Consider the following 72,089-nt stretch of genomic DNA (forward strand, 5'->3'; position numbering starts at 1 on the left):
AATTATGGAATCACCGGGCTCGGAGGATGTTCATTCAGTTGTTTAATGTTGTTGAAAAAAAGCAGATCACAGAAATGGCATAAAACTAAAGTCATTTCAAATGGCAACTTTAGGGCTTTAAGAAACACTAAAAGAAATCAAGATTAAAAATGTGGTACTCAGAAAGGGTAATTTTTTTCAGACCAAGCAGAGGGAAAAAATGATGGAATCACTAAATTCTGAGGAAAAAATGATGGAATCACCCTGTAAATTTTCATTTCCAAAACTAACACCTGCATCAAATTAGATCTGCTCGTTAGTCTGCATCTAAAAAGGAGTGATCACACCTTGGAGACCTTGCACCAAGTGGACTGACATGAATCATGGCTCCAACACGAGAGATGTCAATTGAAACAAAGGAGAGGATTATCAAACTCTTAAAAGAAGGTAAATCATCACGCAATGTTGCAAAAGATGTTGGTTGTTCACAGTCAGCTGTGTCTAAAATCTGGACCAAATACAAACAACATGGGAAGGTTGTTAAAGGCAAACATACTGGCAGACTAAGGAAGACATCAAAGCGTCAAGACCGGAAACTTAAAGCAATATGTCTCCAAAACAGGAAATGCACAACAAAACAAATGAGGAACGAATGGGAGAAAACTGGAATCAATGTCTGTGACTGAACTGTAAGAAACCGCCTAAAGGAAATGGGATCTACATACTGAAAAGCTAATCATAAGCCATCATTAACACCTAAACAGAAAAAAACAAGGTTACAATGGGCTAAGGAAAAGCAATCATGGACTGTGGATGACTGGATGAAAGTCATATTCAGTGATGAATCGCGAATCTGCATTGGGCAAGGTGATGATGCTGGAACTTTTGTTTGGTGCCGTTCCAATGACATTTATTAAGATGACTGCATAAAGAGATCATGCAATTTTCCAGTCATTGATGATATGGGGCTGTGACTCACCCCCTGGGCCGTGGGGCACTCGGGACCGGGCTTCAGGGCAATGCTGGGAGTAGTAGTGGCGACCCGGTCCCATGGCTCAGGGTGGTCAGACCAGTGGCAGCCTTTTATATGTTTTAGGTAATGTCCGACTATGCCACCCGTGGATTGCGGCTATTATGAACCGCCGCTGCAAGGCAGTCCACTGAGGCTGATGGTGTGTGCAGCTGAGGTAGTATAACTCCCCACGGGAAGAGTGTAGCCTCAGGGCAGTGAGCGCAAATGGTGGGTATTGAAGTGCAGGGCGTCCCAGCACCGGTAGTGCTGGCGCGGCAAGAAATGCAAAGACAACGTGTTGCAGTCCAAGGTCTTTCACTCACAGTTCGTATACTCCAAGTCACTTCCGCCGGTAATGACTGCCCGAGCCGTGCTGCGTCCACCAGGTGAGGGTCTCGGTCAACCCCCAGGCAATTCAGGAGTATGGCACAGGACTCCCTTCTATCCTTCCTCTGGCTCGTGCCCCACCAGTGACCAAGCTTTTGTCCAGCTGCCGCCGATCTATGCGGGTAAACGTGGGCCCCGTTTCCCGCTATCCTATATGGTGCCTTCCTAGCAAGGTTTAGCAGGGGGTCGCACCAAGTGATGATCACGACCTCCGGTTCTTGGCTGAGGGATAGTTTACCTCCACCAATTTGGGATCCGGTACCCTTTTCTTGCCTGACCCGTCACCCGATTTCACGTTGGTCCTTAGGGTCCCTTCTGCCTCCTTGTTTCTGAGCCCTTCTGTTTCTCTGTCACTTCTCCTCCTTTCCTGTTCCTTCTTCTCCTCCTTCCCTCGGCCTCTTCTCCAGGCCTACTTCTCCTGCCAGGCTCCGGCCTTCACCCTAGTCCTGCCTTTGAGCAGAGCTCCTACAGAGCCTCCGCTCCCTGTCTTCTCCTCTCACTAACTGTCTGACCTCACTCCTGTCCTAAGATGGTGCCCACCTTTTATACCTCCCCTGAGTATGAGCTCAGGTGACCAGCACCCAATGAGCTCCTTCCTATGCTACAGAAACTGTCCCCTTCTGCTCCTACATCACTGGGTTTTCCTCCCCCCTCCCCACTCCAGCCAGGGACATGGTCTGTCGTGCCTGCATTACTGTATAAATGGGAGCACCGTTGAGCTGTCCCCCGGAAATGGTGTGTGTGTGATGCATGCAGCTAACTGAGCCCTGGTCCATACTCCATCCTTACCCGGGAGTGGAATATCACACCTCTGGCAGAGGTGCAATACTCCTGTAGCGGCCAAACCCTCGGGGCTCTACAGCTGCATGTCAAGTAAAGGCACTGGGGAGATGGCTGTCATTACATCTTCAATAAATGCCCAAGTTTACATTGATATTTTGAACAGTTTTCCTATCCCGTCAATTGAAATGATGTTTGGGGATGATGACATAATTTTTCAAGATGATAATGCATCCTGCCATAGAGCAAAAACTGTGAAAGCATTCCTTGAAAGAAGACACATGAGGTCAATGTCATGGCCTGCAAATAGTCCGGATCTCAATCCAATTGAAAATCTTTGGTGGAAGTTGGTGGAAGTTGAAGACAATGGTCCAAGACAAGGCTCCAACCTGCAAAGCTGATCTGGCAACAGCAATCAGAGAAAGTTGGAGCCAGATTGATGAAGAGTACTGTTTGTCACTCATTAAGTCCATGCCTCAGAGACTGCAAGCTGTTATTAAAGCCAGAAGTGGTGCAACAAAATACTAGTGATGTATTGGAGTTTTCTTTTGTGTTTGTTTTTCATGACTCCATAATTTTTTCCTCAGAATTGAGTGATTCCATAATTTTTGCCTGGGGTTGTAATAAAAATGATAATTGTATATATTTAGTGCTACTTATCTAAACAATATTGCATATTACAGACTAACACATGATTGATTAATTCAAAGAAGAAGATGAACCTGATGGCAACAACTTACAATCTATAAGGAAAAGGGTTGACACAAAAGATAAAATGTGCTTGCATTGTATAATCCAGCCATGTTTTATAATAAATTAGGGTATTCATTGGTGATGAGTAAATCCATTCAATGAAAATCAAATTTGTGTTGTAGTTTTAGGAAATCACTTACCCTGGCATATTTATATTATTATTAGTGATGAGTGAGCATACTCACAAGTACTCGGTACTCGCCTGAGCATCTCAGTACTCGAGATGCTCGGAGCTCGCCGAGTACTTGCGAGATGCTTGGGCAGATGTTCGGGTCCCCTCCCTCCTCTTTAGAGCGCCAATCAACATGCAAGGATTGTCTGCCACTCATTGCAATGCCGCAGCCATGGTGGTTGTGGTATTACAGTGATTGGCTGGCCGCACAGCGTCATCAGGTCTATATCAGACCTGGCGCCGCTGTGCTCGTCACAGTCACTCCGGAATCAGACAGAGTAGGGAGAGGTGCTGCTGAGCTAAAGAGAGATTTGCTTGTGTATTAGGTGGTGTAAGGAGAAAACACGTACATTACACATATTCATCTCAACAAACAGTCCTTCTGAGGACTAATCCATCTGCAGAGATATCAGGCAGGCAGTGTATATAGGCAGGCAGGCAGTGTATATAGCAGACTGCAGTGCATATAGCACAAGAGGCTCCATTCCAGTTCTGCCTTCTGTTGCTGTTAGATATTTCTAGACAAAGGTCCAGGTCTCAGGGGCCAGTAATAATTTTTTTTGGATCTTAATCCTCATTATTTGCTTAAAAAGCAATCCAGAGAACACCGTTTTTCTGCGCCATTTGCTTGTTGGCACTGCAGAATACAGCCAGGTCCTTTCCATATTACAGCGCTAAAAATCCAGCTATTTAAAACTGTGTTTTCTCTGTCACACGGATCACATATACGTTTTCAGAAAATACTGCCATTTTTGGCCTCCATTCAAATTTTTTTTCACTGTGTCAGCAAAGTTTTGGACACCGGTTTGCTGTTCAAAATACTTACCTACAGGCCAGGTATTTAAAACTGTGTTTTCTCCATCACACGGATCACATATACGTTTTCAGAAAATACTGTCTTTTCTGACCTCCATTAAAAAATTGTTTCACTGTGTCAGTGAAGCAATTGACACCAGATTGCTGTTCAAAATAGTTATCTACAGGCCAGGTATTTAAAACTGTGTTTTCTCTGTCACATGGATCACATATACGTTTTCAGAAAATAATGTCATTTCTGACCTCCATTAAAAATTTGTTTCAGTGTGTCAGTGAAGCAGTTGACACCAGATTGCTGTTCAAAATAGTTACCTACAGGCCAGGTATTTAAAACTGTGTTTTCTCCGTCACACGGATCACATATACGTTTTCAGAAAATATTGCCATTTTTGGCCTCCATTCAAATTTTTTTTCACTGTGTCAGCGAAGTTTTTGACACCGGTTTGCTCTTCAAATTCAGTCATTTGTAGTGAGTGTGGAAGATATTGTCCTCCATTTAAAATGGGCAAGGCACGTGGCAAGGGACGGGGAACTGGACGTGATGGTGATGGTGCATGCAGAGGCCGAGGCCAAGGCAGTGGGCAAGCTGAAATTGTGCCACAACAAACATCCACATCTTCTCTCCCGACCTTCCTGTCCTAATACCTAGGGGACCGCAGCACACCAATATTGAACCCAGAGCAGTGTCAAAAGGTTGTTGGTTGGATAGCAGATAATACTTCCAGTCACTTAGCCACCACCACCACCCTGTCTTCCACACGGTCAAGTCTCAGTAGCCTTGAGTCTGGACCGCATATTACTCACCCTTATCCTTCTTCCTTCCAACATGCCGAGTGCCCGGAGACAAATGATCCCACACTTAGACACTGTGAAGATCTGTTCACTTTTCCATTTATAGATTCTGGCCTCTCGCCCGGTCCACTTGAATCGAGGCAAGAGGAGATCGCATGTAGTGATGCCCAAATATTTGAGCAGCCCCCGTCACACGAAGCCGACGGTGGGAAAGCGTCACAAGAGGTGGACGATGATGAGACACAATTGCCAGAAAGTCAGGAGGAGGACCAGGGTGCGGAAGTGGAAGACGAGGTGGTGGATGATATAGTAACTGACCCAACCTGGCAGGAGGACAAGCAGAGCAAGTAGAGCAGCACACAGGGGAAGGGAGGCAGAGCACTCCAACAGGCAGGAAGAAGCGGTGTGGTGGCTGCAGACAGAAGGCAGGCAACCGTTCCCCATAACACCAACACAAAGGAAGTTGCAAGTACAACTGTTAGGTCTTCCCGAGTCTGGTTGTTTTTTAAAGACTCTGTTGATAGCTCCAAAAAGGCCATTTGCACCACCTGCCAGGCCAGCATCAGCAGGGGTGGCAAAACTAGCAGCCTGACCACCACCAGCATGATCAGGCACATGGCAGCAAAGCACCCGACTTTGTGGGCCTAACCCCATGGTCCAGGAACAGTGTCTGCCGGTGGCACCATTGCTTTTTCCGCTGTTGTGCATGCAAGCAAATCCCCTGTCCATGGTACATACGAAGATGCCTCCTGCCCTGCACCTGTCGTTGCACACTCTCAAGTAGCAGCATCAGGAAGCACGTCCATGTCCTTGTCCCAGCGCAGCATTCAGTTGTCCATACCCTAGTCCTTGGAACGCAAGCACAAATACGCAGCCAACGCCCCACAGGCCACACTAATAAATTCTCACATTTCACGACTACTTGCGCTCGAAATGTTGACTTTTAGGCTCGTGGAGGCAGAAGCATTCCGTAACCTGATGGCGGCGGCCATCCCTCGGTAATCGGTCCGCAGCCGCCACTATTTCTCCTGGTGTGCCGTCCCTGCATTACACAAGCACGTGTCCCAGAACATTAGTCGTGCCCTCAACAACGTAGTTACCGGGAAAGTCCACCTAACCACGGACATGTGGACAAGTGCTTGTGCGCAGGGACGGTACATCTCGCTGATGACACACTGGGTTAACACAGTGGAAGCCGGGACCCAGTTGGACCTTGGGACGGAACACGTCTTCCCGACGCCAAGGATTGCGGGCCCTAGGTCAATCAGGGTTGCCCCCACGGTCTACAGCTCCTGCACCTCATCCTCCTCAGCCTCCTCCTCCTCTTCAGCCTCCATCTCTGAAATTACCACATCAGTCACAAGCTGGAAGCACTGCAGCACTGCCTCGGCCAAGCGGTAACAGGCTGTGCTGAAGCTAATATGCTTAGGTGACAAGCCACACAATGCTGAAGAGTTGTGGACAGCTCTGAAAGAGCAGGTAGATCTGTGGCTCACACCGCTGAACCTACAGCCAGGCATGGTCGTGTGTGACAATGGCCGGAACCTGGTGGCGGCTGAGGCGAGGCGAGCTCACACACGTACCATGCCTGGCCCATGTGCTTAACCTCATGGTTCAGCGGTTTCTCAAATCCTTCCGGAGCTGCCGGATCTGCTTGTTAAAGTACGCCATCTGTGTGCCCATTTTAGAAAGTCACCTACAGCTTCTGCCGCCCTTGCAGTGTTTCAGCAGCGTTTGCAGCTTCCAGCTCACAGACTGGTGTGTGATGTCCCCACGCATTGGAACTCTACACTGCAGATGTTGGGAAGGATTTGTGAGCAGAAGAGGGCAGTTGTTGAGTACCAGCATCAACAAGGCCGTCGGTATTCAGACTCCACACATAAGACCTCAGGAGTGGACATGGATATCAGACATATGTACCATCCTCCAAAACTTTGAGGACTCCATCAAGATGGTGAGCGGCGATGACGCCATGATTAGAGTCACCATCCCACTTCTGAAATGCTCTCTGCTCACAATCAAAGAGCATGCATTGTAGGCGGAACACGATGAGATGGAGCAAGGAACCATACAGGGTGATTACACACAGCCCAGCCTCTTCTCCTCCCAACGTGGATTGGGAGATAATGAGGAAGAGGAGGAAGAACAGGAGCTAGTTTCATGCTCTATAGACGGTACTACCTGCACAGCTGTCATACCATCTGTTCAGCTTGGATGGCCAGAGGACAGAGAGGAGGAGGAGGAGGCGAGCATGGTCAGTCATCCTCTTGGTGAGGACCCACAAGTCTTGCCTGTTAGTAGTCTGGCACGTATGGCTGAGTTTATGTTACGCTGCCTTTCCCATGACCGTCGCGTTCTCAAAATTTTGGGTGACAGTCATTACTGGTTGGTGACACTTCTAGACCCACGCTACAAGGAGAACTTTATATCACTTATTCCTGAGGCGGACAGGTCTACAAAAATGGGGCTGTACCAGAAGGCCCTTGTTGCGGAACTATTAAAAAAATTCCCATCTGAAAACGCTGGCGGCATAGGTCACAGTTCATTGGACAACCAAGGAGTACAGGCAAGAGAGACCCAACTTCAATCCAGCAAAGGAAGGGGAACACTGTGAAAGTTCTGGGAGAATTTTCTCAGCTCCTCCCATCGCAGAAGCCTTGAGGCGCGGGGTACTCTCACAAGGAGTGCAAAGTTTGGGAAGATGCTGAGGGAGTACCTTGCCGACCGTACGAACATCCTCCGTGATTCCGCTGTGCCTTATAATTATTGGGTATCCAAGCTGGATACGTGGAATGAACTGGCTCTCTATGCCTTGGGGGTCCTGGCCTGCCCTGCTGCCAGCGTTTTATCAGAGCGGGTTTTTAGTGCCGCTGGTGGAATTATAACCGATAAGCTCATCCGCCTGTCAATTGAAAATGCTGACAGGCTGACTCTTATAAAAATGAACAAGGGCTGGATTGGGCCAGACTTCTAAACACCACCGAATGATAGCAGCGTAACATAACCTCAAATCCAGTGTCTTTTCTTGGGAGGTGTATTCCCATGCACCTTTTCACACCCAGACATGGGTATACGCTTTCTGATTTCGGCTATTTGCTCTTGTCCTCCTCCTTCTCCTCATCCTCCACCACTATATCACCAGGGTGACCGTGGTCCGTGATGTAACACCCACATAATTTTTTTAAAGGGTGTTTATGATGCCCGTGAAAATTTTTTTTTTATACAGTATGTTCATGTATACCCCCCAGGGGTAAATGTTTGTCAGCCCATACACTTAGTGCATGGGCATTACAAGTATAGGAGGCCCTCTCCTTTCTAGTGGGAATATTTTTTTATGAGGCCCTCCTCCACGTCTCTTCCAAGGGGCATTGGAGTGCCTCCAAATTTTTGGCAACCCTTGCATTCACTGCATAGGCAAACACACTGGAAGACCCACTTCCTAATAATGGGAACATTGTTTTCAGGAGGCCCTCTGACCTCCACGTCTCTTCCAAGGGGCATTGGAGTGCCTCCAAATTTTTGGCAACCCTTTCTTTTACTGCATAGGCAAATACAATGGGAGACCTACTTCCTAATAATGGAAACATTGTTTTCCAGAGGCCCTCCTCTATGTCTCTTTAAAGGGGTATTGGGGAGCATCCAAATTTTCAAAGTGGTATTGGGGTGCGTCCAAATTTTGGGCAGCCCTTCCACTCACTGCATACGCAATAACAGTATAGAAGACCCACTCTTTTTTAATGGGAACAATAAAACATAGCCAGCTGATGGCTCTCTAAGAATAGTGAGGGCCGACTGCTGGCCCCTTAAGAATAGTAAAGGCCACGTGATGGCCCTATAAAAATAGGCTTTGTGACTTTCAGAGTCCCTCCTTCATAAATGTGTCTGATGATATCTCACACACCACATGGCCAGATAAGGTTGTAAAATGTTAAAATGATATTTCCTGGTAAATGCATTTATCACGGTTGAAAGCAATGCAAAAGTGAAAAAACGCATCAAAAACGCTACGTGTGAACATAGCCCAAGGTGTGGAGGAGCATTTTTGTTTTTGGTTATTTATTTTGCTTTATATACAAGTCATTACCCTGGAAAGGATATACCTTAACATATTTCCCAGGAAAATCCATTTTGGTTTTCGTTTTGGCATGTTTTATTGTGAGTCCGTAAAAGTGGTGTAATACCTCTGACAACATTGTTGACAGAAGTGACCTGGGAGTCAGAAACGCTTCTAGGGGTGTTCCCCATGCTGTCCCCATGTCATTTGAGCACTGTTCTCATTGACTTGGGCAATTTTTAGGCCCTCTGCAGACCGCCGGTGGGAGCCGCCTGAAAAATGCTCAAATTTCCCATAGAGTTACATTGGGCTCATTGCTCGGGTCGAGCACCCGAGTATTCCAATGTGCTTGACCCGAGCATCGAGCACCCGAGAATTTTAGTGCTCGCTCATCACTACTTATTACTTATTATTTATATATTTATATTGTAATTTGCTTTGTGTGAATTGCCTAAAATGAACACTACTATTTTACACATTTCAGAAGACTGCTTTAGCCAGAGAAAGACCTCATGAATTCAAGCATGGCCAGGTTGGCTTCACGATAATGCCTCACAGCTATCGCAGCACATGGTATAACACAGCCAACCAAGATGAACTATCATTACATGTATAAAAGTACAGACAGGAAATGCTGCAGCCATTTTGCAGTAAATGTTGACAGTGAGAGCATGTAACAGCTAACAGTTTAGCCATATTAATAGAGAGAAAGCCATAAATCACTGAAAAAATTATACAGTTAGTATGTAATACAGATTTAATTGATAGGGGGAGATGGTGTGAGAGAGAGAAGAGTTGGCAGTAGGGATGGGCGACCCTGAACAGTAAAGTTTGGGGTCCGTACCGAACACCAAGTGTCCGTGCATGGACCCCGAATATGGACTTCTTCAGGAAGTCCGTGTTACTGTTCGAGTTCGGCTGCCCGAACAAAGCTTGTTGAAAGGCTATTGTCCAATCAACAAGCTTTGCTGTGTGGGCACTTCTGGCTCAATCTGTCACGGGTGTGTCAGATATGAGACAGTCGCCCTGCAGTTGGTTGGTTATTTAAATAAAAAATTAAAAAATATGGTGTGGGTTCCCCCCTTAATTGATGACCAGCTAAGCTAAAGCTGACAGCTGGGGACTGGTATTCTCAGCTTGATGTCAGCGGACATAAAACAGCTGACATCCACCCCAATACTATTACCCCACTTGCCACTGCACCAGGGCAAGTGGGAAGAGCCGAGGCTAAGTGCCAGATTCAGCGCATCTATTGGATGCGCCATTTCTGGGGTGGCTGAGGGCATGGCCCCTTCCCAGCCTATTAATATCAGCCCGCAGCTGTCTGTTTATCCTTTGCTGGTCAGTAATATTAGGGGGGACCCCGAGCCATTTTTTTACGTAACCGCTTAGCACTGGAGCTGTGTTCTCACGTGCAACAGGGAGATGGATGCAGGGCTGAGTGGTGACATCATGCCACCGCCCAGCAATGCATCCAGATGTAGTTGAGTTGGGCTCTTCGTGCAAAATATAGTTTATCAGCAGACCGGTGAGGAATAATGTGTTTTTTTACTTTTATTTCTAAAATAATAAATGGGTAAAAGAGGGTTAGGAAGTTTTTATTTCAACTAAAGGACTTTACTCTGTGTGTTTGTTTTTTAACTTAAATTTATGGGGTTAGTAATGGGGGCGTCTGACATATATCCCGATACTATTACCCCACTTGCCAGAGCACCAGGGCAATTGGGACGAGCCGATCAAAGCGCCCGAATTGGCGCATCTTATAGATGCGCCTTTTCTGGGGCGGCTGCGGGCTGCTATTTTTAGGTTGGGGAGGGCCAATATACATGGTCCTTTCCTAGTCTGAGAACACCAGCCCCCAGCTGTCTGCTTTAGCTTGGTTATCAAAAATTGGGGGACCCCATGCCGTTTTTTAAAATCATTGATTTAAATAATTTGAAAAAATGGTGTGTGGACCCTCTATTTTTTTCTTTTATTTATTTATTGCACAGGCGCCGGCTTGTGAATAATCTCATCAGCGTATGCCTGCTCTCGCTGCTATCAGCAAGACCAGGCGTACAATGATAAAAGTAGTACTCTCATCAGCCGACACCTGTGACCAACGGAAACCTTTTTACCACCGGTTTCAGCTGCTGGCTCACATGCTGTCATTTGTGTGACAGCGTGGGAACGGCAGCACTCTAACCGGCGGTAACGCATATACCGCCGATCATAGCCGATGTTTCCCATGCTGTCACATGGGTGACAGCGTGGGAAATGCCGGATGTTTGGGCTCTCAATTCTTTTGAATGGGTTCCGGGTTTGAGTTCTTTTTACCTTTCTAGTACTCAAACCAAACTTTATTTTAACGTTCGGCAGAACCCGACAGACCCGAACATCCACAATCACTAGTTAGCAGCTGCTCCTTGTTTGATCAGTGTTGTTATAGTACTTTTACATCAGTGTATGCTACACTATACTACAGCCTGTTGCTGCGGTTATTTTTTGGGGCTTACTTAACATTTCTTGGTCAGTCTTTTTTGGGGAAGTTGAGAAGTGAGTTAAATGCAAAACAGAGTTAGAAAATACAGACACTTATCTACCTCCAAAGTGTGAGTGTCAAAAACAGTACTAATGTTTTTTTTTTTTTGAACACACGTTTTATTAATCTAATTTGTTGTATTCACATGCTACAGCCATATTTAATCTTTTTGCAAGTGTTGCTTTTTTTGCATCTACCTAGCATTTCTTGTTTCGTTTGGTAAAGGAGGAATTGTGTTAAAAATACAAAAGAGAAGTAAGGAAAAATAATAATTTCACTCTGTGATTTCCTCACAGTCTGTCGCTGCTTTTATTTCTTGGAGCTTGCTTAACATTTTTTGGTCGGTCCTTCCTGGGAAGTGAGGAATTGTGTTAAACAAAAGAAAAAGAGAAGTAAAAAACACCTGCCTCACAAAGTGAGCATGTCACAAACAATACAATTTTTTTTTACACTGGTTTTAATATAGTCTTTCTCTGGTCAAAATCTGGTCAAAATACTAATGCACTACAGGATGCAGCAAGCTCCCATAGTAAAACCCAGAGGCCACACAGATGTAAAATACTGATAAAACTACTATTCACATGCCTACCAATCATGGGGTGGCTGCCTAGTATTATAAATACACAGTGATAAGGCTTATATAGGGCAAAAGTTGCACAGATATATGTAGTGCTCCATGCCGTCTCACAGCCTATTGGTTAGTCTCATACTGTGAGATTGGGTGGCCTGTCCAGCACTCTATAAGTCCACCCCACAAGAACAAACACCACAATTCCCACCGCCAGCACTGCAGGGCTTGCTGCATCCCGCAAAAAGATAAAAATAATATATCAGGTATTGGTTGATATTTTGGCCAAAATATGCAAGTAAGATAGGTCAAGGGTCCTCATTGTCTTGAAAGTCCCTATACTAAAAGTAAAAGCAATTCACTGAAAAGGACATCAAATCCAAAAATCATCATAGCCATACTTATCAAAATTTGGTCGCAATACTAATACACTGCGGGATGCAGCACCCCAGGTAGTGTTAGTGTGGGAAATTAGGGTGTCTGTCCTTGTGGGGTAAACTTATATAGTATTGGACAGCCCACCTGATCTAATAGTATCGGCGTGACCAATAGGCTGCAAGCTGACATGATGCACCACACATATTTGAGTAACTGGTGCCACATACAAGCCTTATCAGTGTGAATTTATAACACTAGTGTTACACACCTGTCCCAGGTATCCCGGGCTTTGCTTCTTTCACCTCGGTCTGCTGCTCTCTGTTGTGCTCCATTTCAGGTTTTGCAGATTGCCCAGTGTGGTTCAGTGACATCATCTCTCTAATCCTATTTAAGGCCCATTAGGACACACCTGTGTTTTAGGATTGAGACTCTAGTGTCCCATGTTTGGTTTACTCCATTACCCGAACTTGCTGTATTTTTAACATGCATTCACCACTGCTGGGTTCCGCTCCATTTGTCTTATTGCTCCAGATTCCAGATAGTCCAAGTCCTCCATTTCACACATACTGTGGGTAGCTGCATCAACGCCTGGAGTCTGTGTGCCTCCTGAAGAAAAAGCTTATGGGATCCACCTCACAAGGTGAGCCTAACAACTAGGCAACCAATATGATTGTTAGGTGTGTGAGTGGTTGTTTTATCAGTATTTTGCATCAGTCTCCTCCTTTTATCGTCCAAACTCACCTGTGGGAAGTAACAGATGCGGGCAATATGAAAATCACACCTGAAACCAGATAAAATTGGGAGAATTTAACTCAATCTTAGCATTGTGTGTCTGTGTGTACCACACTAAGCATGGAGAACAGAAAGAGGAGAAGAGAACTGTCTGAGGACTTGAGAATCAAAACTGTTGAAAAATATCAACAATCTCAAGGTTACTCCAGAGATCTCCTGAGATCTTGATGTTCCTTTGTCCACGGTACGCAACATACCGTATTTTTCGGATTATAAGATGCACGGGACCATAAGATGCACCTAGGTTTCAGAGGAGGAAAATATACAAAAAATGTAAGCAAAAAGTGTGGTCATGATGCACTGTTAAGGGGAAAGGGGTCTGCTGCTGACACTATTATATGGGTAATGTCTCCCAATTATGTTAATATCCTCCATCCTAGTATATATGGCCCCCTCCTTCCTATAATACTTGACCCTCATCCCAATCTTGATATGCATGGCACCCCAATACCCCGTCCTGGTATGCATGGCAGCTCTCATCCCCCATCCTGGTATGTATGCCCCCCTCATCCCTCTTCCTGGTATGTAGTGCACCCTTCATCCTGGTATGTATGGCCCCCCTCATCCCCATCCTGGTATGTATGCCCCCCCTCACCCACAACCTGGTATGTATGGCACCTTCATCCCTCTTCCTGGTATGTATGGCACCCTTCATCCCTGTATGTATGGCCCCCTTCATCCTGGTATGTATGGCACCCTTCATCCCTGCATATATGGCCCCCCTCATCCTGGTATGCTTGACACCCTTCATCCTTGTATGTATGGCCCCCCTCATCCCTCTTCCTGGTATGTATTGCACCCTTCATCCTGCTATGTATGGCCCCCCTCATCCCCAACCTGGTATGTTTGGCACCTTCATCCCTCTGCATCGCTGCAGGCACAGTGTGGCGACTATTATGGAAAATTAATATTCACTGCTCCCCACGTCCATGGGCGTGGGGAGCAGTGAATATTCATTTTCTTTAGTAGCGGGCACAGTGTAGGCTGCAGTAGGCGGCTGCTGCCTCCTGTGCCCCGCTACTCCGCTGCTGTCGGTCTCCCCACATTCCCCACCACCCACAGCCACAGTATTTATATATATCGGACTATAAGACGCACCCCCCACTTTCCTCCAAACTTTTGGAGGAAAAAAGTACATCTTATAGTCCGAAAAATACGGTAATCAAAAGGTTTACAACTCATGGCACTGTGGCTAATCTCCCTAACCTGAGCAACAGAGAAAAATTGATGAAAGGTTGCAACGCAGGATAGTCCAGAAGGTGGATAAGCAGCTCCAATCCAGTTACAAAGAAAATCAAGCTGTGCTGCAGGCTCAGGGTGTATCAGTGTCAGAGCAAACTATCCGTCGAAATTTGAATGAATTTAAATTTTATGGCAGGAGACTCAGGAGGAACACACTGCTGACACAGAGACATAAAAAAGCTAGACTGCAGTGTAATACCCCAGAGTTGGGTATTCCTAAAGAACTCTGTAAAGGTTAGATGTGTATTAATGTTATAGTGATTCAGCACTTTTCATGCTAGTTTGTACAGTAGCAGTTAGCATCCACACCAAGGCAGGTTGCCTAGTGAACAGTGGTGGGAGGAGCTAGTTACAACAGAAAGTTGCACTAAGTACAGTTTTAGTCAGATTAGATTGAGGAAGAGATGACGTAACATCGCAAAGAGAAGCACCATAGCACCCAGCCAGCATGTGAGGGAAGCTATTCCCCTGTTCCTACCGGACTGCTTTGGCAACGGCTAACTTGAGAACCCATCATGAGGGAACAAGACGTCTGCCGATGGAGTGAGTGATTGCCTGATCCTCACGTGTACACAATCGTCCACTGCCAAGTGCAGGTGTGCCCAGGATGCAGGAGCTACATTCGGCCATTGGTGGTTACTCATCGCCAGACCATGGGGATTTCCTCTAGCTATATTTGCCCCTTCAAGATACATGATGGTTAGGGAGGCTGGGACAGTGAGGCCTAATCTGGATGGAGACTCTGCAAGGAATCTCTTTAATGTTAGTAGCGGACACCAGACTTTAGACACCTGGAGGGACCTATTTGTAAGCTCATTTGTTCCAGCACTCTGTCTCCGTTTACCCAAATGCTGCTTGTGATAATGGAACTGTTTACAATCTGCACATACCATCTATGGTTGTGACCATCAAGGCTGTGTGTGAAAGTAAAGAGTTAAATGGTTCAACTTCAACCTGCCTCTGTGACTCTCTCTACCTCCTAATCTCCCTGTCTCTCTCCTGCACCTGAACACCATGGGGAACGTTGAGCACATCGTACACCACCACGAGGAGACAGAAGAACAGCGTTTAACTCCCACACATCCACAGCCGTGTGTCCCTTTAAATGTGACCTCCACAGCGCCAGGCTTCGGGCACAGCCACCACTGACCTTGTGACTAGGGGAGCGCGGAGAGGATCCGACCGATGCGCACTGGAGGGTGTCGGCCCTGCACTCCGGTGCCCGCTACAAAAGTGGTGTCACAAACAGGATCCCACCTCCGCACCCCTTGCCTGTAAAAGAAGAAAAAGTGCTTTAAAATGTTGTTTTCTACAGAAGAAAACTTAATCTGAAACGTGCTCTACAAAGTTAAAATGGCAGACTATCTGTACTCAAAATGGTGGACTGTCGTTTTACTGAAAAGAAGGACGTCCTATTGTGGGAGTGGACTACAAAGAGAGCCAAAGGAAAGCTCAGCCCACTACAAAAGAGCGCCAAGGTTAGCTCAACTCACTGCAAGGGTAGACGCCTGGCCAGAAGTACAGCCCCCTGGAAAACAAGTCCTGCCTACTTGCTACTAAACCGACTAGAATGTGAGTTACGCCCTCTGAAGGGAGGAGCCAAAGAAGAACAGCGCTGTTCTCTGAGAAGAAGCGCCATTGCTGATCCAGACTGAGAGGAAGCAGGAACTGTTATCATGGCTGCTCCCCTCATCACTACAGACGCTGCATAAGGCCCCGCTGAAGTGCATATGGACAGCGCTGAACCGGACTACTTCTACCTCCAGCTGCCGCCACTGCCGGTGGAAGACTTCTTCACCTCAACTCCGAAAGATCCACAAGTCATAGGCCCGGAACCGAATACCAACAAGGAGGGAGAGCATCCACCGCAACAGGCCGCAGAGCCTGATAGCAAGATGTCGCCGGACGATGTCGTAACAGTAGCATCGGAAGTCCAGGTCAGTGTGGACGTGACACCAGAGCCTCTGGTGATCACCTACGTCCCCGCCACTTCAAGGCCTATCCCCAATCCACCGGGAGGGTGCACCGTGGGCTCAGCCACCAGACCAAAATACACCCAATCCCATGCTAGCCTGAGAGGGATTAAACAAATAATCTACCACAAGGAACTGTTAAAGGCCATGGCCTTCTGGCAGGAGTTCCAGACCCTCTGCCTAAACTGGGATCCGGAGGATGTAGAGAGGGCATCCACCATGTCCACCCATTCCAGTACTACCGAGTGGGGCGATACCGAGTGGGAGGGCTCAGAACCGGAAGACGCTGCTGCTTTCCATGCCGCCGGGCCTACCTAGGCTTCAGCACCATCTTCCCGCCTCCCTCCACCGCCTTACCAGGAGGTTGTGACTGAAGCTCCGCCCACCGGGTCAGTCTCAGGTCTGTCGCCAGCTGCCCATACCTCTACTCCTCCTTGCCAGGCCGCAACCATCGCTTCATATGACGTCGAGCCGGTCGCAGGCCCAAACCAGAAGCCACGCTCCTTGTGTCGCATGGGGATGATGTAGCCACGCCTTCAGCCATTGGGCCAGTTACATATGACTTGCCAGTTTACAAGCTTTATCATCACTACCTGAGAGGCCTTACCAGGTCTAGCCAGGAGGCTACTCAAAGACGCCCTTGCGCCTCCTTGACGAAAGGTTCTATGAGGAAGCCAATGAGGAGAAGCAGAACACGGAACGCTTTGTCAGGGATTGGTTAGCTGGACCGTATGCCGACTCCCTTGAAAGAGACAAGACCACTGGGTGAGTACACTTGTTTTACAAGACCAAAGGATACGGGTTCATCATAGAGAAAGGTACCGGTCATTATGTCTATGTGAATCGCCTGTCTGTTAAGCAGGACTATCTTCCCCAGAGGCTGCACAACTATCATCCTGGAGAGGTTGTCCAGTTTCTAAAGTTGCCCAGCTGGAGTGGATGGTACGCCGTTGCAGTCACCAGGCCCTGCACTGCCTCTGATGTAGAAGCCTGGCGGAAGGAAAGTGATCAAGTAAAGGAAGCACGTCGTCTCTATCTGGAGTCAAGAGACAACAGGTACTCTGCACCTCAGCTGCAAAAAGCTGAGAGGCAAACACCATCTGCAATGCTGTCTCCAACTTCAGCCACCTTCAGAGAGACCGCCACCTCTACAACCACTGTCCATTTTCCTGCTACTCCTACCTTCCCGACTGTGCTAGGTACAGTGAATCATGTATCCATGGTTTACCTTTCTGCCTCTTCCCAGCCAAGTCCTGATTTGCTTGATGTGCCGCCCGTGTATCCGAAAGCTGCTGCTCACCTTCTAATGAGTGAGCCGTTGTACAGAATTTAAAGAGGAACTGCCCCTGAAAAGTTGGCAAAGCTGGTGAATTCGAATTTCAAAAGATTTGCTCATTTCTAGTAATCATGAAAATCTGCAGGAACAAGTCATCAACCTTTATACCTGTATCTCTATATGTACAGATACAAAGTCCTGATGATTGGATAGAGTGTGGAGATCACTGATGAAAAGGGCCAGGTTCTGAGAAGAAATGTAAAAAGAGTGGAACTTTGAAAAGTTTGATTAGTGAGTTGATGCTTGGGCCTGTCTAAAAGGATGTGATTTAGCATTGTTCCCACCCATCCTGGATCCAGCCCCAACATGGAGGAGATAGTCTCAACAGGTCAGAGATATGTCCCTAACTTCACTCTGTGTTTGCGATTTCTCCTCTGCGGAGTAGTTCCTCTTCTTCTGTCTCCCGACTTCTATAGACCAACTGGAGAAATGAAACAAAAAGCGGCGCCAGTTGACTGGAACAGAAATGAATCGTGGGTCATAGTAAAATGGTGACATCATTACTTACTTAGTACAGGGGAATGATGCCTCTGTCCCCCCCTTCCAAATTCACCTTTTTGATGGAAAAGCTTTGATTCTGCACTTAACGATATGGTCTAAGGGGTAATGTCTCTCCTTGTGGAGAGTGACATGCCTGACAAACCAGTTTAAGGAGACTTATATGTAATAGTGGGGAAGGATGTAGCCTTCCCTAGGCACTGAAGTAGTTAAGGAAAATGTTCCCTTAGTTAATCCTCTCTGAACTGTGGTAGGCCAAGCTAAGGGGTAGCTTCAGTGGTCCAGTCAGTAGAGAAGAGGGGGAACTTAGTGCTCGGATCAAGCCTTGAGTGATATAGAGCTTCTTCCTGGCATAATTCATTGTGGGCTGCAGTACCTGTAAACAGCCACAAGATGCCACTGTCCTGGGTGCAGATGTCAGGTTGAGTCTGCTAGCAGTGTTACAGACAGGGATGAGTTAATGTCATAGTAAAATGGTGACATCATTACTTACTTAGTACAGGGGAATGATGCCTCTGTCCCCCCCTTCCAAATTCACCTTTTTGATGGAAAAGCTTTGATTCTGCACTTAACGATATGGTCTAAGGGGTAATGTCTCTCCTTGTGGAGAGTGACATGCCTGACAAACCAGTTTAAGGAGACTTATATGTAATAGTGGGGAAGGATGTAGCCTTCCCTAGGCACTGAAGTAGTTAAGGAAAATGTTCCCTTAGTTAATCCTCTCTGAACTGTGGTAGGCCAAGCTAAGGGGTAGCTTCAGTGGTCCAGTCAGTAGAGAAGAGGGGGAACTTAGTGCTCGGATCAAGCCTTGAGTGATATAGAGCTTGTTCCTGGCATAATTTATTGTGGGCTGCAGTACCTGTAAACAGCCACAAGATGCCACTGTCCTGGGTGCAGATGTCAGGTTGAGTCTGCTAGCAGTGTTACAGACAGGGATGAGTTAATGTTGTGTGATGACAGCTCACTGAGGGTGGGCACATTAGGAAAATCTCTGTTTAGTTTCCAGAATCAGGAAGTGATTCTTCATTAAGAGACAGTACGGGGAATCGTGTGGGCAGCCTGAATATAAGTGGCTGCTAGGGTAGACGGGAGCTCCATACCCTCAGACAGTGGGATCACCAGTGTGAAAGCCTCCCTACGCAAGAGCAAGAGTCCTGTAAGCTGGCTGGAGAAACTCAACAGAGAAGTATTGAGGACCCGGGGGACTTCTAGTCTGCAGGAAGCAGAGGAAGTTAAATAGGACTCCAGGCTAAGACGTGGGGGAGATATCAGATCCAGATCACTGTTGGTGTTACAGAAGAGTCTCTGTCGGGCTAGAGATAGAGTCACGGAGATGCTTCGCTTAAAGAGGGAACCAGGGCTGAAGGAGTTACCAGCACCTGTGAGAGAGATGATAACCTGTCGGGCCTTATCCATTATATCTGCCTGTAAATATTGTACATATTCCTCTTCCCCAAGTAAAGTCCAAGTTCTGGTTAAGAACCTCGTGTCCTCTGAAATTATTGCTGCCCTGGTCTCAGAAGAAAAATGCCTGGAGACAGCCGCGATCGGATGGCTTGAAGTAAGTGAAGAGCACTACGTACACAGCCACACTTCAGAGGGAGGACACGTATTGTCTGTAGGGTGCCATAGCGAGAGGGAGCTACAGCTCGCCCACGACTACCTCGCTGGGGCACCTTACATTTGGCGTAGTCGGCAGGATGCGAGCTCCTCGCATGAAGAAAGCGGGGAAGAGCCAACACAGAACACTGAGGAGAAAGTGTTGGAAGGCATGCGGCCCAAGATGGCGGCTTGAAGCATAGATTCCAAGATGGTGATGACGGCAGTAAAGTCTGGGAGAAGAACCGCCTATCGTGGGAGTGGACGGCGCTGGAGAGCGCGAAAAGATGTCCAGCCCCTGCGAGTTCCGGCCCACAGAAGGATGGGCCCAGCGGTGAAGATGCGTCCCAGGATGGGATGTCCAGAGAGGAAGAGGGCGCGGCGTAAAGTGAAGCCCGGCCCCGTGAGTATCAGCGCGCACAGAGAGGGGGCGCGGCTGAAGGCGGAGCGGCCGAGAGTGACGAGTGACGCGGCAGTCGCGTCAGAAGGCCGGCCCAGGAAGAGGCAGAGTTGGACGCGCAGGACGCGCGTCACTGGTAAGCGACCAGCGCCATTTTCTGTCCAGCACACGAGAGGAAGGAGGTGCTGTGGTGTATGCTCTGCGAAGATGGCAACCGGAGGATCAAATGACCTGTCCGGAATGTGTGCCGAGGAAGAGATGCTAGAGCCGAGTACACCAGGGGCTGCAAGCGAGAGTCGTTCGCTCGCGGATGCCGCCCGTGAGTCTTTACCCCCAGTGGCTGTCCAGTGGTCTACTAGGCCCGATCCGGAGCTGGGCCCGCTTATCCATGAGTTCCGCATGTGGTGCTGGAGCCGGATGCCGGAAGACCCGTCCCCCTTGGCCGAGGGTGGAGAACATTCTGGTGGGGCCGGAGCAACAGCTGCAGCGGAGCCTGACGCAGGTGAGCAGCCTATACCCCAGCAGCCGGTTTCGCCTGCGGCGCCTGCCGCAACAGCTTCCACGGCAACAGGGGCCCCTAGGCCTGAAGGGGGTGGTGCGGAGGCGGAGGCAAGGCCTCCCAGGAAGAAGGCCCCGCAAGAGAGTTTTTTGCAGCTGGCGGTGGAGGCCATCAACACCCCTTCGGCGAAGCGTTACGCCGAGCTCGGGAGTCTGAAGTGGACTACCCGCAACCCCCCGATGACGCCACGAGAGCAGCGGCGATGGACCGACACCTTTCTCAGAGGCTGGCTGGAAGGGTCCAACGCGGCACGGAGAGAGTCGGTGGAGGCCTCCCAGACTCGGGGACGAGTCCTTGAGTTCCACATCCGTGAGGGGTACGGATTCCTGGAGGAAGAGTGGACCGGGCACGAGGTGTTCGTTACTCGCGAGGTAATTAAGCGAGATTATCTGCCTGATCACCTTCACAATCTGCGTGTGGGGGACATAGTGCACTTCGTTAAGTGCGAGTGTTCCGGAGGGTGGTACGCGGCTGCGCTCACCCGACCATATGAATGGAAAGATGTCCTGGAAAAGGACGAAGAGGTCTTAAGAAGGAGGGCCAAGAGGGAGGCTAAGCAGCGCTGGGCTAAGGAAGCCCCTAAAGGCTTTCTGCCCCCAACTAAGGCCAGTGCTCCGCCAGCAGAGGAGCCTAGGAGGCGGCAGTGGGGGAAGATTGTGAGCGAGGAAGAGGAAGATATCGCAAGTGGCAAGGAAGCTGATTTCCCTAGTGAGGTGCCAGAGGAGGAGTCGGCGCCACAATACCCAGGAGCAGCTGAGAGAGCTGTCGGGAAAATTCAAGCTGGCACCAGTAATGTCGTCCACAGCTTTACAGTGACCAGCTACGGCCCTACCCAGGTCGGCTGTGGCAGTGCTACATCCTCGGACGAGGACCCTGGGCCTACTAAGTACCCCGATCAGCCTTGGAGGTGGAAGAAGCCACCTTCCTCTGCAGCATGGGCCGCCTTCATGAAGGAACGGAAGGAGGCCCGGAAGAAGTGAGCTGGCTAAATGGTCTGTTGACCTTTCACCTTTTCTTCTACTAGAACCCACCAGCTGTGGTCCTGATTCTGTGACTGTTTCCCAATGGGGGCAGAGTGCCCCATGTTGAATTAGGTTAGAGAGAAAAATGGAGGACTGTTCCCCTACCTCCCAGGCCAGGAAGGCCTTAAGCAGCACCAAAGTTGTGTGCCCTGGAGAGCTGCTCATTTTGTTTTTACTTTCTATTTTTCTTTTGTTGCACTTGTTGCGCCTTTTTCTGCTGGAATTTAAAATGCTGAAGCACACCTTGAGGATGGATATCCTCCAAATCTAAGAGACTTGTGGCCTAGCGGGAAGAACCGGTGATGCCCGCTAGGGCCAAGAAGAAAGAGACTCATGGGTGTTACCTGTGACTGTGTGCCTCAGAATGCAGCCCTTGAAGGAGAATGGGAGCTATTGAGGTGTTGACCTGTCTTAAAAATATGGACATGGACACTGTGTTTCCAGGGTCCTTACCAAGATGGACCGGTACCTCTGAGAAGTTTTGAAAAGTTGATAATGGACTGTCCTGAATTGCTGTTCCGGGGCCCTTAACCGAGAAGGGCCGGTCTCCCATCTAAGAAGACGACTTCAGGACCAGTCGTATACTAAAGTGTTTTAGTAACTATAGTAATGTGATATGATGTCATAGCTGCTGATTTTTGTTGATTGTTTAGTGTGGTCGGGGACGACCAATATTAAAGTGTTGGTGAATGTGTGGCACCCCAGGGGTCTGGTTTCCACAGTAACGGCAATGTTATGTCTGAGAGCAGGTGGGAGGTCTCTTGGTCAGGGATCCTGTGCATGCCACACCTCCTGCCCAGTCCTGGGAGGGGAAGAACTTCCCCCTATATAAACCTAGGACTGAGGCAGGGTTAGGGAGTAGAGAAGAAGTAGAGACAGAGAAGAGAAGCAGCATAGGAAGAAACAACAGGAGCTCTGTGGGAGCAGTACTACAAAGAGTCAGGGGCTGGCAGCTGCAGAGCTCGCCCTGACTGAGAAGCTATCACCGGACCCAGAGTCCGAGGCTGTGGGGACTAACTCCTATCCAGCAGCAGAAACCGACCGGCAGGGGATTTCAGGTCCTCTGGCCAAGAAACCCGAAGGCACGGTCACACGCGTGGGACCAGCACCGCCGTCGTGGAGCGGAAGCTACTAGAAGGCCCCGAGTCACCGGCCATACTGGTGAGCACCACACGGTACACTCAGGGACGTGGGCTACTTATACCCGCCTCTAGCAAGGTAGCCAGAAGAGTACAGTTAGTTTGGGAGGCCTACAACTCCGCCTGGCTAGGGGAGATCCCATCTGCTCAAGGACTGACCAGGCCCCAATCGCTAGCCAGTACTCCGGGAGGGTCTATCTTTGTCACCAGTAAAGACCCTGAACTACACCGTACTGTCTCCGAGTGGTTCCTGCTACCCCCATCATCCACGTCGGCTGCCCTGAGGCCATACCCCTCCCGTTGGGGGTGATACTATCACGCTGCACAATCCTACCACCGGCCTCAGCGGTCTGCCCTGCAGCGGCAGCTCCTTCGCTGCATTCAACGGGTGGCGTAGTCGTACAACATCTACCACTAATACAGCGCCACTTAGTCTGACTCCCTGGGCACGGACCGGGTCACCGCCACGAGACTACAACCCTCAACAGATCCGGCTCCGGGTAAGCTCCCGCGTGCGCAACGCTGCACGACACAGGCCCAGGGGTGCGTCAACTTTTGCCGTAGTCGGCAGGATCACGTGCCCGCAACCACCGGGTACTGCGTGCCTGAAAAAGACTGTTCAAACTTACCAGTGGTGAAGATTCCCGCCATCCGGCGCCATCTTCAGCCTTCTTCCCGCCATCGGTGAAGATTCCCGCCATCCGGCGCCATTTTCAGCCTTCTTCCCGCCTTCCGTGGAGTTTTCCCGCCGTTGGACGCCATCTTGAAGACGCCGCGCGGGAAGAAGAGGGGCGTGGACTCCAAAAGCGCGCGAGAACTGAAGCCCCGCCTCACGTCCAGACGTCGCGTAAGGTCCTGGAAGGAGCCCAGCAGACGCTGACGTCACAGGAGCGCGACGGAAGGTCCTCAACCCTGACGATCCACTGCGGAGCCGCGGCCTACGGAAGAGGATCATCGCAAGGTAGGCCACGGTCCACTAGGGGGGAGAAGGATGTCGGATACGGAGGAGAGCTTCACCGCTTCAACCCCCGCCAGCGCCACCGCCGTTGCGGTCATGCCTTTCACCATGCCCTATATCCCGGGGGCAGCCTGGCTACCCCAGTACTCAGGGGAGTCACATACCCTGCATGACTTTAGAGAAAAGCTGGATAGCCTCTTCCAGGTGTATCCCCTCACAGAGGAGCAAAAAGTGAGCATCCTGGTGGCCCAATTAACCGGGGCAGCCCAAAGGGAGGTAAAGTCCTGGCCACCTGGGAGGAGGACTGTCGCAGAGATACTAACCCGGCTGAGGGACACCTTTGATACCCGCACCTCAGCCGAGATCAAGCTTAGATTCTACGGGTGCAAACAGCGGGCACATGAGAGTATAAGGGACTATGCCCTGAACCTACAAGAGGCCCTGAGAGCCATTGAGCAGACCGACCCTGACGGCGTGGGAGACGAGGACAGGCTGTTGACTGAACAATTTATAGAGGGTTTATATTGCAATGCCCACCGAACCCAGTTGCGGGCAATGGCCTTACAGGACCCTCATCTGGGATTTGCACAGTTCAAGGACAGAGCCATCCGGGTGCTCCGAGAACCGGCACCAGGTGGCGTTGTGACCCACAGACGCCCCACTACCACTTACCACCAGGAGGCGGCACCCTTGTCGGCAGGGCCTGTGGGAGCTGATGCGCAGGCTTTGAACAATGACCCGGCTCCAGACCTGCACCATCAGGTCCAAGAGCTAGCTAAAAGCGTTGCCGCGCTAACCCGAACTGTGCAGTCTTTACAGGTTTCCACTCCAGGGAAGATCCAGCTGGCATCCGGACCGGAGGACATCCCGTGGCGTCGACCAAGGAGGACCCCACCGGCCAGAGGAAGACCCAGCGACCGATACAACGAGGACGGACAACCCATCTGCCGCCGCTGCAATCAACCCGGACATATGGCAAGGTACTGTCCTTTAAACTGGCACAACCTGGGGTAGAGGGCCAAACCCCAGGAAAAAGATCATCAGGCCCATCGAACTGGCGCGACAGATATGTGGGAGGACGTCCAGTCTTGCCTGTGGTACTGGATGGCATCCCTATGAGTGCCCTATTGGACACCGGGTCACAGGTCACCACTATCCCGTACGTGCTCTTCAAGCAGTACTGGAATGACTCGGATATCACCCGCTACCCTGACGACGACTTGAGTATCATCGCCAGCAATGGTCAGCCCGTGCCACAGATTGGATTTAAAGAGGTGACCATTAAAATCGGTAGAGTCGAACTGGCAGCACAGGGACTGATCATTGTAGACATTGACAAACACGAGAGTCACCCAAAGATAACTCTAGGAACTAATGTAATTGAAAATTGTCTTGCAGAGGTGATTTTCCTTTTACAACAGGTTGCCAAGAACGCCAGCTCCGGCCAGCAGCGAGTGCTCCAGAAAGAGATCCGGGCACTGATGCGACGGCAACAGATAGAACTCTCCGGTGGTGAGATTGGTAGCGTAAGAATGTGTGACCCTTTCCCTATTGCCATGCCCCCAAAAAGTGAAATGATGATTTGGTGCCGGGCAGCTATTGGTCTGAGAGGTAGAGATTACCAGGCAATGGTAGAACCAGTTTACTCAGACAGTAGGCCCACCATTTTGACAGCACGGGGGGTGGTCAATGTACGCCATGGGAGGGTGCCCGTTCGCATAATAAATATCGGGAAGAGGGAAGTGTACCTGCCCCGGTATGCCACGCTAGCCAAATTGTATACCATCAATCAAAATTCCATACAGTCCGTAGAACCCTTGCCTCCATCTTCCCCGGAGGAAGGTAACGGCTCTAAAGAAACAATGGAGGACTGGTGTCAGCAACTACATTTGGGTACTGACTCCACTCCCTCACACCAGAAACAGGGAGTCTATCGGGTGGTTCAAGAGTACGAGAGAGTGTTTAGTAAACACCCGTTAGACTTCGGGCGAGTCAAGGGGGTAGAACACCACATCCCCACGGGAGACCATCTTCCCATAAAAGAGAGGTATCGACCCGTACCCCCTGCACACTACCAACACGCCAAGGGGATGCTTAGGGACATGAAGGAGGCTGGGGTGATCAGGGATAGCTGTAGCCCCTGGGCAGCTCCACTAGTCTTAGTCAAAAAGAAAGACAACACCATGAGGATGTGTGTAGATTACCGGAAAATTAACCGTATCACACACAAGGATGAGTACCCCTTACCAAGGATAGAGGAGTCTTTGGCTGCTTTAAGATCTGCTAACTTCTTCTCTACCTTGGATCTCACTAGCGGGTACTGGCAGGTTCCTGTAGCAGAGGCGGACCGGGAGAAGACCGCATTCACCACCCCGATGGGACTTAGCGAGTTTACCTGTATGCCGTTCGGACTCTGCAACGCACCGGGAACCTTCCAACGATTAATGGAGTGCTGTCTGGGCCACAGAAACTTCGAGACGGTCCTGTTGTACCTGGACGATGTCATCGTATATTCCAAGACTTATGAGGACCACCTGAAACACCTGGCGGAAGTGTTCGAAGCTCTGGCAAGCTACGGCTTAAAGGTAAAACCCTCCAAGTGTCACTTCTTGAAACCAAAGGTGCAGTACCTGGGACACGTGGTGAGCGCTGACGGAGTGGCTCCTGACCCTGATAAGATCACCGCAATTAAGGACTGGCCAAGTCCCTCCAGTGTAAAGGAAGTGCGGCAGTTCCTCGGGTTGGTAGGCTATTACCGCAGATTCATCCCCGGTTTCACCAAAAAGGCAGCTCCTATGCAGGACCTCCTGATAGGCCAGTCCCGGAAGGCCAAGAACCAGAAGCCGCCCTTCAAATGGGAGAAGTTAGAAGAAGAGTCCTTCCGCCAGCTGAAGATGGCCCTCACGGGGGATGAAATCCTGGCGTACCCTGATTACAGCCAGCCCTTTATCCTCTACACCGACGCAAGTAACATCGGGCTAGGAGCCGTACTGTCCCAGATCCAGCAGGGGAAAGAACGAGTAATCGCTTACGCTAGCCGAAAACTGCGACCCACCGAAAGAAACCCTGAGAATTACAGCTCATTTAAGCTAGAGTTCCTGGCAGTGGTGTGGGCAGTCACCGAACGCTTTAAGCACTACCTCGCTTCTTCCCGGTTCACCGTGTACACGGATAACAACCCGTTGACACACCTGGACACGGCAAGACTCGGTGCCCTAGAGCAGAGATGGATGGCCCGTCTGTCCAACTACGAGTTCACAATCAAATACCGGGCAGGACGCTCCAATACCAACGCGGACGCCCTGTCCAGGATGCCAAACCTACCGGACGTAGGAGAAGATCCAGAGGGACTGGAAGAAGTCGAACTCCCCGCGTTCCACCGTCATGGGACTATGCAGTATTCCCATCGGGTAAGGAGTAAGCAAGCCGCTACGTTTAACCCCTTGCCTCACTACAACTGGGAGGAAACGCAAGACAGTGACCCTGCCGTCCGGCTGGTGAAGGAGATGCTGACTCGGCCAGAGGCTCGCCTTGACCCAGACGCTCCGGAGGAAGCCAAGCAACTGTGGGCTGAGAAGAGTCGACTGTTCCTTTACAAGGGGAAGTTGTGCCGCAGAATGGTTAACTCCCGGATGCATGAACTAATCTGGCAAGTAGTGGTGCCACGGAGAGACGCAGCCATGGTGATGGAGGCATACCACGACGGGGCTGGACACTTCGGATGGAAGAAGCTGGAGTTCCAGCTGCGTGGGCGGTTCCACTGGGTAGGCATGAGGGGAACCATCGAGAGGTGGTGCAGAGACTGTGGCCCGTGCAACCTAAGAAGGAAGGACCGTGCCAGCCAGAAGACTCCCCTGCAGTCCATCGTCACCCGGCAGCCGTTGGAACTGGTAGCCTTGGATCATGTAAAACTGACCCCAAGCAGAAGTGGCTACGTCTACGCGTTAACCATTGTGGATCATTACTCCCGGTTCTTGGTTGTCGTCCCCGTTAAGGACTTAACGGCTCAAACAGCAGCTAGAGCCTTCCAGCAGCACTTCTGCCGTCCACACGGGTACCCGGACCAAGTGCTGACGGACCAGGGACCTGCCTTTGAAGCGGAGGTCTTCCAGGAATTCTGCAATCTGTATGGCTGCCGGAAGATAAGGACGACACCCTATCATCCGCAAACTAATGGACTTTGTGAGAAAATGAACCAGGTGGTAATGGATCTCCTGAAAACGTTGCCCCTGGAAGAACGCAGTCTGTGGCCTGAGAAGCTGCCCGATCTGGTGGACCTATACAACCACATCCCGGTAGGTTCCACCAACTGTACCCCGGCTTACCTAATGAGGGCGAGACCTGGTAAGTTACCTGTTGACCTGGAAATGGGAGTCCTGACACCCGAGGACACTTCACCAGAAGCAGACTGGGACACAGAGAGGCAGCAGCAGTACCGGAAAGTACAGGAGAGCGTGGAGCGAAGTCTCTGTCAGGCTAGGGAAAGACAAGAGAAAACTTACAACCAGTATGCTCCCGCTGTTCCCCTGGTACCCAGAGAGCAGGTCTTGAAGAGGAAAAGACGGCTCCACAAGTTGGACGACCAGTGGGAGAAGGACCCGTACACCGTACTGCCCTCAAGCCACGAGAACCCGAAAGTCTGTACCATCAGTAAAGACGGAGGGGAGACCATAGCCATTGTATCCCGGGATCACCTGAAGAAGTGTCCTGAACAGCTACGGAACCCTGAAGAGGAACAAGAAGATCATCGACCCGTAAAGGAAAGGGAGGATATGGTTAGTACTGTGCTCAGAGACTTCCCTCGGTCCTGGACTCAAGTCAATGGTGTAGTTGTGGTACCCATCCTCACGTTCCTCCAACCAGCATCCCAAGTGCCTACGGAGCAACAGGTAGAGCTGGAAGAGCAGCCGGTCCAGGAGGCAGAAGACTCCACACAAGCAGAACAGGAGGATCAACCCTCTGCTTATAGTGAGCCTGCCGTACCCCTAGTGAGCCAAAGAGCCGGTAGACAGCTGCCCAGTTTACCCTTGACAGCTCCTACACCCTGTAGTTCAGGGCTAGACAGTCAGCTCCGTAGGTCCACTAGGGCCACTAGAGGCCAGTTACCCACACGTTGGAGGATTTGAAGTGTATAAATTGTTTTATTTGTGGTTACCTGTTTTTCTTGTTGCTTGTGTATAATTATGTGTTTCTAGTTATTTATAGGAGTCCTTGGTGGATTTACCGGGAATCCTTGTACATGGTTGGAGCGTAACCTAGGAATGGACTAAAGACTGTTAAGGACTCGGGGCAGGACAGACCCCTACCTGGTTACGTCTCCCTGTTTTGGTGAAATGGACACCTTGCTTTTCTTCAAAGACTGCACCCAGTTGCGGACACGCCGTAACCATCTTTATGTGTTTTTCTTATTGTATTATTATTGTTTATACCTTGTTATGTTTTTCTAAAAATATGTTTAGTCCCGGAGTACTAAATTTCACTAGGGGGGAATGTGGCACCCCAGGGGTCTGGTTTCCACAGTAACGGCAATGTTATGTCTGAGAGCAGGTGGGAGGTCTCTTGGTCACGGATCCTGTGCATGCCACACCTCCTGCCCAGTCCTGGGAGGGGAAGAACTTCCCCTATATAAACCTAGGACTGAGGCAGGGTTAGGGAGTAGAGAAGAAGTAGAGACAGAGAAGAGAAGCAGCATAGGAAGAAACAACAGGAGCTCTGTGGGAGCAGTACTACAAAGAGTCAGGGGCTGGCAGCTGCAGAGCTCGCCCTGACTGAGAAGCTATCACCGGACCCGGAGTCCGAGGCTGTGGGGACTAACTCCTATCCAGCAGCAGAAACCGACCGGCAGGGGATTTCAGGTCCTCTGGCCAAGAAACCCGAAGGCACGGTCACACGCGTGGGACCAGCACCGCCGTCGTGGAGCGGAAGCTACTAGAAGGCCCCGAGTCACCGGCCATACGGGTGAGCACCACACGGTACACTCAGGGACGTGGGCTACTTATACCCGCCTCTAGCAAGGTAGCCAGAAGAGTACAGTTAGTTTGGGAGGCCTACAACTCCGCCTGGCTAGGGGAGATCCCATCTGCTCAAGGACTGACCAGGCCCCAATCGCTAGCCAGTACTCCGGGAGGGTCTATCTTTGTCACCAGTAAAGACCCTGAACTACACCGTACCGTCTCCGAGTGGTTCCTGCTACCCCCATCATCCACGTCGGCTGCCCTGAGGCCATACCCCTCCCGTTGGGGGTGATACTATCACGCTGCACAATCCTACCACCGGCCTCAGCGGTCTGCCCTGCAGCGGCAGCTCCTTCGCTGCATTCAACGGGTGGCGTAGTCGTACAACATCTACCACTAATACAGCGCCACTTAGTCTGACTCCCTGGGCACGGACCGGGTCACCGCCACGAGACTACAACCCTCAACAGATCCGGCTCTGGGTAAGCTCCCGCGTGCGCAACGCTGCGCGACACAGGCCCAGGGGTGCGTCAAATGTAATAGTGGGGAAGGATGTAGCCTTCCCTAGGCACTGAAGTAGTTAAGGAAAATGTTCCCTTAGTTAATCCTCTCTGAACTGTGGTAGGCCAAGCTAAGGGGTTAGCTTCAGTGGTCCAGTCAGTAGAGAAGAGGGGGAACTTAGTGCTCGGATCAAGCCTTGAGTGATATAGAGCTTGTTCCTGGCATAATTCATTGTGGGCTGCAGTACCTGTAAACAGCCACAAGATGCCACTGTCCTGGGTGCAGATGTCAGGTTGAGTCTGCTAGCAGTGTTACAGACAGGGATGAGTTAATGTTGTGTGATGACAGCTCACTGAGGGTGGGCACATTAGGAAAATCTCTGTTTAGTTTCCAGAATCAGGAAGTGATTCTTCATTAAGAGACAGTACGGGGAATCGTGCGGGCAGCCTGAATATAAGTGGCTGCTAGGGTAGACGGGAGCTCCATACCCTCAGACAGTGGGATCACCAGTGTGAAAGCCTCCCTACGCAAGAGCAAGAGTCCTGTAAGCTGGCCGGAGAAACTCAACAGAGAAGTATTGAGGACCCGGGGGACTTCTAGTCTGCAGGAAGCAGAGGAAGTTAAATAGGACTCCAGGCTAAGACGTGGGGGAGATATCAGATCCAGATCACTGTTGGTGTTACAGAAGAGTCTCTGTCGGGCTAGAGATAGAGTCACGGAGATGCTTCGCTTAAAGAGGGAACCAGGGCTGAAGGAGTTACCAGCACCTGTGAGAGAGATGATAACCTGTCGGGCCTTATCCATTATATCTGCCTGTAAATATTGTACATATTCCTCTTCCCCAAGTAAAGTCCAAGTTCTGGTTAAGAACCTCGTGTCCTCTGAAATTATTGCTGCTCTGGTCCCAGAAGAAAAATGCCTGGAGACAGCCGCGATCGGATGGCTTGAAGTAAGTGAAGAGCACTACGTACACAGCCACACTTCAGAGGGAGGACACGTATTGTCTGTAGGGTGCCATAGCGAGAGGGAGCTACAGCTCGCCCACGACTACCTCGCTGGGGCACCTTACATATAGGCCATGCAATACTCCTGCAAAATTAGATATTCTTATTGTCTCCAGGGAGGATTAGGACTTGAACTCTAGTCCCACCTATTTGAAGTAGCAATCCTAAAAGTCAATATCAACCCTTTTAACGGGGTTTGCCATATGACTTAGGATAAAAGCCAAGCCAGAATCTCAATTTGCTGACACGTGTTTCAGGGTGTTGCCCCTCTTCAGAATGAGATCTGATTTGGCTGTATAAGAGGCCTCGTTATTCTCGATATTGACTTTTAGGATTGCTACTTCCAAAAGGTGGCACTACAGTTCAAGTCCTCTTCCTCTCTGAAAAGGGAATGCTCACTTAAAGATGCAATTTCTTTTTTACAATTGTTTTTTTTCAGACCCCCCAGAAGAAGCTTATAAAGAAAAACACACCAAAAATGCACAATTCAACAACGTCTTTAGACACACAGCGCACAGGAGTTTTCATAAAATTACATCCCATTTGCTTGGAAGGTTAAACGCAGCAGACATTCTACATATAAAAATGCAGCAAAAAAAGTGCAGCATTTACGCTACATGTGAATACAGACTTATAGACGTATTTGGCAAAATGGCACTTAAAAAAAAACTTATCTCGCAAAAAAAGCAAGACTTCTTATAGTGAATCTGAAAAAGTTATGGCTGGTACAACTATGAATGAATTGACTAAAAATAAATCCATAGGTCCCAACCATCCCAGATACAATCGGACAGTCCTGGATTTAGGCTGCGTTCACACATTGCGTATTTTATTTTCGCGCGCTTTTTTGCGCGCGCTTTTTCAAAATACGCAATGTGCTTTGTGTCTGCCAGCAAAGTGAATGGGAAATTCACTTTGCCGTTCAGACACTGCGTGATTTTACGCAGCGGGAAAGCGCAGCTGCGTAAAGAATTGACATGTCAATTCTTTGCGCAGCTGCGTCCTGCGCTTTCTCCTATTGTGCCCGTTATAAGCAATGGAATTACGCAGCGGTGTTCACACACTGCGTAATTCCATAGCTTTTTGATGGAGGCGCAGGAGAAACTATGGATACTCGCCTATTCGATGGACGGGAGAGGCGTCTGCTCCGGTCCCACCGCTGCCAGCATCTTCAGTGAAGCGATGACAAGCCGGCGTCGGCTCCGGTCCCGCCGCTTGCAGCTTCCTGCCGTAAAGCGATCACAAGCCACCGGCTTGTGATCGCTTTACGGCAGGAAGCTGCAAGCGGCGGGACCGGTGCGAACGCCGGCTTGTAATCGCTTCACTGAAGATGCTGGCAGCGGTGGGACAGGACTCCTCTCCCATCCATCGGATAGGTGAGCATCCATAGTTTTTTTCTTTTAAAGCAGTGTATGTACTGCAGCCAAAAGCTGTCTGTACATACACTGCTAGGGGGACACTCACACACACGACACATAGACACAGACAGTACACACAGACACACAGACACATACATTACATTACATACATACACATACATTACATTACATACAGGTGTCCATCCTCACACTTCATTTCTCCTGCACCTCCATAAAAAAAACGCAGGAAAAAATGCAGTGTGTGAATGGAGGTGCTTTTTTTACCTGCGTAAAAAAACGCAGGTAAAAAAAGCAGGAAATACGCACGCGTAAAAATACGCAGGAAAAAAAGCAATGTGTGAACGCAGCCTTAGGTTCACACCCTACGGTCCCGGGCAGTCTGCTGAATGTCCTTGAGGGTATGTGCGCACGGTGTCTTTTTGCCGAGTTTTTGAAGTAGAAACTCTAGGTTTTTGAGGAGTTTTAAGTCTTTATATTCAATCTGTTTTGTTAACATCAATTAATCATCAATTAATCATTAATTATTAATCATTTTACATTTTGCAAATGAAGAAAAATATATTGTATTTGACTTTGAAGAAAATATAACAAAATAGAAATATAGAAAAATGTCCAAATTTCAAATGGTGTCACTTTTTTTTCAAATATCAATTCAAATGGTAGTACAGTATATTGAACCATATAATGTTTGTAAGATAACCGCCTATAAGAGAATCATATATGTTGAGGAAGATTACACATTGTATCTGAATATAAGAAGAAAAAAGAAAAGGATGTAGAAAAGAGAGAAGAAAACAAAAGGCAAAGGGTCAATGGGAGGGGTGGAGGTCCTTACGCCTGTGTGACTAATTATGATCACAATCACAGATATCTGTTGAGAATATTAGAATAGGTTATGAAAATCAGGTGAGTCCTGGAACAGAATCCATCCTCTCCAAACCCTTCTAAATTTATCATTGGTTCCATTACACTCTGCAGACAACTCTTCCATTCTACATAGATTCACCATTTCCTTGTACCAATCTAGTATGTTAGGGGGGTTCTTAAGTTTCCAAAACCATGGAATCACCGTACGTGCCGCTGTTAAACAAAATCAAAGTAAATCCTTCTTTTGTATACCTATTGAGGAAGGGAGGATTGACAGAAGGGTTATTTGAGGAGACCCCAATACTCTGATTCCAGTGATACATTGGTAATTGTCGAATACCTTCTCCCAAAATGGTTTAATTTTAGAACACTCCCACCATATATGAATCATAGAACCCACTTTACTTTCACATCTCCAACATATTTCTGAAACTATAGGGAACATTGCATGTAGTTTAGATGGGTAGTGATACCATCGTGTAAGTATTTTATAGCTCTTTTCTTGTGCAGTCCCGGCATTAGAAAGCTTATATGTGAAGAGGAACGCTTTTGCCCACTCAAGAGGGGATAAACTAACCCCAAATCCCTCTCCCATGCTCGCTGAAATGCCAGTTTCTCCGTTCCCTCCTCTCTGCCCAATCCCTCATATATCACAGGAAGGAACATGTTTTCAAAGAAGGTGTAGTTTGAGAATGAATTTGCGTTAGGGTTGTGTGCTGCTAGAAGGGATCGCATTTGCAGATATTGGAACCACTTGATTTTAACATTTGGGAATTTTGTTTGTAAAGATACAAAAGTAGGTATCATGTCATTTTTCCAAAATCTGAAACAATCGGGTGTCCTCCGCTGCCCTCCGACCAATGAAAGATCCGCGCAAATATCCGGGTAGAAAGGAAGGGTTATAAAATATTGATGTGAGTGGGCTAATAGTTCTACCTGGAAACATCTTTTTCCTCAGAGAGTGCCATGTTTTAAGTGTTTCCCTAGTTAGATTGCATTTGGCCAAGGTCACTGAGTCTTCTTGGCACCTTGGTAAATGTCGTAAAGGGACTTCTGAGCCTTCCTGTTTCACCCCTACCCATTGCTTAGAGTCTGCATAGAAGTGCCAATCTAAAATCCTCATCAAGGCAGAAGCCTGAAAGTACCTATGGAAATTCGGAAGGCCCGTTCCACCTAATGATTTGTGACGAGAGAGAACCCGTATGTTTATACGGGGTTTAATCTTTCCCCAAATGAATTTGATTAAAGCTGATCTTAGTTTACTAAAGAAGCTATGAGGTGGAGAGATCAGGACTGTTTGAAAAATATATAAAAAAACAAGGTAATATATCCATTTTGATAGCATTCATTCTTCCAAACCAAGATAGCTTCAGTTTGCCATATTTCAATAACTCTTCATATGTTCAGTGCAATAAAGCTTGATGATTAAGCTCAAATAATTTATTAGGGTCTGAGGGAATATGAACCCCTAAATATTTCAATGATTTTCTCTGCCATTTAAATGGAAATTTAGTTATAACTTGTGAGATTTGAGTCTGTGGAAGAGATACACTGCTCAAAAAAATAAAGGGAACACTTAAACAACAGAATATAACTCCAAGTAAATCAAACTTCTGTGAAATCAAACTGTCCACTTAGGAAGCAACACTGATTGACAATCAATTTCACATGCTGTTGTGCAAATGGAATAGACAATAGATGGAAATTATTGGCAATTATCAAGACACATCAATAAAGGAGTGGTTCTGCAGGTGGGGACCACAGACCACATCTCAGTACCAATGCTTTCTGGCTGATGTTTTGGTCACTTTTGAATGTTGGTTGTGCTTTCACACTCATGGTAGCATGAGACGGACTCTACAACCCACAGAAGTTGCTCCGGTAGTGCAGCTCATCCAGGGTGGCACATCAATGCGAGCTGTGGCAAGAAGGTTTGCTATGTCTGTCAGCGTAGTGTCCAGAGGCTGGAGGCGCTACCAGGAGACCGGCCAGTACAACAGGAGACATGGAGGGGGCCGTAGGAGGGCAACAACCCAGCAGCAGGACTGCTACCTCCACCTTTGTGCAAGGAGGAACAGGAGGAGCACTGCCAGAGCCCTGCAAAATGACCTCCAGCAGGCCATAAATGTGCATATGTCTGCACAAACGATTAGAAACCGACTCCATGAGGGTGATATGAGGGCCCGACGTCCACAGATGGGGGTTGTGCTCACAGCCCGACACCGTGCAGGACGCTTGGCATTTGCCACAGAACACTAGGATTGGCAAAGTCGCCACTGGCACCCTGTGCTCTTCACAGATGAAAGCAGGTTCACACTGAGCACATGTGACAGACGTGACAGAGTCTGGAGACGCCGTGGAGAGCGATCTGCTGCCAGCATGACCTGTTTGGCAGTGGGTCAGTAATGGTCTGGGGTGGCATTTTTTTGGAGGGCCGCACAGCCCTCCATGTGCTCGCCAGAGGTAGCCTGACTGCCATTAGGTACCGAGATGAGATCCTCAGACCCCTTGTGAGACCATATGCTGGTGCGGTTGGCCCTGGGTTCCTCCTAATGCAGGACAATGCCAGACCTCATGTGGCTGGAGTGTGTCAGCAGTTCCTGCAAGGTGAAGGCATTGAAGCTATGGACTGGCCCGCCCGTTCCCCAGACCTGAATGCGATTGAGCACATCTGGGACATCATGTCTCGCTCCATCCACCAACGTCACGTTGCACCACAGACTGTCCAGGAGTTGGCGGATGCTTTAAATTTGATTTCCATTGATGAATTTTGTGTGATTTTGTTGTCAGCACATTCAACTTTGTACAGAACAAAGTATTCAATGAGAATATTTCATTTATTCAGATCTAGGATGTGTTATTTGAGTGTTCCCTTTATTTTTTTGAGCAGTGTATATTCAAGGCCTCTGTTTTGGAGTGATTGACTTTAAAATTACTAACTGCTCCAAACCTCTCAAATTCTTTTAGGATCATTGAGAATGATATTTGCAGTTGGGATATGTAAAGAAGCAAATCGTCTGCATACAGAGCTGCTTTATAAGACTTAAATCCCACTTTGTATCCATGAATATTACTATTGTTTCTGAGGGCATTGGCCAGATGCTCCATTACCACCACATATAGCAATGGGGACAAGGTGCACCCTTGTCTGGTTCCATTGTTAATTGCAAATGGGGCAGAATGAGAATGATTTACTCTTACCTGTGCCAATGGGTTTTTATATAAGGCCATTATTTTCTGTAGGTAACAAGGGCCCAAGAATATCTGTTTTGTGACGCTCACTAGCCCTCCCTGAGCTTGGGGGTTACTCAGAGCCGGGTCAGTGTAGATGTTACGGGGGATGCAGTCGTGGCCTGGACCCGTTCCGTGCCCAGGGCCGTCACATTAAAAATATAATGGGCTTTCAAGTAAGAGTGGCATTTCGACTACGCCACCTGCGGTTTCCGGTGATGGGCACCAGCGCTGCTACAGTCCACTGAGGCTGGTGTTACGGGCAGCTAAGATGGAACGGCTCCCCGCAGGCGGAGCAGGCCTAAGGGCAGTGTTAGAAGAGAAGGTGGGTGCAGTGCCGCACAGGAAATAACAGGCTGAGGCGGTGTGTGAAGTCATCCGGGGCTTTACTCACTTTCAGATGAACTTTTAGCCGCAAAGCTTCTCTCTGCTACACACAGCGTACTGCGGCCACCGGGAAGGGGGTTCAACACTTTCCAGGCAGATCAGGAGCACCTGTCGAGACCCCTCTGGTGTGTGTTTCTCTCCTTGGTAGGTTCTCCCACTAAGTCTTCTCCTGACTGTGTATGGTACGAACGTGTTGTAAGGCCAGGTCCCACTGGATAAACGCAGTGTAAGAGATACAGGTGGCGTAGGCCGCTCCGTCCGTATCCCTCTGGGATCCACTAAGCCTCCGGGCTTTTCTGACTGAGACGTGAAGTAACAAAGTCAGATATCGGGGGCCGGTCACCCCTTTTGCAGCAGGAATCCCTCTGACTAGGCCAGAGTAAAGAATACAGGTGGCGACTCCGCTCCGTCCGTATCCCCCTGGGATCCAAGGCCTTCTTAGGTCAGGACCTTGACCGGGTAGAGACAGTGGTGTACTCTGACCCGCTTCTCGTCTCAAGGCCAGAGTACGAGGACTGTGTATCTTCAGTCAGCTGCAGCCTTTTATTCCCAAAAATTTTGACGTGGGCTTCGCCATAATTTTGTATGCCAGCCAGGTACAGCATCCAGGAACAGGCTGCCCCCAACCACCAGCTGCCTATTTGTACCTGGCCGGACACAACAATATAGGGAAGCCCTTTTTTTTTAAATTATTTCATGAAATAATTAAAAAAAAAAATACGTGGGGCTTCGCCCTATTTTTGTGTCCAGCCAGGTACAACTAGGCAGCTGGTGGCTGGAATCCGCAGCGCAGGGAGGCCCAAGCTTTCTGGCCCCCCCGCCGCTGCAAATTGCAGTCTGCAGCCACCCCAGAAAATGGCGCGTTCATAGAAGCGCCATCTTCTGGCGCTGTACCCAACTCATCCAGGGCCCTGGTGCGGTGGCTCACTGGGTAATAAAGGGGTTAGGGCCAGCTTGGCATTATCAGCTGGCCCTAAGCCCGAAATTCATGGGGTCACGCCAATATTAGACATGACCGCCATGAATTTCTAGTAAAGTATTTAAAAAAACACAACACCCAGAATAAAGTCCTTTAATTTAAATAAACACACAATTTTTTAATGTTCTAAATTAAACCATACTTACCGTCACGCCCATTCCAGCTGAAGCCAATGTCTTCTGCAATAAAAGTAAAATAATAAAGCAACATCATCCTTAGCTTTCCATGGTTCCCACGACAGCTTCAGCTCTGCTACATTCACATGATAGGCTGGATCGCAGCCGAAAGCTGCCATCCAGCTTGCCATGCCGCACACACTGAGAAGCGCAGGCATGCTTGCGCTCCTCAGTGTCTCGCTGTGACGGCATAAAGATGAGCCGAGGTCATGTCCAATGAACTCGGCTCACCTCATGCACGTCACTGACAGCGTGGGAAAATTCTCCTGCACTCAGCGCTTCAGCAGGAGAATTCTCCCACGCTGGGATGGCATTGAGATGACAGGCTGGATCGCAGCTGATGCCTGCGCTCTGCAGTGTCTCTGAAGGATGGCATGCTGGATGGCAGCGCTCAGCTGTGATCCAGCCTGTCATCTCAATGCCATCCAAGCGTGGGAGAATTCTCCTGCTGAAGCGCTGAGTGCAGGAGAATTTTCCCACGCTGTCAGTGATGTGCATGAGGTGAGCTGAGTTCACTGGACATAACCTCGGCTCATCTTTATGCCGTCACAGCCAGACACTGAGGAGCGCAAGCATGCCTGCGCTTCTCAGTGTGTGCGGCATGGCAAGCTGGATGGCAGCTTTCAGCTGCGATCCAGCCTGTCATGTGAATGTAGCAGAGCTGAAGCTGTCGTGGGAACCATGGAAAGGTAAGGATGATGTTGGTTTATTATTTTATTTTTATTGCAGAAGACATTGGCTTCAGCTGAAATGGGCGTGATGGTAAGTATGGTTTAATTTAGAACATTAAAGAATTGTGTGTTTATTTCAATTAAAGGACTTTATTCTGGGTGTTTGTGTTTTTTTTTTAACTTTGACTACGGGGTTAGTAATGGGGGTGTCTTATAGACGCCTCTCCCAGGGCAGTGGGAAGAGCGAGGCTAAGTGCCACAATTGGCGCATCCTATGGATGCGCCATTTCTGGGGCGGCTGACGGCTGCTATTTCTAGCCTGGGAGGGGGCCAATATTCATGGCACCCTTCCTGGGCTATTAATATCAGCCCCCAGCTGTCTGCCTAGCCTTTGCTAGCTATTAAAATAGGGGGGACCCCACGTCATTTTTTTTTGGGGTCCCCCATTTTAATAGCTAGTAAAGGCTAGGTATGCAGCTGGGGGCTGATATTAGTAGCCTGGGAAGCTCCGTGGGTATTACCCCCTTCCCAGGCTTCAAACATCTGCCCCAGCCGTCGGCTTAACCTCCGCTAGAGACTAAAATTACGGGGAACCCCACGCCAATTTTTTTTTTTTAATAAATCCTTTATTTTAACACTAAATGACAAGTACAGTAATCAACACTATCACTGTACTTATTATATATGTGACTGACATGTTTCTATCTATCTAATCTATGTGTGATGCTCTATTCTTTCTATTCTAAATTGTCGGGTACCGCTGCTGAATTGCCGGCCGGCTTTTTTAAAGAGACGGTGCATGAAAACACTATTATTTTTTTAAATAAATCCTTTAACACTAAATGACAAGTACAGTAAGCAACACTGTCACTGTACTTCTTATATATGTGACTGACATGTTTCTATCTATCTAATCTATGTGTGATGCTCTATTCTTTCTGTTGTAAATTGTCGGGTACTGGTGTATGCCGCTGAATTGCCGGCCGGCTTTTTTAAAGAGACGGTGCATGAAAACACTATTATTTTTTAAATAAATCCTTTAACACTAAATGACAAGTACAGTAAGCTGAGCACTACCATCCAGCTTGTCATCCTTCAGAGACACTGCAGAGCGCAGTCATTATGGGAACTTCCGATTCCAGTATTCGATATTCTAAAAGTATTGGAACTCAGTATCGGAACTCCGATACCGCGAATATCGGTCGATACCTGATATTTCAGTATCGGAATGCTCAACACTAGTTATCACTTAACCTTCAAGTCTAGGAGCGCTGCGCTAGGGATGGAAGAGATATTGCCAGAAAAACTGGAGCGTGGTCCGACCACAGAATATCTCCGATTGTGGTCTTGGGTTGCCAAGACAAAGCATGGTGGCTCAAAAGAAAGAGTTCTATGAGACTATATTAATTATGTATATGTGAAAAATATGTATAATCCTTACCCTGAGGGCTCATTATCAGCCACACGTCGGTCAGTCGGAGGGCGTAGAGGACCCTTTTGAGAGATCGAAGCCGTCTAACCGAGACTGTTCCCCTACCTGAGGAGGTGTCTACTTTTGGGTTCATGGTAAAGTTGAAGTCTCCCCCTGCAATCACTGTACCATCTGAGAAATTAAACGATGCGGTCAAAAATGCGTGGCATGCAAGAATCTGACCCTTATTAGGCGAATACCAATTAGCAATTGTGTATATTGAATCTACAATTTTTATTTTAAGAGATATGTATCTGCCTTGCGTATCAATAAGTGTGTCAAGTAAAGAGTATGCTAATGACTTATGGCCTGCGATGGAAACCCCTTTAGATTTTGATTCAGGGTTTGTACTATGAAACCAGTTGTTGTAATATCTATCTTTTATCTGATCAGATTTGAAATGGGTCTCTTGTAGCATGAGGATATGAACCCTCTGTTTGTGCATGGAGTATAGAATCTGAGAACGTTTCTGAGGGACATTAAGACCTCTAGCATTTAGTGAACAGAATTTGATTGTGCTCATTTTGAGGACCAAGGGATAGGACTGAGGGAGGGTTAGTAAAAAAGAAAAAGGAAGAAAACTTAAGAGAAAGGCAGTTACTTTATCTGAGTGATAATTGTTCCTTTCTTTCAGGAAAATATAGGAAAAGAAAGAAAAAACACAAGAAAGAAGAAGGAGAAAACAGTTGGGAACCTTTCCCAACCGCAAGAAAAAGGGTCCTCAATGAGGAGGACTATTAGGAAAAAAAGAAGAAAATTCCACACACATCCAGAGGGATGCAGATACCCTTAGTGGAAATGCGCTTTCTATGGAGGGTAGCTCCCCCCTAGGATTGGTCCGCAGACCCTAATGCTTTAAAACAATTACTTTTTTGAGAAACTTATGCTATTTAACCAAACTTGAATGCCCAACCTGAATATTACAATAGCTATGCAATATCTATGCATTTGAGCATATATGAATTTGTAAAGGCTTCCCTGATTTCTAAACATCAATCAGTATCAAAGAGAACAATGAGTGAAAGTAGTGAAGCTATTCAGTCTGGAGGTAACGCACCTCTTTCTTCCAAATTGCGGCCGCCATTTTTCATGCCAGAGTTGTGAGTCTTTCTTCTCTGGGGGCGAGGTGCGTCACTATTTCCAAGGCCTCTAGGAAGGCTTAGCCACTCTGATGGGAGCACCTGGACCGATGGAATTCCCAGTCCATTAGTGAATGTTGATAAGTCTCCCAGACTTCGCAAAACATGTATAGTTCCTGATTGTCTCACTTGAAGTCCAAAAAGAAAGCCCCAGGAATACAGGATTTTATGTTGTCTCAGAATGTTGAGCAAGGGTTTCAAGGCACATCTCTTCTGAAGTGTGCACCAGGACAGGTCATGCATAATCTGAATAATATGTTCATTAAAGATGATAGGCTCCAATGTACCGGATTTAGCAAGAATGTTCTCTTTCACTTTATATCTATGTATCTGGCATATGACATCTCTAGGTCTGTTTGTATCAGCAGATTTGGGACCCAAAGATCTATTAGCCCTGTCAAATTCTATGTCTAAATCTTGTGGTAGATCTAGTATTGGATTAAAGATACTGTGTAAGGATTCCTCCAACTTATTCTGTTCCACAGACTCTGGGAGGCCTCTAATTCTGATATTATTGCGTCTCCCTCTCTTTTCTATGTCGTCCACCAGGTCAGACACATATTCCAACTGTTGAGAGTGAGCTGCAGATGTCTGCTCCTGTATGTGTATTCTCTGAGAGATGGCTTCTGTATGGTTTTCATCATTAGCCACCCTTTCAGAAAGCTGCTGAAGTTCCCCTCTGATAGCAGCAGTCTCAGCCCTATAGATATAGTTCTCCATATCTTCTTTAGTGGGAATAGCACTTATATGAGCCTTTAGGTCTTCCTATACATTTTGTGTTTGAATAGATACATTGCCTGCCAGGTCCTCTGAATGCCACAGGATAAGTCTCTCAGCCTATATAAGAAGCTGCTCACTGCATGTGAGTAAGAAGCATGAGTCATCCTTTCTACCCCTGTATATCATCACTAGAGGCCTGTATCATGTAAGTCCCAACTATATTGTTTATGCAACTCACGCTCCCTGATGTGGATAATGCTGGTCATCCGTCCGCCATTTTCCTTTCAGCCAGAGAGTTTCTCGCTGCCTCCGCAGTTCCCCTGCCCACTGCAGCTCCTTGCCTTCCTCAAGCCTCCGCTGATGAGGTGAGTATGTCTCCTGGGGTCTCCTCCTCGCTCCTCTCCTCCAGCGTGAGCTCAGCAGCATGTGTCGCCACCATTTTGGATTTTGTTAGCTCTGGTGCAGGGCCCACAGAACTCCTCAGATAACGTGAAATACCGGTCACAGGTACGACCGCAGGACGTCTATTAGCTTGGCCAGAGCTGGTACGCTTCCTAGATGACATTTTGGGGGCAAACAGTGTTTCTTAAATGGGTCTGCAGACATCACCCAGGCAGGAGCTGTTGTGCTGTACGTCCTCACTCCTCCATAGCCAGGCCACGCCCCCAAGTTTTAAGTCTTTAAAAAAGGATTTTGAGAATTTCTGCTTAGATTCTACTCCAAAGCCTCCTTAAAAAAACTCTGTGTGCACATACCCTGTCACCATAGCTCTTGTGATTTCTCCTGCCAGGGTAGAAAGCAATAGTAAATGGCTGTGGTTAAGGGAGTCGCCAAAATTTTTTCCCAGTGCATGGTTTCACTCTTTTTCTGTTCTATGAAATTTTGGAGGTATGGTTTTAGGGCATGCTTAAAACTGTCAACATGAGGAATTAATAAGAACTTCTGGAGTGGTTCGGAGAACTAGAGCAGCATGAGAAAGATCCTAGAGATGGAATGAGAGGTTTGGATTTCATAGGATGTTGGTCTTAGATATTTAGCATAATGAAGAGCACAGTAAGGCTATGTGCCCACGATGCAGAAATGCTCCAGATTTTTCCTGAGCGTTTACGCATCTCCCTGGCAGAAAAAACGCATGCGGATTGTACATGCGTTTTTCCTGCCAGGGACAAGCGGATGTGAAGCGTTCTTCACATGCATTTCCGCATGCGGATTGACAAGCGCTTTCCAAGCGATTTTAGCATCACTTGGAAAGTGCTTGACAACTTGGTCACACTATATAAATCCATGCATCGGCATGGATTTATATAGTGTGACCCCAAAGAATGGTTAAAAATAAAAAAATAAATCTATACTTACCTTCCGATGGCCCCCGCAGTCTTGCTTCGCTCCGTCCTGGCTGCCGGCAGATCGCAGTACACTGAAGGACCTGCCGTCACATGACTATGACGTCAGCACAGATCCTTCAGTCCATCGCGAGCTGCCGGCATGGGAGGACAAGCGCACCGCGGGCCATCAGAAGGTAAATATAATATTTATTTTTTATTTTATTCTTTTTTTACAGGTTCTATGGTATCCGGGTCCAGAGGAGAGTCTCCTGTCCTCCACACCCGGGTACCATCCGCACATTGGAACGCATGGATTCCGCATCTACAGATGCAGTGATGCGGAATCCATGCGTTCCAATGCAAGTCAATGGCGGCGAAAACGCAGCACTTCCTCAAAATAATTGGTAGTGCTGCGTTTTTTTTCCGCAATGATAATCCACAGCGGAAATTTCCGCAGCATGTGCACAGCACATGCGGATTATCATTGGGGAACATGGCAGGCCTTCTACCATGCATTTTTAAGTGTTTCTGCTGCGTTTTTGTCGCTGCAGAAACGCTTAAAAAATGCATAGTGGGCACACAGCCTAAGTGGTGAACATAGATGGGGTAGAAAGAAAGGGTAGTGCAAAACTGTGGAGAACTTTGTAGGTGACAATCATAAAATTATATTGTATTCTATAGTGAAATAACTAACATAGGGTAGAGGCTTTGGTATAGCAGCTAGACAGAAATATGAGGTTGGCAGCTGCAGTAAGGATAGACTGGATATGGAAGAGTTTAGTGAGATATATCCAGATGAGAATGAATCATAGCACCAGTCAGACTTTTTGCAGTTTTGAAGGTAAGCAAAGGGCAAATTCTTTAGATGTTTTCGAGTCACAGGTGACATAAATGTCCATGTGATTGGCTATAGGGAGTGAGGGAAAGATTTGAGTCAATAATTACCCCAAGACAGCAGGCATGCTACCCAGGAGTTAAGGTTGTCCCATACACAGAAATTAAACTATCAGTGCTATTTAGGTTATTTAGAAGGAAGAAACACAAGAAGTTTGGTATTAGAAAGATTCAGATAGAGAGGACATAATGATGGACACAGTGGACAATCACCGGTATTTTGTAGTATTCCGAGGTGATGTCAGAAGAAAAACATTAGCTGTAATATGAAAACCCCGAAGTCTCTGGAGAAAGCCAAACAGTCCAACAAAAGATAAGAGTAACTAGTGTGAAATTACAATGTTATTTCATATATTTTATATACTTTTTTCTTTAATATTTAAATATCATATAAGTAACAAATTTGGATATAAATCTTGTGTTGGAAGTTGGAAATGTCTGCTGTAAAGCCACAAAATGTCCACAAGATGTCAGTGTTTAGTAAAGAACATTTACACTAAAGCAGTGTTGCCCAAATCCATTCCTCGGGGATCCTCAGCAGGTCAAATACTGAGGATTTCCTTAATATAGCATAGATGATTTAATTAGTCTCACTACATTTGTAATTGGGTTTTCTCAATAGGAAATCCTCACACATGACCTATTTGCATTCCCTTTTGCCAGGATTTGACAAACGGTGTACTAAATGAAAGCAAGTAAATGCATTAATGTGAATACAATCATAACCTTTTGTGCTTAGACAATAAACTAATAAATATTTTAGTGCTAAAAGAAATCAGCAGACTATTAGTAGTCTAATTAACAATATTATTTTCCATACTCTTTTATATATTCATTTTATATTTTTATATGCAGCTCAATACAAATAAATGGGGTCGACCCTGAGGGTACTTCGGCTTGAATAGCAAGTCGCAAAAAATCTCATGCGGTTGAAATTCTTGAGACTTGCTTGTTGCTTGACCCTATTCACTTGTATTGAGCTGCGATGAAGCAGCGACACCTAGCAAGACTTCATTGAGTGACAGGTGTCATGGCCAAAGTCTCCATGTACCTGGAGGTGCCTTATTCTGCACTGATGATTTAACAATTTAATTGATTTAAAACTTTTTTACCCACTCACTTCTATTGTGCTGGGATGCAGTAGTGACACCTATTGAACTTTGGTCGCAAAACAAGTGTAATCCCAGCCTTAGTTAGCTAAACTGCAGCTAAGGAAAACAGTCCATCCATATAAAAAACCCAATATGCCTGTGTAAAAAATGTAAGCGACCTGGAGGCCACAAGCACTTTCTGCTAATAAATGTGGGGCCCAAGGGTTTATAATACCTTCACTAGTGATGAGCGAGCATTAAAATGCTCGGGTACTCGTTGCTCGGGTCAAGCAAATTGGAATACTCGGGTGCTCGACCCGAGCAACGAGCTCAATGTAAGTCTATGGGAAACTCGAGCATTTTTCAGGCGGCTCCCCCTGGTGGTCTGCAGAGGGCCTAAAAATTTCCCAAATCGATGGGAACAGTGCTCAAATGACATGGGAACAACATGGGGAAGACCCCTGGAAGCATTTCTGACTCCCAGATCACTGCTGTCAGCAACGTTGTCAGAGGAATTATGCCACTTTTACGGACTCACAATAAAACATACCAAAACTAAACCAAAATGGATTTTTCCTGGGAAATATGTTAAGAAACATCCTTTCCATGACATGTACAATGTATATATATAAAGCAAAATAAATAACCAAAAACAAAAATACTCCTCCACACCTTGGGCTATGTTCACACGTAGTGTTTTTGATGCGTTTTTGCACTTTTGCATTGCTTTCAACAAAGATAAATGCATTCACCAGGAAATGTCATTTTAACATTTTACAACCTTATCTGGCCATGTGATGTGTGACACATCACCAGACACATGCATACAGTGCTCAAAAGACATGGGAACAACATGGGGAAGACCTCTGGAAGCATTTCTGACTCTAAGGTCACTGCCTAAAAGTGTGCCAATCATAAGTGATCCTTGGCGCATGCCAAGATGCCTCCCGCCATGCTCCTGTCGTTGCAGACTTGCAACAAACACCATCCACGTCCTTGTCCCAGTGCAGCGTTCAGTTGTCTCTACCCCATTCCTTGGAATGCAAGCGCAAGTATGCAGCCAGCCAGCCAGCCACCCACAGGCTGCAATACTATACTGCCAAATTTTTGACAGCTGCTTGCACTTGAAATGTAAACTTTTAGGCTCGTGGAGGCGTACGCTTTTCATAACCTCATGCCGGCGGCGGTCGGGTGTCCATACTCGGTCCCCAGCCGCAACTGTTTCTCCCGGTGTCGCCTCCGCCTTCCACAAGCACGGGTCCCACAACATTACTCGGGCCCACCCCAGTGCACTTACTGGTAAGGACCACCTAACCACAAACACGTAGACAGGTGAATGTGGCCAGGGACGGTACGGAGCCAGTCCACAACTTTATTTGCTGAGAGTTGTATTTAGCTCGGTGAAAGGACTGGCATAGAGGGAAACCGTATGTACCCTGCGTGTCATTTCTCCCAGGAAGTCCTGTAATTGAGCTTGTTGCAGAAGCAATGGCAGCCCGTCCAACATCAACTCGCACTTGTCGGTGGTGCTTTGATACACACACATCTTTCTTTGCGCATTTAATTTCTTGAATACAGAGTTGGACAATGGCCTGATCTGTAATGCGGTTTAAGAAATAACATGCATAAGCATGGCCGATCTACATTAAAAAAGCAGCCATAGAGTGTCCGGGAACCTTCCGCCACACTTTTCTTAGCCAGGGCTGCTTCTCGGCAGGGTTGGACGGGCCCACCAGAGAACCGGAGACTCCTCCCGCGGGCCCTGGCTTCGCCTTCAGGAGAGTTCATAGTGCCGAGGTGAGGCCATGATGATGATAGAGGCCACAATCTGCTTAGTTTTCTGTTACTTGGAATGCAAGTGCAAGTATGCAGCCAGTCACCCACCCACCCACCTACAGGCCGCAACACTAAACTGCCAGATTTCTGGGCAGCTGCTTGCACTTGAAATATGGCCTTTTAAGCTTGTGGAGGCGGAAGCTTTTCACAACCTCATGCCAGTGGCGGCCGGGTGTCCATACTCGGTCTCCAGCCGCCACTTTTTCTCCCGGTATCGTCTCCGCCTTCCACAAGCACGGGTACCACAACATTACCTGTGCCGTCCCCAGTGCACTTACTGGGAAGGACCACCTAACCACAAACAAGTGGACAGCTGAAAGTGACCAGGGATGGTACGGAGCCAGTCCACAACTTTTTTTGCTGACAGTTGTATTTAGCTCGGCGAAAATACTGGCATAGAGGGAAACCGTATCTACTCTGGCTGTCATTTCTCCGTCACCAGGTTCCGCCCATTGTCACACACGACCATGCCTGGCTGTATGCTCAGCGGTGAGAGCCACAGATCAGGCTGCTGTGTTACAGCTTTCAACAACTCTGCAGCGCTGGGCGGTTTGTCAATTAAGCATTAAGCATGTTATCTTCAGCACAGCCTGTTGCCGCTTGGCCAAGGCAGTTCTGCAGTGCTGTCAGCTTGTGACTGATGTGGTCATTTCGGAGATGGAGGAGGAGGTGCATGAGCTGAACAATGTGATTACATTGAGGTTAAATTGGTGATGCTGTTTTTTATACTAAAGAAAGATCCTATTGTTTTGTTTTTTTTTACGTTATTTTTTAAGACAAATGCATTGACCGTGAAATGTCATTTTAACATTTTACAACCTTATCTGGCAATGTGGTGTGTGACACATCATTAGACACATCCTGTTTTATTTATGATGGAGGGACTCTGAAAGTCATAAAGCCTATTTTTATAGGGCCATCAGACGGCCCTTACTATTCTTGAAAGGCCAGCAGTCGGCCCTCGCTATTGTTAGAGAGCCATCAGCCGGCTATGCTTTGTCATTCCCATTATTAACAAGTCGGTCTCCTATACTGTTATTGCGTATCCAGTGATTGCAAGGGCTGCCAAAAATTTGGACGCAACCCAATACCCCTTTGAAGAGACATAGAGGAGGGTCTCAGAAAAAAAATGTTCCCATTATAAAGGAGCGGGTCTCCTATAGTGGTAATGCCCATGCTGTGACTGCAAGGGCTGCCAAAATTTGGGAAAAACCCCACTAAGAATTTAAAGACACACAGAGCAGGACCACTGTAACGAGTATGACATGTTCCCATTAGAAAGGAGAGAGTCTGCTATACAGTTATAGGGTATGCAGTGAGTCCAACGGCTGACCAATTTTAGGAAAAACCCCACTAAGAATTTAAAGACACATAGAGCAGGGCCACAGTAACAAGTACGACATGTTCCCATTAGAAAGGAAAGAGTCTGCTATACAGTTATAGGGTATGCAGTGAGTCCAACAGCTGACCAATTTTAGGAAAAACTCCACTAAGAATTTAAAGACATATAGAGCAGGGCCACAGTAACAAGGTATAACATGTTCCCATTAGAAAGGAGAGAGTCTGCTATACAGTTATAGGGTATGCAGTGAGTCCAACAGCTGACCAATTTTAGGAAAAACCCCACTAAGAATTTAAAGACACACAGAGCAGGGCCACAGTAACGACAAATTCCCATAAGAAAGGAGAGAGTCTGCTATACAGTTATAAGGTATGCAGTGAGTCCAGCGGCTGACCAATTTTAGGAAAAACCCCACTAAGAATTTAAAGACACATAGAGCAGGGCCACAGTAACGACAGATTCCCATAAGAAAGGAGAGAGTCTGCTATACAGTTATAGGGTATGCAGTGAGTCCAACGGCTGACCAATTTTAGGAAAAACCCCACTAAGAATTTAAAGACACATAGAGCATGGCCACAGTAACGACAAATTCCCATAAGAAAGGAGAGAGTCTGATATACAGTTATAGCGTATGCAGTGAGTCCAACGGCTGACCAATTTTAGGAAAAACCCCATTAAGAATTTAAAGACACATAGAGCAGGGCCACAGTAACAACAAATTCCCATAAGAAAGGAGAGAGTCTGCTATACAGTTATAGGGTATGTAGTGAGTCCAACGGCTGACCAATTTTAGGAAAAACCTCCACTAAGAATTTATAGACACACAGAGCAGGGCCACAGTAACGAGTACGACATGTTCCCATTAGAAGGAGAGAGTCTGCTAAACAGTTATAGGGTATGCACTGAATCCAACGGCTGACCAATTTTAGGAAAAACCCCACTAAGAATTTAAAGACACACAGAGCAGGGCCACAGTAACAAGTACGACATGTTCCCATTAGAAAGGAGAGAGTCTGCTATACAGTTATAGGGTATGCAGTGAGTCCAACAGCTGACCAATTTTAGGAAAAACCCCACTAAGTATTTAAAGACACACAGAGCAGGGCCACAGTAACGACAAATTCCCATAAGAAAGGAGAGAGTCTGCTATACAGTTATAAGGTATGCAGTGAGTCCAGCGGCTGACCAATTTTAGGAAAAACCCCACTAAGAATTTAAAGACACATAGAGCAGGGCCACAGTAACGACAAATTCCCATAAGAAAGGAGAGAGTCTGCTATACAGTTATAGGGTATGCAGTGAGTCCAACGGCTGACCAATTTTAGGAAAAACCCCACTAAGAATTTAAAGACACATAGAGCATGGCCACAGTAACGACAAATTCCCATAAGAAAGGAGAGAGTCTGATATACAGTTATAGCGTATGCAGTGAGTCCAACGGCTGACCAATTTTAGGAAAAAACCCCATTAAGAATTTAAAGACACATAGAGCAGGGCCACAGTAACAACAAATTCCCATAAGAAAGGAGAGAGTCTGCTATACAGTTATAGGGTATGTAGTGAGTCCAACGGCTGACCAATTTTAGGAAAAACCTCCACTAAGAATTTATAGACACACAGAGCAGGGCCACAGTAACGAGTACGACATGTTCCCATTAGAAGGAGAGAGTCTGCTAAACAGTTATAGGGTATGCACTGAATCCAACGGCTGACCAATTTTAGGAAAAACCCCACTAAGAATTTAAAGACACACAGAGCAGGGCCACAGTAACAAGTACGACATGTTCCCATTAGAAAGGAGAGAGTCTGCTATACAGTTATAGGGTATGCAGTGAGTCCAACGGCTGACCAATTTTAGGAAAAACCCCACTAAGAATTTAAAGACACATAGAGCAGAGCCACAGTAACGACAAATTCCCATAAGAAAGGAGAGAATCTGCCATACAGTTATAGGATATTCAGTAAGTCCAACGGCTGACCAATTTTAGTAAAAACCCCACTAAGAATTTAAAGACACACAGAGCAGGGCCACAGTAACAAGTATGACATGTTCCCATTAGAAAGGAGAGAGTCTGCTAAACAGTTATAGGGTATGCAGTGAATCCAACGGCTGACCAATTTTAGGAAAAACCCCACTAAGAATTTAAAGACACACAGAGCAGGGCCACAGTAACGAGTACGACATGTTCCCATTAGAAAGGAGAGAGTCTGCTATACAGTTATAGGGTATGCAGTGAGTCCAATGGCTGACCAATTTTAGTAAAAACCCCACTAAGAATTTAAAGACACATAGAGCAGGGCCACAGTAACGACAAATACCCATTAGAAAGGAGAGAGTCTCCCATAGTGTTGGCCTATGCAGTGAATGCAAGGGCTGTCAATAATTTGGAGGCACTTCAATGCCCCTTGGAAGAGACGTGGAGGAGAGCCTCATAAAAAAATGTTCCCAATAGAAAGGAGCGGGCCTCCTATACTTGTAATGAGGGGTATACATTAACATACTGTATAATTTTTTTTTTTTACGGACATCATAAACACACTTTAAAAAAATTATGTGGGTGTTGCATCACGGACCACGGTCACCCTGGTGATATGGTGGTGGAGGATGAGGAGAAGGAGGAGGACAAGAGCAAATAGCCAAAATCAGGAAGCGTATACCCATGTCTGGGTGTGAAAATGTGCATGGGAATACACCTCCCAAGAAAAGACACTGGATTTCAGTTTATGTTACGCTGCTATCATTCGGTGGCGTTTAGAAGTCTGGCCCAACCAGCCCTTGTTCATTTTTATAAGAGTCAGCCTGTCAGCATTTTCAATTGACAGGCGGATGAGCTTATCGGTTATAATTCCACCAGCGGCACTAAAAACCCGCTCTGATAAAACGCTGGCGGCAGGGCAGGCCAGGACCTCCAAGGCATAGAGAGCCAGTTCATTCCACGTATCCAGCTTGGATACCCAATAATTCAATAATTATAAGGCACAGCGGAATCACGGAGGATATTGGTACGGTCGGCAAGGTACTCCCTCAGCATCTTCCCAAACTTTGCACTCCTTGTGAGAGTACCCCGCGCCTCAGGGCCTGTGCGATGGGAGGGTCTGAGAAAACTCTCCCAGAACTTTCACAGTGTTCCCCTGCCTCTGCTGGATTGAAGTTGTGTCTCTCTCGCCTGTACTCCTTGATTGTCCAATGAAGTGTGCCCTCTGCCGCCAGCGTTTTCAGATGAGAATTTCTTTAATAGTTCCGCAACAGGGGCCTACTGGTACAGCCCCATTTTTGTAGACCTGTCCGACTCAGGAATAAGAGATATAAAGTTCTCCTTGTGTAAGGTGCCCCAGCGAGGTAGTCGTGGGCAAGCTGTAGCCCCCTCTCGCTCTGGCACCCTACAGACAATACGTGTCCTCCCTCTGATGTGTGGCTGTGTATGTGGGGCTCTCCACTTACTTCAAACCATCCAATCGCGGCTGTCTCCAGGCATTTCTCTTCTGGGACCAGGGCAGCAATAAATTCAGAGGACACGAGGTTCTTAACCAGAACTTGAACTTTACTTGGGGAAGAGGAATGTGTACAATATTTACAGGCAGATACAATGGATAAGGCCCAACAGGTTATCATTTCTCTCACAGACACTCGTAACTCCTTCAGCCCTGGTTCCCTCTTTAAGTGAAGCATCTCTGTGACTTTAATCTCTGGCCCAAGAGACTCTTCTGAAATACCAACAGTGATCTGGATCCGATATCTCTCCCCCACGTCTTAGCCTGGGGTCCTATTTATCTTCCTTTGCTTCCTGTAGACTAGAAGTGCCCCGGGTCCTCACTACCTTTGATGAGCTTCTCCGGCCGGCTAACAGGACTCTTGCTCTTGCGTAGGGAGACTTTCACACTGGTGATCCCACTGTCTGAGGGTATGGAGCTCCCGTCTACCTTAGCAGCCAATATATATTCAGGCTGCCTGTATGTTTCTCTGTCCTATCTCTTACTAAAGAATCACTTCCTGATTCTGGAAACTAAACAGAGATTTTCCTAATGTGCCCACCCTCAGTGAGCTGTCATCACACAGAATTAACTCATCACTGTCTGTAACACTGCTAGCAGACTCAACCTGACATCTGCATCCAGGACAGTGGCATCTTGTGGCTGTGTTCAGGTACTGCAGCCCACAAGGAATTATGCCAGGAACAAGCTCTATGTCACTCAAGGCTTGATCAGGGCACTAAGTTCCCCCTCTACTCTACTGACTGGACCACTAAAGCTAACCCCTTAACTTGTTCTACCAAGAGTTCAGATAGGTCTGACTTCAGGAACACTTCCTTTAACTATCTCAGTGCCAAGGGAAGGCTACGCCCTTCCCCACTATTACATTCCCCGACACTTTAATGTTGGTCGTCCCCGACCACACTAAACAACCAACACAGATCAGCAGCTATGACATTATATCACATTACTAAATTTACTAAAACATTTTAGTATACGACTGGTCCTGAAAAACGTCTTCTTGAATGGGAGACCGGCCCTTCTCGGTTAAGGGCCCCGGAACAGCAGCTCAGGACAGTCCATTATCAACTTTTCAAAACTTTCTCAGGAGTACCGGTCCTTCTTGGTAAGGACCCTGGAAACACAGTGTCCATGTCCATATTTTTAAGACAGGCCAACACCTCAATAGCCTCCAATCTCCTTCAAGGGCTGCATTCTGAGGCACACAGTCACAGTTAACACCCTGTGAGTCTCTTTCTTCTTGGCCCTAGCGGGGGTCACCGGTTCTTCTCGCTAGGCCGCAAGTCTCTTAGATTTGGAGGATATCCATCCTCAAGGTGTGCCTCAGCATTTTAAATTCCAGCAGAAAAAGGTGCAACAAGCGCAACAAAAGAAAAATAAAAAGTAAAAACAAAAAGAGCAGCTCTCCTGGGCACACAACTTTGGTGCTGCTTAAGGCCTTCCTGGCCTGGGAGGTAGGGGAACAGTCCTCCATATATATATTCTTTTTAACTTATTTCAACATGGGGCACTCCGCCCCCATTGGGAAACAGTCCCAGGAACAGGACCACATTCCGATGGGTCCTAGTAGGAGAAGAGGTGAAAGGTCAATGGACCTTTTAGCCTACTCACTTCTTCCGGGCCTCCCGTCGCTCCTTCATGAAGGCGGCCCATGCTGCAGACGAAGGTGGCTTTCTCCATTTCCACGGCTGATCGGGGTATCTGCTAGGCCCGGGGTCCTCGTCCGAGGACGTAGCACTGCCACAGCCAACCTGGGTAGGGCCGTAGCTGGTCACAGAAAAATGATGGACCTCCTGACTGGCACCAGCCTGAGTCTCTCTGGCAGTCCCTTGCTCAACTGCCTCCGCCCCTCCTGGGTGTTGTGGTGCCGACTCCTTCTCTGGCACCTCACTAAGGAAATCAGCTTCCTTGTCGCTTGCGACATCCTCCTCCTCATCGCTTACAATTTCTCCCCACTGCCGCCTCCTAGGCTCCTCTGCTGGCGGAGCACTGGCCTTAGGTGGGGACAGAAAGTCTTTCGGGGCTTCCCTAGCCCAGCGCTGCTTAGCCTCCCACTTGGCCCTTCTCTGGAAGACTTCCCTGTCCTTCTCAAGGACATCCTCCCACTTGTATGGACGGGTGAGCGCAGCCACGTACCACCCCCTGGAACATTCGCATTTTACGAAGTGGACTATGTCCCCCACACGTAGTTTGTGGAGACGGTCAGGCAGGTAGTCGCGTTTGATAACCTCCCGAGTAACGAACACCTCGTGCCCGGTCCACTCTTCCTCCAGGAATCCGTACCCCTCACGGATGTGAAACTCAAGGACTCGTCCCCGAATCTGGGAGTCCTCCACCGACTCTCTCCGCGCCACATTGGACCCTTCCAGCCAGCCTCTGAGGAAGGTGTCGGTCCATCGCCGCTGCTCTCGTGGCATCATCGGGGGGTTGCGGGTAGTCCACCTCAGACTCCCGAGCTCGGCGTAACGTTTCGCCGAAGGGGTGTCAATGGCCTCCACCGCCAGCTGTCAGAAACTCTTTTGCGGGGCCCTCTTCCTGGGAGGCCTCGCCTCCGTACCACCCCCTTCAGGCCTAGGGGCCCCTGTCGCCGTGGAAGCTCTTGTGGCTGGTGCCGCAGGCGAAACCGGCTGCTGGGGTATAGTCTGCTCACCTCCATCAGGCTCCGCTGCAGCTGTTGCTCTGGCCCCACCAGAATGTTCTCCACCCTCGGCCGAGGGGGACGGGTCTTCCAGCATCGGCTCCAGCACCACATGCGGAACTGATGGATAAGCAGGCCCAGCTTCGGATCGGGCCTAGTAGACCACTGGACAGCCACTGGGGGTAAAGACTCACGGGCGGCATCCGCGAGCGAGCGACCCTCGCTTGCAGCCCCTGGGGTACTCAGCTCTAGCATCTCTTCCTCGGCGCGCATTCCGGACAGGTCATCCGATCCTCCGGTTGCCATCTTCGCAGAGCATCTGTTGCGCCCCGAGGGTTCGGTTGCTACAGGGGTATTGCACCTCAACCAGAGGTGTGATATTCCACTCCCAGGTAAGGATGGAGTGTGGACCAGGGCTCAGTTAGCTGCACACACACATACACACTCCCCATTTCCGGGGGACAGCTTGACGGTGCTCCCATATAATTGCAGGCACAACTGACCATGTCCCTGACTGGAGTGGGGAGGGGGGAGAGAACCCAGTGATGTAGGAGCAGGAGGGGACGATTTCTGGAGCATAGGAAGGAGCTCATTGGGTGCAGGTCACCTGAGCTCAGACACAGAGAAGCAGATAAAAAGGTGGGGACCGTCTTAGGAGGGAGTTCTGTGAGTGGAGAAGGCAGGGAGCAGAGCTGCTGCATGGGCTCTGCTCCCTGGGCAGGCCTAGCACAGAGGCCGGAGCCTGAGGGAAGAGAGAAGAAGGAGAAGGAAGGAAAGAGGACAGACAGAGGAGTAGAAAGGCTCCAGAAACAAGAAGGCAGAAGGGACCCTAAGAGAGCAGAACGGACAGCAACCGTGGCAAGCCTTCGTTATATCGGGTGAAGGGTCAGGCCGCAGAAGGGTACCGGATTCCCAAGTTGGTGGAGGTAAATCATCCCTCAGCCAAGAACCGGAGGACGTGATCATTTATTGGTGCGACCCCTTGCTACACCCGCTAGGAAGGCACCACATAGGGTCAGGGAAACTGGCGCCAAGTTTTACCAGAGAAGGCCCGAGGCAGCCGGACAGAAGCATGGTCACTGGTGGGGCACGAGAGGCCAGAGTAAGGATAGAAGGGGGTCCTGTGCCATACTCTTGAATTGCCTGGGGGTTGACCGAGCCCCTCACCTGGTGGACGCAGCACGGCTCAGGCAGTCCTTGTCGACGGAAGTGACTTGGATAACAACTGTGAGTAAAAGGCCTGAACTGTACCATTGGACTCTGTGTGATTTATGCTGCGCCTGCACCATCACCCCCAGCATCTACCTACATTGCCCTGAGGCTACACTCTTCCCGTGGGGAGTTATCCTATCCCTGTGCTGCACACCAACATCAGCCTCAGCGGTCTGCCTTGCAGCGACGGTCATCCCTGACCGCAATCCACGGGTGGCGTAGTCGGACATTCATAGCTCTACAAATAGACTGCCACAGCATTTGGTCTGACCACCCTGAGCCACGAGATCGGGTTGCCACTACTACCCCCATCATCGCACTGAAGCCCGGTTCCGGGTACCCCACGGCCCAGGGGGCGAGTCAGCTTTGGCGTAGTCGGCAGGATTGTAACCAACCCGCCACAAACGGGTATTGCGCGCCTGAAAAGACTGTATATTAACCTTAAAAAGAGATTTTCCGCCATTCGGGGCCATTTCCAGCAAAAGGGAGTCGTTTCCCGCCATCTTCAGCCGTTTTCCCGCCATCGGACGCCATCTTCGGGATGCCGCGCGGGAAGAAGAGGGGCGTGGACGTCAAAAACGCGTGAAGTCCGAAGCCCCGCCCCACGTGCTGACGCCGCACAAGGTCCTGGAAGGAGCCCAGCGAGCGCTGACGTCAGCAGCGCGCGACGCCGGGTCCTCAACGCAGACCATCGTCAGCGGAGCCGCGGCCTACAGAAGAGGATCGCCGGAAGGTAGGCCACGGTTAACCAGGGGGGAGGAAGACATCAGGAATGGAGGGCAATATGTCGGACCGGCAGCAGACTAAGCTGCTCAGCATCGGCAGTGCCCCAGCCGTCGCGGGCCCCGACCAGCGCCAGGAGAAGACGCGTGATGCAGGAGCGGTCGCGGGAGCAGGTAAGAGGAGTCTCCCTGTCCCAGACGCTGCCAGCCTCAGCCTGCTCCCCGGCCCCCTGGTGGAGCCGCCGATCCCGGCCGTTATCAACAGCGGCCCTCTCCAGGCCCCGCCGCAAGGCCTACTGCACCGCGGCGCAAGGGGCTGGTATGCTCTCAACATCCACCGGGTGGGCGCAGAGAGTCACCCTGCTGAGGACTCGAACGGGTCTGAAGAATATGATGAGGAGGAAGAAGGTGCGCAGGGAGGACACTGCTACTGAGGAGTGGCAGCGTACCAATGTACATAGTTGCCCGTTAGGGTGAAGGAACTGTTGCAGAGAGTTACCCGGTATCGGGTCAGTTAAAACCGCCTGAGGACTGGGAGTAGCCAAAGTAATGAACTATCCGGCCGAGGACTGGGAGCAGTCAATCTTGTACATAATTGCACTTCTTAAAGTGCCCCCTACTGGTTTTATGAGAAACCACAACAACAACTGACCTCAGAACAAAAACCTGTTAGAGGTGGCAGAAGACAAGGTCCAGCAGCTGAATCAGCTACGCCCTGCAGCCACCCCAGGGCCTACGTTGGGGGTTTACGAACGGGTCCCTCATGTTTGTGTTTATAAGTTTGCATTTTGTAGAAAGATGGACACCTGGTTGCAAAACGCACTGTGACCAGTTAACAAAAGTTTTACATGAAAAATGTTTACAAGAAAAGTGTTTTATATGTGATAGATGTGATTGTAAAAGTGAAGAGTTTTATAATGTTTTATATATGTGAAGAAAGTCTTAAAATAACTGCTGAAAGAGAAAATGTGCTAGTAACGTTAAAAGAGAAGAATTGCCTCCCATAAAGGGATGAGTTATAATGGTTTATAATCTTATATGTGAATGCATTCTAAAAAAACTTGCATGTTTTTGAATTGTCTTTTGCTTTGTTCCAGCCCGAGGACATGCTGTGGTTTGCCAGGGGGGAATGTAGTGCCCCGAGGGTTCGGTTGCTACAGGGGTATTGCACCTCAACCAGAGGTGTGATATTCCACTCCCAGGTAAGGATGGAGTGTGGACCAGGGCTCAGTTAGCTGCACACACACATACACACTCCCCATTTCCGGGGGACAGCTCAACGGTGCTCCCGTATAATTGCAGGCACAACTGACCATGTCCCTGATTGGAGTGGGGAGGGGGGAGAAAACCCAGTGATGTAGGAGCAGGAGGGGACGGTTTCTGGAGCATAGTAAGGAGCTCATTGGGTGCAGGTCACCTGAGCTCAGACACAGAGAAGCAGATAAAAAGGTGGGGGCCGTCTTAGGAGGGAGTTCTGTGAGTGGAGAAGGCAGGGAGCAGAGCTGCTGCATGGGCTCTGCTCCCTGGGCAGGCCTAGCACAGAGGCCGGAGCCTGAGGGAAGAGAGAAGAAGGAGAAGGAAGGAAAGAGGACAGACAGAGGAGTAGAATGGCTCCAGAAACAAGAAGGCAGAAGGGACCCTAAGAGAGCAGAACGGACAGCAACCGTTGCAAGCCCTCGTTATATCGGGTGAAGGGTCAGGCCGCAGAAGGGTACCGGATTCCCAAGTTGGTGGAGGTAAATCATCCCTCAGCCAAGAACCGGAGGTCGTGATCATTTATTGGTGCGACCCCTTGCTACACCCGCTAGGAAGGCACCACATAGGGTCAGGGAAACTGGCGCCAAGTTTTACCAGAGAAGGCCCGAGGCAGCCGGACAGAAGCATGGTCACTGGTGGGGCACGAGAGGCCAGAGAAAGGATAGAAGGGGGTCCTGTGCCATACTCCTGAATTGCCTGGGGGTTGACCGAGCCCCTCACCTGATGGACGCAGCACGGCTCAGGCAGTCCTTGCCGACGGAAGTGACTTGGTTAACAACTGTGAGTAAAAGGCCTGAACTGTACCATTGGACTCTGTGTGATTTATGCTGCGCCTGCACCATCACCCCCAGCATCTACCTACATTGCCCTGAGGCTACACTCTTCCCGTGGGGAGTTATCCTATCCCTGTGCTGCACACCAACATCAGCCTCAGCGGTCTGCCTTGCAGCGGTGGTCATCCCTGACCGCAATCCACGGGTGGCGTAGTCGGACATTCATAGCTCTACAAATAGACTGCCACAGCATTTGGTCTGACCACCCTGAGCCACGAGATCGGGTTGCCACTACTACCCCCATCATCGCACTGAAGCCCGGTTCCGGGTACCCCACGGCCCAGGGGGCGAGTCAGCTTTGGCGTAGTCGGCAGGATTGTAACCAACCCGCCACCAACGGGTATTGCGCGCCTGAAAAGACTGTATACGAACCTTAAAAAGAGATTTCCCGCCATTCGGGGCCATTTCCCGCCATCCGGAGCCGTTTCCCGCCATCTTCAGCCGTTTTCCCGCCACGGCCCAGGGGGCGAGTCACATCCACCGCAGCACCTCCTTCCTCTCGTGTGCTGGACAGAAAATGGCGCTGGTCGCTTACCAGTGACGCGTGTCCTGCGCGTCCAACTCCTCCTCTTCCTGGGCCGGCTTTCTGACGCGACCGCCGCGTCACTCGTCACTCTTGGCAGCTCCACCTTCAGTCGCGCCCCTTCTCTGTGCGCGCTGATACTCACGGGGCCGGACTTCACTTTACGCCGCGCCCTCTTCCTCACTAGACGTCCCATCCTGGGACGCATCTTCACTGCTGGGCCCATCCTTCTTTGGGCCGGAACTCGTAGGGGCTGGACATCTTTTCGCACTCTCCGGCGCCGTCCACTCCCACGATAGGTGGTTCTTCTCCCCAACTTTACCGCCATTGTCACCATCTTGGAATCCATGCTTTGGGCCGCCATCTTGGGCCGCATGCCTTCCAACACTTTCTCAGTGTTCTGCGTCAGCTCTTCCCCGCTTTCTTCATGCGAGGAGCTCACATCCTGCCGACTTAGCCAAATGTAAGGTGCCCCAGCGAGGCAGTCGTCGGCGAGCTGTAGCCCCCTCTCGCTCTGGCACCCTACAGACAATACGTGTCCTCCCTCTGATGTGTGGCTGTGTATGTGGGGCTCTCCACTTACTTCAAACCATCCGATCGCGGCTGTCTCCAGGCATTTCTCTTCTGGGACCAGGGCAGCAATAAATTCAGAGGACACGAGGTTCTTAACCAGAACTTGAACTTTACTTGGGGAAGAGGAATATGTACAATATTTACAGGCAGATATAATGGATAAGGCCCGACAGGTTATTATCTCTCTCACAGGCACTGGTAACTCCTTCAGCCCTGGTTCCCTCTTTAAGTGAAGCATCTCTGTGACTCTAATCTCTGGCCCAAGAGACTCTTCTGAAATACCAACAGTGATCTGGATCCGATATCTCTCCCCCATGTCTTAGCCTGGGGTCCTATTTATCTTCCTCTGCTTCCTGCAGACTAGAAGTGCCCCGGGTCCTCACTACCTTTGATGAGTTTCTCTGGCCGGCTAACAGGACTCTTGCTCTTGCGTAGGGAGACTTTCACACTGGTGATCCCACTGTCTGAGAGTATGGAGCTCCCATCTACCCTAGCAGCCAATATATATTCAGGCTGCCTGTATGGTCCTCTGTCCTATCTCTTACTGAAGAATCACTTCCTGATTCTGGAAACTAAACAGAGATTTTCCTAATGTGCCCACCCTCAGTGAGCTGTCATCACACAGAATTAACTCATCACTGTCTGTAACACTGCTAGCAGACTCAACCTGACATCTGCACCAAGGACAGTGGCATCTTGTGTCTGTTTTCAGGTACTGCAGCCCACAAGGAATTATGTCAGGAACAAGCTCTATGTCACTCAAGGCTTGATCAGGGCACTAAGTTCCCCCTCTACGCTACTGACTGGACCACTAAAGCTAACCCCTTAGCTTGGTCTACCAACAGTTCAGAGAGGTCTGACTTCAGGAACACTTCCTTTAACTATCTCAGTGCCAAGGGAAGGCTACGCCCTTCCCCACTATTACACTTGTAGCGTGGGTCTAGAAGTGTCACCAACCAGTAATGACTGTCACCCAAAATTTTGAGAATGCAAGGGTCATGGGAAAGGCAGCGTAACATAAACTCAGCCATGCGTGCCAGACTACTAACAGGCAAGACTTCCGTGTCCTCACCAAGAAGATGACTGACCATGCTCTCCTCCTCCTCCTCTCTGTCCTCTGGCCATCCACGCTGAACAGACAGTATGACAGCTGTGTCGGTAGTACCGTCTATAGTGCATGAAACTAGCTCCTGTCCTTCCTCCTCTTCCACATTGTCACCCAATCCACATTGGGATGAGATGAGGCTTGGATGTGTGTAATCACACCTGTATGGTTCCTTGCTCCATCTCATTGTGCTCCGCCTGCAATGTATCCTCTTTGATTGTGAGCAGAGAGCGTTTCAGAAGACAGAGAAGCGGGATGGTGACGCTAATTATGGTGTGATCACCGCTCACCATCTTGGTGGAGTCCTCAAAGTTTTGGAGGATGGTACATATGTCTGACATCTATGTCCACTCCTGAGGTCTTATGTGTGGAGTCTGAACTGAATACCGACGGCCTTGTTGATGATGGTACTCAACAACTGCCTTCTTCTGCTCACAAATCCTTCCCAACATCTGCAGTTTAGAGTTCCAATGTGTGGGGACATCACACACCAGTCTGTGAGCCGGAAGCTGCAAACGCTGCTGAAACACTGCAAGTGCGGTAGAAGCTGTAGCTAACTTTCTAAAATAAGCACACAGGTGGCATAATTTAACAATCAGATCCCGCAGCTCCAGGTAGGATTTGAGAAACTGCTGAACCATGAGGTTAAGCACATGGGCCAGGCATGGTACGTGTGTGAGCTCGCCTCACCTCAGAGCCGCCACCAGGTTCCAGCCATTGTTACACACAACCATGCCTGGCTGTAGGTTCAGCGGTGTGAGCCACAGATTTGCCTGCTCTTTCAGAGCTGTCCACAACTCTTCAGCATTGTGCGGTTTTTCACCTAAGCATATTAGCTTCAGCACATCCTGTTGCCCCTAGGCCGAGGTAGTGCTGCAGTGCTTCCAGCTTGTGACTGATGTGGTAATTTCGGAGATGGAGGCTGAAGAGGAGAAGGCTGAGGAGGATGAGGTGCAGGAGCTGTAGACCGTGTGGGCAACCCTGATTGACCTAGGGCCCGCAATCCTTGGCGTCGGGAGGACGTGTTCCGTCCCAAGGTCCGACTGGGTCCCGGCTACCATTATGTTAACCCAGTGTGCCGTCAGCGAGATGTACCGTCCCTGCCCACAAGCACTTGTCCACGTGTCCGTGGTTAGGTGGACTTTACCGGTAACTGCGTTGTTGAGGGCACGGTTAATATTTTGTGACACGTGCTTGTGCAATGTGGGGACGGCACACCGGGAGAAATAGTGGCAGCTGGGGACCGAGTACCGAGGTTGCGGAATGCTTCTGTCTCCACGAGCCTAAAAGGCAACATTTCAAGCGCAAGCAGTCGTGAAATGTGAGAATTTAGTAGTGTGCCCTGTGGGGCGTTGGCTGCATATTTGCGCTTGCGTTCCAAGGACTGGGGTATGGACAACTGAACGCTGCGCTGGGACAAGGACATGGATGTGCTTCCTGATGCTGCTACTTGAGAGTGTGCAACGACAGGTGCAGGGCAGGAGGCATCTTCGCATGCACCATGGACAGGGGATTGGCTTGCATGCACAACAGCGGAAGAAGCAATGGTGCAACCCACAGACACTGTTCCTGGACCCTGGGGTTCGGCCCACAAAGTCGGGTGCTTTGCTGCCATGTGCCTGATCATGCTGGTGGTGGTCAGGCTGGTAGTTTTGCCAACCCTGCTTATGCTGGCCTGGCAGGTGGTGCAAATGGCCTTTTTGGGGTTATCGGCAAAGTCTTTAAAAAACAACCAGACTCGGGAAGACCTAACAGTTGTACTGGCAACTTCCTTCGTGTTTGTGTTACGGGCAATGGTTGCCTGCCTTCTGTCTGCGGCCACCACACTGCTTCTTCCTGCCTGTTGGGGTGCTCTGCCTCCCTCCCCCTGTGTGCTGCTGTCCTCGCTCTGCATGTCCTCCTGCCAGGTTGGGTCAGTTACTATATCATCCACCACATCGTCTTCCACTTCCGCACCCTGGTCCTCCTTTTGACTTTCTGGCAATTGTGTCTCATCATCGTCCACCTCTTGTAACACTTTCCCACCGTCACCTTCGTGTGACTGTGGCTGCTCAAATATTTGGGCATCGCTACATGCGATCTCCTCTTGCCCCGCTTCAAGTGGACCGGGTGAGAGGCCCAAATCTATAAATGGAAAAGTGAACAGCTCTTCAGAGTGTCCAAGTGTGGGATCAGTTGTCTCTGGGTACTCGGCATGGTGGGAGGAAGGAGGATCAGGGTGAGGAATATACGGTCCAGACTCACAGCTACTGAGACTTGACCGTGTGGAAGACAGGGTGGTGGTGGTGGCTAAGTGACTGGAAGCATTATCCGCTATCCAACCAACAACCTTTTGACACTGCTCTGGGTTCAGTAGTGGTGTGCTGCGGTCCCCTAGAAATTGGGACAGGAAGGTCAGGCGAGAAGATGTAGGTGTTTGCTGTGGTACAATTTCAGCTTGCCCACGGCCTTGTCCTCGGCCTCTGCATGCACCATTACCATCACATCCAGTTTCCCATCCCTTGCCACGTGCCTTGCCCATTTTAAATGGAGGACAGTATCTTCCACGCTCACTACAAATGACTGAGTTTGGAGCGAACTTATATGTGATCCGTGTGATGGAGAAAACAGAGTTTTGAATACCTGGCCTGTAGGTAACTAGTTTGAACAGCAAACTGGTGTGAATTGCTTCACTGACACACTAAAGGAAATTTTTAATGGAGGCCTGAAATGGCAGTATTTTCTGACAACGTATATGTAATCTGTGTGACGGAGAAAACAGAGTTTTGAATACCTGGCCTGTAGGTAACTAGTTTGAACAGCAAACTGGTGTGAATTACTTCACTGACACACTAAAGGAAATGTTTAATGGAGGCCAGAAATGGCAGTATTTTCTGACAACATATATGTGATCTGTGTGATGGAGAAAACAGAGTTTTAAATACCTGCCCTGTAGGTAAGTAGCTTGAACAACAAACTGCTGTGAATTGCTTCACTGACACACTAAAGGAAATTTTTAATGGAGGCCAGAAATGGCAGTATTTTCTGACAACGTATATGTGATCCGTGTGATGGAGAAAACAGAGTTTTAGATACCTGGCCTGTAGGTAAGTAGTTTGAACAGCTAACTGCTGTGAATTGCTTCACGGACACACTGAAAGAAATTTTTAATGGAGGCCAGAAATGGCAGTATTTTCTGACAACGTATATGTGATCCGTGTGACGGAGAAAACAGAGTTTTAAATACCTGGCCTGTAGGTAAGTAGTTTGAACAGCAAACTGCTGTGAATTGCTTCACTGAAACACTAAAGAAAATTTTTAATGGAGGCCAGAAATGGCAGTATTTTCTGACAACGTATACGTGATCCGTGTGATGGAGAAAACAGAGTTTTAAATAGCTGGATTTCTAGCGCTCTAATATGTAAAGGACCTGGCTGTATTCTGCAGTGCCAACAAGCAAATGGCGCAGAAAAAATAGTGTTCACTGGATTGCTTTTTAAGCAAATAATGAGGATTAAGATCCAAAGAAAAGTATTCCTGACCCCTGAGACCTGGGCCTTTGTATAGAAATACTTAACAGCAGCAGAAGGCAGAATTGGAATGGAACCTCTTGTGCTATATGCACTGCAGTCTGCTTTATACACTGCCTGCCTATACACCCTGCCTGCCAGATATCTCTGCAGTTGTATTAGTCCTCAGAAGGACTGTTTGTTAAGATGGATATGTGTAATGTACGGTTTTTCTCCCTACTCTACCTAATGCACAAGCAAATCTCTCCCTGACGCAGCAGCAGCTCTCGCACTGTCTGATCCGGAGTGACTGTGACGAGCATGGCGGCGCCAGGTCTGATATAGACCTGATGACACTGTGCGGCCAGTCAATCACTGTAATGCCCACAACCATGGCTCCGGCATTACAGTGCATGGCAGGCAATCCCTGCATGTTCATTGGCTCTCTAAAGAGCGCCAAGCATGCAGGGAGGGGACCCGAGTTCCCGCCCGAGCAACCCGGAAATACTTGGCGAGCGCCGAGCATCTGCCCATGGGCACTGCTCTAAAAGAATTTGATAGCCTTACCCGCTCTGATAGCCCGACTCATGGGCACAGCTCTGAGAGCTCAACCCAGGAGCACAGCTGTGAGAGCTCTACCCAGGGGCACTGCTCTGAGAGTCCTACCCATAGGCACAGTTCTGAGAGCCCTACCAATGGGCACAGCTCTAAGAGCCATACCCATGGGCACTGCTCTGAGAGCCCTACCCATGGTCACGGCTCTGATGAGAGCCCTACCCATGGGCACTACTCTGAGAACCCTAATTAATCTAAACAAGAAAAAGCACAGATTATACAACACAGAGGCCAGAGTGAAAATTGCAAGATTTTTCATTTTCATTTTTTAAAATGACCATGGGAAAAAAACATTGCCAATATATACAGTTAGGTCTAGAAGTATTTGGATAGTGGCATAAGTTTTATCATTTTAGCTGCTGACCAAAACATATTCAAATACAGTTATATAATCAATATGGGCTTCAAGTGCAAACTCTTAATTTGAGGGTATTCACTACCTAATTGGAGTTAGGGTTTAGGAATTATGTTTCTGCTTCTTTTTAAAGGGACCAAAAGTAATTGGACAATTAGCTCAAAAGTTCTTTAATGGACTGCATGGACTATTTCCGCGTTAACCCATCATCAATTAAGCAGGTGCAAAGAGATGGACAAGTGAGGAGATTCACGCAGTTAATGCCTAACCCAGTGTCTGCAAGGGAGCACTGCCATCTGATAGGAAAAGAAAAAGCAGAGAGAATTACATTAGGAGGAACTGAAGAGTGAACTGCATGTTCCCTAAGGGAAGAGATTAGAGGAGACACCAGGTGAGTTGATAGCTGTGGCGCAGTTAATAATTATAAAAGGCCCAGGAGAACAGTGAAGGGGAGGAGTCGGCGCCTGGTCCTGTGGCAGGTCGGACATGCGGTTCAGCGGAGTTGGCTTACAGCCGCCATTACAAGTGAGGAACCGAGTGACCAGACCCAAGTGAGGAACCGAGGTACCAGACCTGAGTGAAGAACCAAGTAACCAGAGCCCCGGCCAAGTGACCAATCGGAGGCCAGCAGCTGACATCGGTGTGCACGTGACCTAGGGGGCAGATGGCAGTGACGTCATGTGCTCCCGTTGCTTGCACGCTGAAGTCAGCTTCCAACTTCAGAAGAAGACACTGCGCGACGTGGGAGCGGATGGGAGATGAGTATAATTGTTTATTTTTTTCAATGCATTGAAGAACAGCGGCAGAACAGGAGACATACTGTATACTACCATGGGGCCCAGGATAAGGGACATATAACCAGGATGGGGTACAAGATAATGGACATTTACCAGGATAAGGGACATATTACCAGCATGGGGCCCAGAATAAGGGACATATACCAGGATAAGGGACATATTACCTGGATAGGGGATATATATATCAGGATGGGGCCCAGGATAAGAGACATATATCAGGATAAGGGACATATTACCAGGATGGGGTCAAAGATAAGGGACATATACAAGGAAAATGGACATATTACCAGAATGGGGGATAGCTTGATATATCAGGATGGGGCCCAGGATAAGGGACATATATCAGATGGGGAATATATATACCAGTATGGGGGACTTATATACTAGGATGGGGGATATATATACCAGGATGCGGCTCAAGATAAGAGACATACATACCAGGATGGGGAATATATATACCAGGATGGAGGACAGCATGTAAAAGTTTGGGCACCCCTGGTCAAAATTACTGCTATTATGAACAGTTAAGCAAGCTGAAGATGAAATGATCTTTAAAAGGGCTAAAGTTAAAGATGACACATTTCCTTTGTATTTTAGGCAAAAAAATTGTCATTTTTTTATTTTAAAAATTAAAAAAATGAAATTGGACCAATGCAAAAGTTTGGGCACCCTTGGAGATGTGTGCTCAGATAACGTTCAAGTCTACACTCATTTCAGCAAGACAAACCTTCTCATCGCTCACATCCTCCCTGTCTCATAACCCTAAACAGCTATTCAGTACTTTCAGTTCTCTCCTCCATCCCCCAGCTCCCCCTCCCTCCCCACTCATCTCAGCTGAAGACTTTGCCTCATTCTTCAAGCAGAAGATTGACAACATAAGGTAAAGCTTTGGCCATAAGTCCCCACAACCCTTCTCAAACTACTCAACTTTCCTCTTCCAAAACCAGTTTCTCCACCATCACGGAACATTAACTTTCCTCTTTACTCTTCAAGTCACATCTCACCACCTGTGAACTTGACCCAATCTCGTCCCACCTCATCCTAAACAGCACCGCAGTCTTTATCCCAACCCTAACTCACCTCTTCAACCTGTCACTAACAACTGGCCTCTTCCCCTCATGCTTCAAACATGCCTCGATCACATCCATCCTCAAAAAGCCCTACCTTGACCAATCCTCTCTGTCTATCTATCGACCCATCTCACTTCTCCCCTATGCCTCAAAACTACTAGAACAACATGTCCATTTTGAACTGTCTTTCCACCTCTCCTCCTGCTCCCTCTTTGATTGCTTACAATCTGGCTTCCAACCTCGCCATTCCACTGAAACTGCCCTGACTAAAGTCATCAACAACCTACTGACCGCCAAATCCAAGTGACACTACTCTGTCCTTCTCCTTTCATCTGCTTTTGACACAGTGGACCATTCCCTCTTAATACAGACTCTCTCATCTTTTGGGAACTCAGACTTGGCCCTATCTTGGATCTCCTCATACCTACCAGACAGGACATTCAACGTCTCCCACTCACACATCACCTCCTCATCTCGTCCCCTATCTGTCGGTGTCCCCCAAGGTTCAGTTCTAGGACCCCTGCTCTTCTCCATCTACACCTTCAGCCTGGGACAGGTCATAGAGTCTCACTTCATTCAGTATCACCTCTATGCTGATGACACACAGATCTACCTCTCTGGACCTGATATCACTTCCTTACTAACCAGAATCCCACAATGTCTGTCCACTATTTCATCTTTCTTCTCTGCTAGATTCCTAAAACTTAATATGTATAAAACTGAATTCATCATTTTTCCACCATATCACTCAACCCCCCCACCCGACCTATCTATCAAAGTCAATGGCTGTCCACTCTCCCCAGTCCCGCAAGCTCGCTGCCTCGTGGTAACCCTTGACTCTGATCTCTCCTTCAAACCTCATATCCAAGCCCTTTCCACTTCATGCCGACTCCAACTTAAAAATATTTCCTGGATCCGTACATTCCTCAACCATAAATCTGCAAAAACACTAGTGCATGCCCTCATCATCTCTTACCTTGAGACTGCAACCTCCTGCTCTGTTGCCTCCCTTCTACCACTCTCACACCCCTGCAATCTATCCTAAACTCTGCTGCCCAACTAATCCACCTGTCCCCCCGCTATTCCCCTGCCTCTCCCCTCTGCCAATCCCTGCACTGGCTCCCCATTGCCCTGAAACTCAAGTTCAAGACCCTTGAACTTGATGGCATACAAAGCCATCCATAACCTGTCTCCTCCATACATCTGTAATCTAGTCTCCCGGTACCTACATGCACGCAACCTCCTATCCTCACAGGATCTCCTTCTCTACTCCCCTCATATCTCCTCTTTCCACAATCGCATACAAGATTTCTCCCGTGCATCCCCCTACTCTGGAACTGTCTACCCCAACATGTCAGACTCTCGCCTACCTTGGAAACCTTCAAAAAGAACCTGAAGACCTACCTCTTCCGACAAGCCTACAACCTGCAGTAACCCTCGCTGCACAACCAATTGTGCCCTCACCTACTGTATCCTTACCCCCCTTCTAGATTGTGAGCCCTCGCAGGCAGGATCCTCTCTTCTCCTATACCAGCCAGTGACTTGTTTTGTTCAAACTATTGTATTTGTTGTTTGCTACGTATACCCCTTTGTCACATGTAAAGCTTCATGGAATTATTGGCGCTATAATAATAAATAATAATAATAATAATAATAACTTTGACCAAGGTTTCAGACCTTAATTAGCCTGTTAGGATTATGGCTTGTTCACTAACACTGTCAGGAAAGGACAGGTGATGCAAATTTACCAACTTTATAAAAACCCAGCCTCCTCTAATTTTGTGCCAAAAAACAGCAGACATGGGTTTTTCTAAGCAGCTGCTTAGCACTTTGAAAATGGTGGAGGCCCGCAAAGCATGAGAAGGCTATATGAAGATAGCAAAGTGTTTCAAGTTGCCCTTTCTTCAGTTTGAAATGTAATTAAGAAATAGCAGTTAACAGGAACAGTGGAGGTCAAGATAAGGATTGGAAGACCAAGCAAAATTTCAGTGAGAACTGCTCATAGGATTGCTAGAGAGGCAAATCAGAACCCCCGCTTGACTGCAAAAGACCTTCAGAAAGATTTAGTAGACTCTGGAGTTGTGGTACATTGTTTTACTGTTCAGATACACCTACACAAATATGGCCTTCATGGAAGAGTCATCAGAAGAAAAACTCTCCTGTGTCCTCAACATAAAATTCAGCTTGAGAAGTATGCAAAAGAACATCTAAACAAGCCTGACGCATTTTGGAAGCAAGTCCTGTGGATCAATGAGGTTAAAATATAATTCTTTGGCCACAATGATCAAAGGTATGTGTGGAGAAAAAAGGGCACAGAATTTCAGGAAAAGAACATCTCACCATCCGTTAAGCATGGAGGTGAATCAAACATGCTTTGGGATTGTGTTGCAGCCAATGACACGGGGAATATTTCATGGGTAGAGGGAAGAATGGATTCAATGAGATTTAAACAAATTCTTGATGCAAACATAACACCATCTGTACAAGAGCTGAAGTTGAAAAGAGGGTGGCTTCTACAAATGGATAATGATCTTTACAAGCTGTGATACTTTCAAAAGAGGGTGCTACTAGGTACTAACCATGCAGGATGGCCAAACTTCTGCATCGACCCATTTTCCTTTTGTAATTTTTTAAAATGTAAAAGATGAATATATATACAGTGCCTACAAGTAGTATTCAACCCCCTGCAGATTTAGCTGGTTTGATAAGATGCAAATAAGTTAGAGCCTTCAAACTGCAAACGAGAGTAGATTTTATGAACAGAAGCATAAATCTTACAAACCAAAAAGTTATGTTGCTCAGTTGAATTTTATTAAATTTTAAACATAAAAGTGTGGGTCAATTATTATACAACCCCTATGTTTAATATTTTGTGGAATAACCCTTGTTTGCAATTACAGCTAATAATCGTCTTTTATAAGACCTGATCAGGCCGGCACAGGTCTGTGGAGTTATCTTGGCCCACTCCTCCATGCAGATCTTCTCCAAGTTATCTAGGTTCTTTGGGTGTCTCATGTGGACTTTATTCTTGAGCTCCTTCCACAAGTTTTCAATTGGGTTAAGGTCAGGAGATTGACTAGGCCACTCCAACACCTTGACTTTTTCCCTCTTGAACCAGGCCTTGGTTTTCTTGGCTGTGTGCTTTGGGTCGTTGTCTTGTTGGAAGATGAAATTACGACCCATCTTAAGATCCTTGATGGAGGAGCGGAGGTTCTTGGCCAAAATCTCCAGGTAGGCCGTGCTATCCATCTTCCCATGGATACGGACCAGATGGCCAGGCCCCTTGGCAGAGAAACAGCCCCACAGCATGATGCTGCCACCACCATGCTTGACTGTAGGGATGGTATTCTTGGGGTCGTATGCAGTGCCATCCAGTCTCCAAACGTCACGTGTGTGGTTGGCACCAAAGATCTCGATCTTGGTCTCATCAGAACATAGAACCTTGAACCAGTCTGTCTCAGAGTCCTCCAAGTGATCATGAGCAAACTGTAGACGAGCCTTGACATGACGCTTTGAAAGTAAAGGTACCTTACGGGCTCGTCTGGAACGGAGACCATTGCGGTGGAGTACGTTACTTATGGTATTGACTGAAACCAATGTCACCGCTGCCATGAGATCTTCCCGGAGCTCCTTCCTTGTTGTCCTTGGGTTAGCCTTGACTCTTCGGACAAGCCTGGCCTCGGCACGGGAGGACACTTTCAAAGGCTGTCCTGGCCGTGGAAGGCTAACAGTAGTTCCTTAAGCCTTCCACTTACGGATGATGCTCCCAACAGTGGAGACAGGTAGGCCCAACTCCTTGGAAAGGGTTTTGTACCCCTTGCCAGCCTTGTGACCCTCCACGATCTTGTCTCTGATGGCCTTGGAATGCTCCTTTGTCTTTCCCATGTTGACCATGTCTGAGTGCTGTTCACAAGTTTGGGGAGGGTCTTAAATAGTCAGAAAAGGCTGGCAAAAGAGATCTTTAATCCACACATGTGAAGCTCATTATTCTTGGTGCCTGAACTACTTCTTAATACTTTTGGGGGACCAAACAGAATTCTTGTGGTTTGAGGGGTTGAATAATAAATGACACTCTGAATTAACTTTTAACGTTTTTTAAAAAAAACAAAAAACAAAACAAAAACAAAATTTGCTGCAGTGCATTTCCCACTTCCAGGCTGATCTACAGTACAAATGTCACAATGCCAATTTAATTCCGCATGTGTCAACCAGCTAAATCTGCAGGGGGTTGAATACTACTTGTAGGCACTGTATATATATATTTTTTGGCCTAAAATACTAAGGAAATGCGTCATCTTTAACTTTAGGCCTTTTATAGATCATTTCATTTTCAACTTGCTTAACTGTTCACAATAACAGTAATCTTGACCAGGGGTGCCCAAACTTTTATATACCACTGTACATATATATGTATATATACAGTACAGACCAAAACTTGGGGACACTTCCAAAGTTTTCCCAATTTTTCGCACTGACTGACCTTCATTTCTTAAAGCAATGATGGCCACTTGTTTTTCTTTACTTAGCTGCTTTTTTCTTGCCATAATACAAATTCTAACAGTCTATTCAGTAGGACTATCAGCTGTGTATCCACCTGACTTCTGCACAACACAACTGATGGTCCCAACCCCATTTATAAGGCAAGAAATCCCACTTATTAAACCTGACAGGGCACACCTGCGAAGTGAAAATCATTTCCGGTGACTACCTCT

Source organism: Phyllobates terribilis, unplaced genomic scaffold (assembly GCF_046119375.1).
Source record: "Phyllobates terribilis strain yellow unplaced genomic scaffold, ASM4611937v1 Scaffold_3__8_contigs__length_932513732, whole genome shotgun sequence".
NCBI lineage: Eukaryota > Metazoa > Chordata > Amphibia > Anura > Dendrobatidae > Phyllobates > Phyllobates terribilis.